The sequence below is a fragment of the Lathyrus oleraceus genome, chromosome 4 (assembly GCF_024323335.1).
Source record: "Lathyrus oleraceus cultivar Zhongwan6 chromosome 4, CAAS_Psat_ZW6_1.0, whole genome shotgun sequence".
Taxonomy (NCBI): domain Eukaryota; kingdom Viridiplantae; phylum Streptophyta; class Magnoliopsida; order Fabales; family Fabaceae; genus Lathyrus; species Lathyrus oleraceus.
Genome location: NC_066582.1, coordinates 359,102,123 through 359,174,211, shown reverse-complemented (window position 1 = coordinate 359,174,211; position 72,089 = coordinate 359,102,123). Strand labels below are relative to the sequence as shown.

The 72,089-nt window shown below is 41.0% G+C and overlaps 2 protein-coding genes and 1 non-coding gene across 3 annotated transcripts; 2 read left to right on the top strand and 1 right to left on the bottom strand.

Annotated features, from left to right (window-relative positions):
* The first annotated feature begins 30,277 nt into the window (after window positions 1-30,277).
* Window positions 30,278-30,384, top strand: LOC127077965 (small nucleolar RNA R71). The gene has a single exon (XR_007787722.1). It is a non-coding gene; the product is annotated as a small nucleolar RNA R71 (small nucleolar RNA).
* A 3,266-nt stretch (window positions 30,385-33,650) lies between these two features.
* Window positions 33,651-35,294, bottom strand: LOC127137414 (uncharacterized). Its single transcript, XM_051063878.1, has one exon. The coding sequence runs from the start codon at window positions 35,292-35,294 to the stop codon at window positions 33,651-33,653; it is 1,644 nt and encodes a 547-aa protein (XP_050919835.1).
* A 13,962-nt stretch (window positions 35,295-49,256) lies between these two features.
* On the top strand, window positions 49,257-49,955 carry LOC127137413 (uncharacterized). The gene has a single exon (XM_051063876.1). It carries the CDS (start codon window positions 49,257-49,259, stop codon window positions 49,953-49,955), a length of 699 nt encoding a protein of 232 aa, XP_050919833.1.
* The last annotated feature ends 22,134 nt before the right edge of the window (window positions 49,956-72,089 follow it).

Genomic DNA, 72,089 nt, shown 5'->3' with positions numbered 1-72,089 from the left:
TGCTGGGATCCAATTCCTTTGCCTAAAGCTTAGTTTTGGAATCATGGCTTTCTTGCAAGATAACCAGGTTGGTTAATCTCTTTACACATGTTGCATCAATTTGGTAGGTTAATGGTTATGCTTCAGCATGACAAGTCTTTCTGTATTGAATCTTATGAGTCCTTTAGCCTTGCCAATTCCATGCCCGATTTCACTGTACCCTGGCTTTGCAGGTTTTATCTATGTTAGTCACCACATATCCCTGTTTTCCATTATCTGCAAAAGCTCAAGTGTAGGTTCAGTTGACTGGTTTAGCAGGTTTTGGCTGGTTTTGTATGGTAGTTTGTGATGCTATTATGCTGTCTTGAATGATAACTGTTGAACTGTTAATACAGGCTTGGCTTTGGTCATGGTTCATGCAGCATAATTGGGTTAGTTTCTCTCACATACTGCAGGACATGTTTGGTTTTGGCTGGAGGATGTGGTAAGCCATTTGCATCTGCTGTTGGTCTGAGCATGATATTAGTTAGGTTAGATGTTGGCTTGATGCAGGTTCCTTGAATGATGACAGGTCAGTGGTAGGTGGCTATCATGGTTATGTGATGGACATATGCTTGCATCATGAGCTTGACATGTGATTGTGCACTATTGGCTTGATGTTGCTGATGTTGTCAAGGTTGGAACTAAAGGTTAGCTTTCCATGCTATTGGTTTTAAATTGGAGTCAATTTGTGAATATTATGCCTGCTGTTAACTTTGTAGTTTGTTGTAGGTTTAAGTTAGGCTAGATTGAGACTGGTTAGGACCTGAACCAAGATGTGTGGTCTACTTCTACATTTTGTTGCTGACCTGCTCCTGCTGCCATTATCCATGATACCATAGTTGATGCACCTTGTGCTGCAAATTACTACAAGTAACTGGTGATGGTGGACTACATTGTGTCCCCTAACCAGGCTGTCATAAACCTCTTGAGTTGGCCATGAAGATTGAATGATGTTAGACAATCTGCAGCAGTGTGGAATGTTGTAGGCTACTTTGACCAGGTTTTGTGTCACTGAGTTTGGTTGTGAACATATCCCATTTTGCACTGCTTCCAATTGCCAACCTTCATTTGTTTTAAGTCTATGCAGGGATGTGGTTTGATGGTGATCCCAAGAAGAACATTCTGCAACCTGTGGACCCTTGTTGTACCAGGATGTCACCTCTGATGCCAAGCTCGTGGTTATGCTTGTTACCAACCTAAAGGACAAGGTTATGCTACACCATTTTAAGACTTCTGTTGGTCTGCAACATGCCTTACAGGTTTGTTTGATCTTGACAAATGATGCTTAATGGTTGGATGTTTCATCTCTGTTAGTACAGTCTTAAACTAATGATGGTTGGTTCACTGTGTTTAACTTTTTAGGCTTATTTGCTGCAGCATTAAGGCATGAGCATGTTGGTCTGCAACTGATGGATTTGGTATGTTGTACTGCAGGGCTTTTCAAGCTATCAATTCACTTGGCTTGGTGCAGCATGGTGAATGCAGCACCTGTTCTAATGCAGATGCAGGTTTGCACCAGTTGGATGGACCAAACTCAAGGGCCTTCAGTTCATGCATAACTTGCCTTGTGCCTGCTTGAAGTTCAATTCATGTTGTTGTTGTAGCTGATACAGGTCCATGGGCTTGCTTAGCAAGATGTAGCATGAGTTTACATAACAAAAGGGTGATGTTCATGTGCATTCTGGTTCATTTGGCTAGAGACCTGTTTATTTCCACTTCTACTTTGGGTCTAATGTAGCAATAACCATGGTTGTGCAGGTTTTGCAACAAGTTGGTGCAGTAGGGTGAATATGATAGGATTGGCAAAGCAAGACTCTAAGTCTTCACAACATGACCAAGCATGGAAATATACAAGTCCACATGGTTCATCATGGGGAACATGGAAATGAAGAGTGGAATGAGAGCTAGGGCTAGCCATTTAGTGATTAGGGATGACCAATGGCATGGGGTTGACTTTGGTCAAAGTTGACCAAAAAGTCAACCGTTGACCAAAGTCAACAATTGGTCAAAATTCAATTTTATTTGCATTTTTCTTGTAAATGGACAAATGATTGATGATTGTGGTGAAAATTTGGGTTTAGGGAATTTGGGTTGACTTTGGTCAAAGTTGACCAAAAAGTCAACTGTTGACCAAAGTCAACAATTGGTCAAAATGGCATTTTTTGTATTTCCTTTGTCTAGACTCAAATGTGATGTCTTGAAATAATGTGGGATGGATTGAAATGATGTTAACAAAAGATTTGAAACTGATTCTTACAAAGGATTTTTCATAACTTGAATGATTGACTAAAAAAACATAACTTGACTGGCAATACATGTTATCAAAGCCATGAAATGATGGTATAGGATTAGGGTTTGAAAGGGATATCAAATGGCATAATTGGCAGTTGGCTTGTGACACAAGAAGGATGGTTGTTTTGATGACCAAGACCCTAGGTGTATTGACAATTACCTGAACAATGCCATGACTTTAGGCCAAGAGTTATGCTCATAGAATCAAGGTAGGGTTAGGCCAAGCATGTTGGTAAGGATGAAGATTTGATGGGGGGAATGGATGCACCATTGGGCCACCAAGTTTATCTGATCCACCCTTTCCCAGATTAGGGTTTCATTGAGGCTTACCCCTTAAGCAAGTCTCTTGAACTAAGCCATGGGTTCCAACCACCAGTCCTCTAGTGTGTGACCTTGCATCAGAGTTTTGAAGACCAAGAAAAGGTCTAAGGAAGCTTCATGGGACCATGTCTTGAGTAATTAGGGCTTTGAAGACCCTAGAGGATTGGCCACACCTTTGTTGAAATCAAACCTTTTGAAGCTTCATTAGGGTTTCACATCCCTTATGCTGATGATGTGATCAGTCCATGCCTTTGGACTTTGATATTTGTGTGAACCCTAGCTTTATGGGTCCAAGCTACTTCTGAATCCATGAGGAATGATGCATGTGGATGCGTTATGAATGTATGCAATTCATCTCCTGATCAAGTGTTTGGATGCACAGATGAGAAAGGGGGAGGGCAAATTTAGGGGTACAACAGCTGCCCCTATTTAATCTTCTTGGACTTGAATACAAGAATTGCGGAAGCTTTTCAAGTATTCAAGGTAGAAGAGGATTAAATACCTACGTGCCCGAAATTTGTCGGACCAGGTGATTGGGTTTATTACCAGTGTGGAGAAGATGTTTTATGCAATGCATGATGTATGCTTACTTTTTATGATGCATGCTTTTTCTTGCTTGTCGCATGTAGGGATGAGTCTTTATTGTGGTGTGAACTTTGACTCGTCATCAAGAATTGGCTGGCATCACGTAATCCCCTGATATTAAGGAACACTGAAAGGCTGGAGTCCCCATGGTGCCCCAGCCGATTGAATGTCACAGGTATTCAAGTAACACCACTGTTGGGTCACCAATCACCTATCAGGTTTATCGGATTTCAACGGTAATGCAAATAGTTTCTCTTTTAATGTAGCTTTTTATTATTCCCCGGAATTTTAGAGCATTATGTGAGTAAGACAAGCCAGTTATTTTGCATACAAACCATAGAACAAACACGTTTGATGGAATAAACTGTATTTTATTGATGTAGAATTTGTACATATTGTGAGTACAAGGATGCAAACGCCCTTAATGAGGACGTTGCAAAAAATTGAAAAATAATTGAAATGGCAATGGGAAATATTTTTGTATGATTTTCTCCATTGATTACTGTAATACCCCAAAATTTACCCTTCATTTTTCCTGGAAGCATACGCTTTACACCTCATGCATGCATTCATTTTTTAGGTCATTTAGCATTTGCATTTCATCATGGCAATCGGAATCGGATCCAAGAAGCTTGAACATCATCCAGGACACTTTGTGGGCTCTATTTAGATGATCAGTCAACACAAGGGAAAGACTTGAGTTACTTCCAACAGGGGTCTATTCGTCAGTCAAAATGTTAATCATGAAGGAGTAAAGGTTTGTTCATGAGCTGTCATGCTCACTAGGCGAAGCCCACGTGTTTTAAAAAAAACGAAAAAAATAAAAAAATGAAAAACAAAATAAAATAAAATAAATAAATAAATAAAAGAAAAAATCTTGGACTTTGACCTCTCTCATTTGAGCCCACAGGTCCACAAAAATCAGGTTATAAATTCAGAGTTTCAGTGAAACAAAAGGCATTCTATTCCTATTACCCTGTCTGGGAAAAAGATAGTGAGAGAAGAATCCTGGGGAAAAAGATAGTGAGAGAAGAGCTAATAGAGTTCAGAGCAACCTCCAGGCAACTCTGAAAGGTTCATTCTGACTCACACACTTTCAGCTCAAGAAAACCCTAACATTGGTTTGCAAATCCAGCCGTGCCATTTGATTTCAACCGATCTCTCCAATCAGGTTTGCCCTTATTCCCATTACCTTTGTGCTTTGAAGTTGAATACTCTGAATGTTTGAGGTATGATGGATGAATTTCATTAGGTTTTTTCCCACGGGTTCATAATTATGTATGAATGTATAAATAATGCCTTGAATGCTTAATCGTTTAATTTCTGAAGTGTATGCCACAGGGTTTGAGGTTTCTGAAACCATATTATTATCCATGAGAAACCATACTGTTTTGCTCTAATCTGACTTACGTTTGTCATAGCATGGTTTCTCCTAATCCTTATCGTGTTTCACTAACCCTTTTGTTGAGTTTTTGTGAAGGCTCACATGACTTTTGCAGGGATAGCTCGCTGGATATTCCACTTTGCTTGTGGGATACCATTTGGGAGATTTATTCTGATTGCCTTGTTGGCACATTTACTTTATACATGTTTGTTTTGTATGTGTTCGTATCCCCGCAGGTAGCACGGTTCCTTCGTCAAGGACTGCCTTTTTGCATGAGCATCCCAAACCCTAACTCTTCATTGATTTTTCTTCTCCTAAACACACGTTTACTCCTTCTACTACAGGTGAGTAAGTCTCCAAAGGTCGAGCATCCGGTAGATTGCGTAGTAACGTCGTCCGCCCCCAAAACATAATCCTTTACCCCGTAGTTAGCCGAACTACGGCTTGCTCTGATTCTCATTCCAGATGAGATACGTAGGCATAAGACGCGGTGTCTTAGCGAGCACACATCCCCCCAACCCATAGTTCAACCGAGCTACGAAGACTCTGATTCTCATATTCAGATGAGATTCGTATGCAGTGGATGCGACATCCGCGCGAGTCATTTTCATTTAACCCTTTTTTAGTAAACAGCACAAGATAAACTCACACCCTTTAGACAAGAACTACAAAAGTGGATCCCGTAGAGTACTACGGATGCGTAGGGGTACTAATACCTTCCCTTCGCATAACCGACTCCCGAACCCAAGATTTGGTTGCGAGACCTTGTCTTTTCCTTTCCTCTTTTCAGGTTTACTTCGAGCGTTTCCTTTCCCTCCTTTGGGATAAATAACGCACAGTGGCGACTCTTCTGTCATTTTCTTTCGCCGGTTGTTTTTTTGCACACTGTATTTTTCAGGTTGCGACAGCTGGCGACACTGTATAATGTCACACAAGTAAGTTGTGGTTAGACATTACTTTTTCCAATATAGAACTTAGAAGCCGAGGACCTTAGTTTACCAAACCCATCTTGGCCTATTCGTACGACGTAGTGCGAAAGTCGTTCAAGTGTAAGATTTGATACGATTGTTACCCGATACTACACTCATAAGAGTCTCTCTTTAGAATATTTTTGGAATACGAGTAGTCGTTCCTCCAATAATATCTGAAAGATGGGATTATGACTATGGGAACCTTTTGTAGAACATGTTTGGCAGGTTTAAACCTTAGTACACTCCTTTTCGGTGGTTCTTAACCTAAACTCCATGCTCGTGACTTGCAACAAACCCTTGATTCATGGTTGATCCGATCAGGTATCCTTAATATCAATGAAACTTGGGTGTTTATAAGGTGTAAACCATAATCCACCAAAATGGGTGGTTGATATTAAGGATAACATGATCCATCCCATGACCTTTGTTTGGTGTGCTCTTAATTTCTCTCCAGACAGTGCAACCTGACAGATGTTCAAGCAGATACAGCGATCCTGATTCCCATGCCACTGCACTGCATTCACATCATTTTGCATCACATTATTTTGCATTCATAATCATTCACACATGTTTATCCATTTTTGTGGGGTTTATATCTTCTACTTGATTCTAGTCGGAATTTTCTTGGTTCTCATCAACGGCTTAGTTTTTTTTACATCGTTTATCTATTGAGAGACTGGAATCAAGGGGGTAGAATACCTTTGGAATTGATAAACATGTCATTGCATTTACATATTCATTAGCATGTCTTGCATAACAGGTACCGCCACAGTGTTCTCAGTTTGTTTGGTGTTCCATCAGCAGGATAGTTGACACAGGCATTCACCGGTACGGTACCCGCAGAAACCAACAGAGAGTAATGGAAAGCCTACAGGCAGAGTTCGCCGAGATGAAAATCCGCATGAATCAATTCATGGATGTGGTTCAAGGGGTGGCTCAGGGACAGCAAGAGCTCAGGCAGATGATACAGAGGAATCCCCCTGCTCAACCAGAGACGGTGACTGATCCTCCAGCTGGAGAGGCTAATGGACCCAATGGACCGGGGCCTATCCCAATCCTACATGTCACCTCCGGTCAACAGCCCGTTCATGATGATCAGGACGATCAGTTCCCCCTGCCGCAGGAAGAGTTTGGTATGGGTCATGGTGTGGACCCCATGTTTAGAAGATTGGAAGAGAGGTTGAAGGCAGTGGAAGGACAGAATCCTCTGGGAATAGATGTTGCTGACTTGGGGCTGGTCCCAGGTGTGAGAGTGCCACCGAAATTCAAGGTCCCGATATTTGACAAATACAATGGCAACTCTTGCCCGAAGACCCATGTGCAAGCCTATTTCCGTAAAATGGTTGCATACTCCGATGACGAAAAGTTGCTTATGTACTTTTTCCAGGACAGCCTAGCTGGGGCATCCCTGGAATGGTATATGAGGCTGGACAGAGCCCACATCCGTTGCTGGAGGGATTTGGCTGAGGCTTTCGTGAAGCAGTATCAGTATAATGCAGACATGGCTCCGGACAGAACTCAACTTCAGAATCTGTCTCTTAAAGGCAATGAGTGCTTCAGGGAATACACTCAACGCTGGAGGGAGACAGCTTCCCGTGTTCAACCTCCTATGTTGGAGAAGGAAATGGCTAACATGTTCATGAACACTCTGCCAGGACCTTATTTGGAGCGCCTGGTGGGTTGCAATGCCTCCAATTTTGCTGATGTAGTCTCTACCGGAGAGAGGGTGGAGAATTACCTGAAGACATACAAGACCCAAAGCAGAGATGGATCCTCATCAGGGGTGAAAAAGCCGTTCATTCAGGGACAGAAGAGGAGAGAAGGGGATGCAAGTGCCATATCTTCTTATCAGAACATGGATAACTGGAGGAATAACTTTCAGAACTATCATCAGCAACCGTATGTTGCAGCTGTGACCATTCCAGCTACAGCACCACTACAACAACAACAACCACAGTGTCAACCAGCTCAGTACTAACCACAACAACCGGGTAACAGACCCGCCTATCAACCGAGGCCAAGGACGATGGACCGGCGTTTCGACACTCTTCCAATGTCGTACACTCAGTTGCTTTCTAGTCTTCAACAACTACAACTTGTGCAGTTGCGCACTCTGGCTCCTCCCGTTGGTAGGCTTCCGGTGGGTTATGACGCCAACGCTAGGTGTAGCTTCCACTCTGGGGCACCTGGCCACAATATTGAGAACTGCAAAGCTTTTAAGCACGTAGTTCAGGACCTCATTGATTCAAAGGCCATTAACTTTGCACCAGCTCCTAATGCCGTCAACAATCCCATGCCATAGCATGGTGGAGCCAACATTAACATGCTTGAAGGAGAAGTCAAATTAGTCTCTGCGGTCAATAATGAAGATGGGGATAGTGATTGCGACATCGATAACTGGGTGCGTCCGAGGATCCCGGGTGAAGTTCTCAACAATTGGTCTTCTGAGGAGATTGTCCAAGCCACTTGTCTGGAGGAGTAATTTTCTTTATTTGTTCATGCATATCCAAGTCTTACGTTCCGCCAGGGTGTAATGACTCATTGTAGGGCTCATCTATGTGACACTTGCATTTTTTATCATAAATAAAGGACGTCTTTTTGCATTCAAATATTTTGGTCCTTGTCTTTCTATTTTTGCAGTTTTTCAAAAAAAAAATGGCAATGTTTTGTTTAGTTTCCACTTTTTTTTTCACACTCATAAGCACATACCATCACTCATGCAGATGCACATCATCGGATCCTATTGATAACGGTTCTGCTATGGCTCGCTTCGACTTTGAAAATCCAATCTTTCAAGCTGAAGAAGAGGGTGATGAAGACTGTGAACTCCCTGAAGAACTTACCAGGTTATTAAAACAAGAGGAAAGGGTCATTCAACCGCATCAAGAGTCTGTTGAAGTGATTAATCTCGGCATCGAGGACGCCAAGAGAGAAATCAAGATAGGGGCTTCTTTGGAAGACAATGTGAAGAAGGGGTTGATTGAATTGCTGCAAGAGTATGTTGACATCTTCGCTTGGTCTTATCAGGACATGCCAGGGCTTGACACAGACATCGTGGTACATCGCTTGCCGCTCAAAGAAGGTTGTCCTCCGGTCAAGCAGAAGCTCAGAAGAACAAGACCAGAGATGGCTGTCAAGATAAAGGAAGAAGTGCAAAAACAGTTGGATGCAGGGTTTCTAGCAGTCACAAATTATCCGCCATGGGTTGAAAATATTGTTTCGATACCTAAGAAGGATGGAAAGGTACGGATGTGTGTTGACTACCAGGATCTGAACATGGCTAGTCCTAAAGATGATTTCCCCTTACCTCACATTGACGTTTTGGTGGATAACACGGCTCAGTTCTCGGTATTCTCCTTCATGGATGACTTTTCTGGCTATAATCAAATCAAGATGGCACCAGAAGACAGGGAGAAGATAACATTCATAACCCCATGGGGCACCTTCTGCTACATGGTGATGCCGTTTGGTCTGAAAAATGCTGGGGCAACATATCAACGAGCGATGGTGACTCTTTTCCATGATATGATTCATCATGAAATCGAGGTTTATGTTGATGATATGATTGCCAAATCTCAGACGGAAGAAGAACATTTGGTGAATCTGCAGAAATTGTTTGAGCGTTTGAGAAAATTCAAGTTGAGGCTTAATCCGAACAAGTGTACTTTTGGGGTGAGATCTGGAAAATTACTGGGTTTTATTGTTAGTGAAAAGGGATTGAGGTGGATCCGGCCAAAGTGAAAGCGATACAAGAAATGCCTGAGCTAAGAACAGAGAAACAAGTCTGTGGTTTCTTAGGGAGGTTGAACTACATTGCAAGGTTCATCTCTCACCTAACAGCCACGTGTGAGCCAATATTCAAATTGTTGAGAAAAGATCAGGCTATCAGGTGGAATGATGATCCTCAAAGGGCGTTCGAGAAGATAAAAGAGTATTTGCAGAATCCTCCTATCCTTGTGCCTTCGGTCCTAGGGAGACCGCTGATTATGTATTTGACAGTACTAGACAATTCCATGGGTTGTGTTCTTGGTCAACACGATGAGACAGGTAGGAAAGAGCATGCCATCTACTACCTGAGTAAGAAATTCACATATTTGCGAGTCGAGATACTCAATGCTTGAAAAAACATGTTGTGCACTTGCATGGGCTGCTAAGCGATTGAGACAATACATGCTGTCTCACACAACCTTACTGATCTCCAAAATGGATCCAGTCAAGTATATATTTGAGAAGCCAGCTCTCACCGGAAGAGTTGCTCGTTGGCAAATGGTACTGACAGAGTACGACATCCAGTATACTTCCCAGAAAGCCATCAAGGGGAGTATTCTGTCAGACTATCTTGCTCAACAGCCGGTTGAAGATTATGAGCCGATGAAGTTTGATTTTCTAGATGAAGACATCATGTTCTTCAAGATGAAAGACTGTGAAGAGCCAGTTGTTGAAGAGGGACCTGATCCAGACGAAAAGTGGACTTTAATGTTTGATGGGGCCGTCAACGCCCGAGGAAGTGGAATTGGTGCTGTCATTACAACTCCGAAAGGTGCCCACATGCCTTTCACCGCTCGTCTGATTTTTGAGTGCACCAATAATGAAGTTGAGTATGAAGCCTGTATCTTGGGTATTAAGCAAGCCATTGATTTGAGAATCAAGACTTTGGACATCTTCGGAGATTCAGCTCTGGTAATCAATCAAGTGAATGGTGATTGGAACACTCTCCAGCCTACTCTGGTCCCCTACAGATATTACACGAGAAGACTGTTGACTTTCTTCACAACAGTAAAGCTGTACCATATACCTCGTGATGAGAACCAGATGGCAGATGCTCTTGCTACTCTATCCTCCATGATCACGGTGATCCGTTGGAACCATGCTCCCAAGATCGACGTGATGCGCCTTGATAGGGCCGCGTATGTGTTTGCTGCTGAACTGGTAGTTGATGACAAGCCCTGGTATCACGACATCAAGTGCTTTCTGAAGAATCAAGAGTACCCTGTAGGGGCATCCAACAATGAGAGAAAGACTTTGAGAAGATTGGCAGGCAGTTTCTTCTTGAACAAAGACGATGTGCTGTATAAGAGGAACTTCGACATGGTTCTGCTTAGATGCGTGGATAGACACGAAGCAGACATGTTAATGCAGGAAGTTCATGAAGGCTCCTTCGGTACTCATGCCGGCGGATATGCAATGGCTAAGATATTGTTGAGAGCAGGTTATTACTGGATGACCATGGAATCTGATTGTTTCAAATATGCTCGGAAGTGCCATAAATGCCAGATTTATGCTGATAAGGTGCATGTGCCGCCGAATCCTTTGAATGTGATGTCTTCGTCGTGGCCTTTCGTTATGTGGGGCATCGATATGATTGGAAAGATTGAGCCGACGCTTCCAATGGGCATCGCTTCATCCTTGTTGCCATCGACTATTTCACCAAGTGGGTCGAAGCAGCGTCATTTGCGAAGGTCACCAGACATGTGGTTGCCCGATTCATTAAGAATGAAATCATTTGTCGCTATGGGATTCCCGAAAGAATCATTATTGATAATGGTTCTAATCTCAACAACAAAATGATGAAGGAGTTGTGCCAGAACTTCAACATTCAGCATCACAATTCTTCCCCTTACCGCCCTAAGATGAACGGTGTTGTTGAAGCGGCAAATAAGAACATAAAGAAGATTGTGCAGAAGATGGTTATTACGTACAAAGATTGGCATGAGATGCTACCCTTCGCCTTGCATGGGTACCGTACTTCAGTACGTACATCGACCGGGGCAACCCCTTACTCCCTTGTGTATGGTATGGAAGCAGTCCTACCTGTTGAAGTGGAGATTCCTTCTTTAAGAGTCTTGTTGGATGTCAAGTTAGACGAAGCTGAATGGATTTGGACAAGGTTCAATGAGTTGAGTCTTATCGAAGAGAAGCGAATGACAGCCATTTGTCATGGGCAGTTGTATCAAAGTCGTATGAAGAGAGCCTTTGATCAGAAAGTGCGTCCTCGATGCTTCCAGGTCGGAGATTTGGTGTTGAAAAGGATCATTCCTCCTCAGACAGATCACAGGGGCAAGTGGACTCCTAACTATGATGGACCGTTTATTGTCACCAAGGTTTTTGATGGTGGGGCCTTAATGCTTGCAATGATGGATGGTGAAAACTTCACTTCCCCGGTGAACTCAGACGCAGTTAAAAAATACTTCGCATGAAATAGACTCGCTGGACAATAAAAAGAGTAGTCCAGGCAAAAATGGGCATCCCGGCGAACTAAGAAAATGAAAAAGGTTCGGGCAAAAATTAGGGATTAAAAGTGAAAAGATTGTACACCCGGTAAGTTGAAAACCTGAAAAGGTAACTTAGGCAAAAATGGGTATCCCGGTGGATTGAAAACCCGAAAAGGGCAATCCAGGCAAAAGTTAGGGATTAAACGAATGACTGCGATCTGAGTAGTTCTGAATCTCATCTCGTGTCAATGACTGGAAACTTTTGAAGGATAGGAAACAGTCCAATCACTCCTTTCAGAAAGCTGATCATCTGGAGGATCTTGAAGACGAGCAAGTCATAGCAGAATTGGAACCCAATAGAAATCCATTTCACATTGCCATTAGATTAATGTCTATTTTTATCTGTTGTGCGATTACCTCTTTCCAGGGATTGCTTCCTGATGTAAATGCCTATTCAGAGGCCGTTCAATCAATAAAATCATGTTATTCAGTATATCTCTGTTTTCATTTTCATTTTTCTGTTTTGTTTGCAAAAATGACGTCCGAATTTTTGATAAACATTGCATCATGACACATAAGAGCTTTACAGGTACATGCTTAATAAACATTTAAAGTTGTTGTAAATTTTAAGTGCTTTGGATCGTCTATTCAGAACAGGTACCCTCGGGGCATTTCCTTAAAATCCCCTGCAGATGATCGTGAATGTTTTCCACCAACAGACGAATTCGGTATCTTATCTCTGCAGAGCTGATTAGAGCGTTGGATTCTTCAATCCCCAGCAGGTTCTCACCACTGTACCTCCCCCCAAGCGGTGGTGTCAGATTATACACTCCTCAGTAGAGTTGACAGTGTCAGACTATATACCCCCAGTGGAGTTGATAGTGCCAGACTGTATCTTCCCAGCAGAAGCGGCTGCTCCTCAGAGTTCGAGGCCAGATCGATAATCCCAATGCCAGATCCATGGTTTCTTTCCTTGAAGCAGAACCTCGGTACCGTATCGGTGTTCGCTTCCCCTGCTGAGTCATCTCTCGCAGATCATGGTTTCCAGAACCACTATCGCTTTCCCCAACAACAGGTTTTCAGTGCCGTTCTCTCCCCAGTCAGAATCTCGGTATATCGTCATTGCTAGAACACCATGTGGCGGGTCATTTCCCCACAGAATTCTTTGCGATGTGCATCTCCAGCAGCCTTGCCAGGGTCCAGAAGATGGTGATCATTTCCCCAGCAGATCCCCTTGCCTTAGCTTGGCATTCTACCCAGCATTTCGCATCCCTGCATGTAGAATCATATTGTATTGCATTCTCCCAAATCGCGTAGCATTTCCATTTTCATGGAGCATTACGCCATTGAAAAATTCAAACATACGCATGTAAGCATAAAACATTCTCGGTATCCCAAGTGATAAGCCAGAAGTTGTTTCCCGTACTCAGACTGAAGATTGTTCATGACTTACCTTTGTTATCCCCAGCAAGTGTCATTGGCCCATGTGCCGCCTCTATTATCGTTCCCTATTTCTGCCGATGCTGACAGGCATGAATTTTCCGATGTTTAGATCGAAGAAGTTTCCTACATTCAGGTCGATGCAACTTGTGGCGTTCAGGCCAATTTTCCGATGTTCAGATCGAAGAAGTTTCCGACGTTCAGGTCGATGCAACTTGTGGCGTTCAGGCAAATTTTCCGATGTTCAGATCGAAGAAGTTTCCGACGTTTAGGTCAATGCAACTTATGGCATTCAGGTCAATTTTCTGATGTTCAGATCGAAGAAGTTTCTGACGTTCAGGTCGATGCAACTTGTGGCGTTCAGGCCAGTTTTCCGATGTTCAGATCGAAGAAGTTTCCGACGTTTAGGTCGATGCAACTTGTGGCATTCAGGCCAATTTTCCGATGTTCAGATCGAAGAAGTTTCCGACGTTCAGGTCGACGCAACTTGTGCCATTCAGGCCGGCCTCTCGATGTTCAGACCGATATTAATAATCTCATATCTCCCGATGTTCAGATCGAAGTCATTTCCAGTATTCAGACTGACGAGCGGCATTCAGGCCATGGTTATTTTTGTGTTACCATTTATTTTGGTATCCAGGTTAACATTCTTTTTCGGTATTCAGACTGATGAGCGACATTCAGGCCATGGTTATTTTTGTGTTACCATTTATTTTGGTATCCAGGTTAACATTCTTTTTCGGTATTCAGACTGACTCTCACCATACCAGACGGATTCTTCTTTCAAGACCACCTCTTTGCCGATTCTGACAGGCATTGTTACTTCACTTCACTTCAGTGCAAATTTCGGGCTTTTATTGTATTCAATCCCTTTATACCTCGAAAGCACGAAAGTCGCTGATATCTTCTTTCCAGGTCTCCAGTTGATTGAATAGGGGCAGCTGTAATACCCCAAAATTTACCCTTCATTTTTCCTGGAAGCATACGCTTTACACCTCATGCATGCATTCATTTTTTAGGTCATTTAGCATTTGCATTTCATCATGGCAATCGAAATCGGATCCAAGAAGCTTGAACATCATCCAGGACACTTTGTGGGCTCTATTTAGATGATCAGTCAACACAAGGGAAAGACTTGAGTTACTTCCAACAGGGGTCTATTCGTCAGTCAAAACGTTAATCTTGAAGGAGCAAAGGTTTGTTCATGAGCTGTCATGCTCGCTAGGCGAAGCCCACGTGTTTTAAAAAAATGGAAAACGAAATAAAATAAATAAATAAATAAAAGAAAAAATCTTGGATTTGGACCTCTCTCATTTGAGCCCACAGGTCCACAAAAATCAGGTTATAAATTCAGAGTTTCAATGAAACAAAAGGCATTCTATTCCTATTACCATGTCTGAAAAAAAGATAGTGAGAGAAGAACCCTGGGGAAAAAGATAGTGAGAGAAGAGCTAACAGAGTTCAGAGCAACCTCCAGGCAACTCTGAAAGGTTCATTCTGACTCACACACTTTCAGCTCAAGCAAACCCTAACATTGGTTTGCAAATCCAGCCGTGCCATTTGATTTCAACCAATCTCTCCAATCAGGTTTGCCCTTATTCCCATTACCTTTGTGCTTTGAAGTTGAATACTCTGAATGTTTGAGGTATGATGGATGAATTTCATTAGGTTTTTTTCCACGGGTTCATAATTATGTATGAATGTATAAATAATGCCTTGAATGCTTAATCGTTTAATTTCTGAAGTGTATGCCACAGGGTTTGAGGTTTCTGAAACCATATTGTTATCCATGAGAAACCATACTGTTTTGCTCTAATCTGACTTACATTTGTCATAGCATGGTTTCTCCTAATCCTTATCGTGTTTCACTAACCCTTTTGTTGAGTTTTTGTGAAGGCTCACATGACTTTTGCAGGGATAGCTCGTTGGATATTCCACTTTGCTTGTGGGATACCATCTGGGAGATTTATTCTGATTGCCTTGTTGGCACATTTACTTTATACATGTTTGTTTTGTATGTGTTCGTATCCCCGCAGGTAGCGCGGTTCCTTCGTCAAGGACTGCCTTTTTGCATGAGCATCCCAAACCCTAACCCTTCATTGATTTTTCTTCTCCTAAACACATGTTTACTCCTTCTACTACAGGTGAGTAAGTCTCCAAAGGTCGAGCATCCGGTAGATTGCGTAGTAACATCGTCCGCCCCCAAAACATAATCCTTAACCCCGTAGTTAGCCGAACTACGGCTTGCTCTGATTCTCATTCCAGTTGAGATACGTAGGCATAAGACGCGATGTCTTAGCGAGCACACATCCCCCCAACCCATAGGTCAGCCGAGCTACGAAGACTCTGATTCTCATATTCAAATGAGATACGTATGCAGTGGATGCGACATCCGCGCGAGTCATTTTCATTTAACCCCTTTTTTAGTAAACAGCACAAGATAAACTCACACCCTTTAGACAAGAACTATAAAAGTGGATCCCGTAGAGTACTACGGATGCGTAGGGGTGCTAATACCTATTCTTCGCATAACCGACTCCCGAACCCAAGATTTGGTTGCGAGACCTTGTCTTTTCCTTTCCTTTTTTCAGGTTTACTTCGAGCGTTTCCTTTCCCTCCTTTGGGATAAATAACGCACGGTGGCGACTCTTCTGTCATTTTCTTTCGCCGGTTGTTTTTTCGCACACTGTATTTTTCAGGTTGCGACAATTACAACATTGGCCTTAGTCGAACATATAATCTGAGTCCCAAGACCTTGCTTCGACTGACGGTGATTGGATCGGTCATTGGCCTTCTGATATCTAGCTTGTAGCGTGTAGACTCAAGGATCATAGTCAATGCCTTTATCCCTAACTTTTTCCTGGATCTTTCAATTCTTTTTGTGTACCAGGATGCTCCTTTTTGCCTAAGCCGCCCTTTCGAGTTTTCGGCTTAGCGAGCTTAATATGTGTTCCCTAACTTTTGCATGGACAAATCATTTTTGGTCCATCGGGATAGCCATTTTTTCCTAGATTCACCTCGCGGAGGTGAACCTAGCGGGCTTTCACCATTTCTTTTTAGGCATAATATTTTTTGACTATGTCTGCATTCACTGGAGAGGGTAAATCTTCCCCATCCATTGTTGTGAGGATTAGAGACCCACCAGAGAAGGCCTTTTTGACTATGAAAGGTCCCTCATAGTTGGGAGTCCATTTGCCTCGCGGGTCTGAGTGAATCACATAATATCTCTTAAGCACGAGGTCTCCAGTGTGGTACGCCCGAGGAAGAACCTTCTTATCAAAAGCTTGTTTGAGACGTCTTTGGTATATCTGACCATGACAGACGGCCGTCAAACGCTTCTCTTCGATTAGATTCAGCTGGTCATACCGAGATTGAACCCATTCAGCTTCATCAAGAATTGCTTCCATGATGACCCTGAGTGAAGGAATCTTGACTTCGATCGGTAGGACGACCTCCATTCCATAAACCAGAGAGTATGGAGTTGCCCCAGTGGATATGCGGACTGAGGTTTTGTAACCATGCAAAGCGAAAGGTAGTATCTCATGCCAGTCCTTATATGTCTTGACCATCTTCTGGATGATCCTCTTGATATTCTTGTTAGCTGCTTCTACGGCGCCATTCGTCTTGGGATAGTATGGTGAAGAGTTGTGGTGCTCGATCTTAAATTCTTCACACAACTCCCTCATCATAGTGTTGTTGAGGTTACTGGCGTTTTCAGTGATGATCTTGCTAGGTATCCCATAGCGGCAGATTATCTCTTTCTTGATAAACCGGGTAACCACTTGTTGAGTGACATTAACATATGAAGCAGCCTCGACCCACTTCGTGAAGTAATCAATAGCGACTAGGATGAATCGATGTCCATTGGAAGATTTGGGTTCTATCATCCCAATCATATCGATGTCCCACATAGAAAAGGGCCATGGAGAAGTTAGAACATTCAACGGAGTTGGCGGCACAAAGATTTTATCACCATATATCTGGAACTTATGGCACCTTTTCACAAAGTTGTAGCAATCAACCTCCATTATCGTCCAATAATAACCAGCTCGGAGAATCTTCTTGGCCATAGCAGGACCCTTCGCATGTACACCCTCGCAGCCTTCGTGTATGGACCTTATGATTGTACTAGCTTTGTGTCTATCCACGCATCTGAGCAGTACGGAATCATAATTCCTCTTGTATAATACATCACCGTTTAGGAAGAACTTAGAAGAGAGTCTTCTCAGAGCTTTCTTATCGGTAATGGATATACCCTCGGGATATTGTTGTTTCTCCAGAAATGTCTTTATGTCGTAGAACCAAGGCTTATCGTCAGGATCGGCCTCAATTGTTAGACAATGTGCTGGTTCATCTAAGTGGTCAATCTGGATGGATGGTGCCTCATTCTTCCATTTGAATTTGAACATAGATGCTAGCGTGGCCAGAGCGTCTGCTAACTGATTTTCTTCCCTAGAAATATGATGAAATGAGATTTCATCAAAATAGGGTATCAATTTTTTGATGTGCTCTTTGTAGGGTATCAGCTTGCTATCCCGAGTCTCCCAATCGCCTTTTACCTGACTGATTAGCAGAGCTGAATCACCGAATACCTCGAGGATTTTGATTCTCAAGTCGATTGTCGCCTCTAAACCATAGATGCATGCTTCATATTCTTCCATGTTGTTGGTGCAGTTAAAACATAACCTAGCAGTAAAGCGGATGTGGAAACCAGTTGGAGAAGTGATAACAACACCTATACCATGACCTCGGGCATTGGAAGCACCGTCGAACACGAGCGTCCATCGCGATCCTGGTTCGGGCCTTCCTCAGGGCTTACCTCGAGGCCTGGCATGGTAAAATCTCTGATAAACATGATGTCCTCATCTGGGAAGTCAAACCTCAATGGTTGGTAGCCTTCAACTGGCAGGTGGGCTAGATAGTCAGACAGAACACTCCCTTTTATTGCTTTCTGAGTCACGTACTGTATATCATACTCGATTAGCAGCATTTGCCACCAGGCAATTCTACCATTAACAGCATGCTTTTCAAATATATACTTTATTGGATCCATCTTGGATATCAATAAAGTAGTGTGGAAAATCATATATTGTCTCAGGTGTCGAGCAACCCAAGTCAAAGCACAATAAGTTTTCTCTAAAAGTGAGTATCGGGTCTCACATTCAGTGAACTTCTTGCTGAGATAGTAGATAGCATGTTCTTTCCTGCTTGTGTCGTCGTGTTGACCCAAAATGCACCCCATGGATTCATCCAACACTGTCAGATACATAATAAGCAGCCTACCCGGAACCGGTGGTACCAAGATTGGTGGTTCTTGCAAGTATTTTTTTATTTTATCGAATGCCCCTTGGAAATCGTTGTTCCACACAATCGATTGGTTCTTTCTCAATAATTTGAAGATCAGTTCGCAGGTAGCTGTTAGGTGAGATATGAATCGGGAGATATAATTAAGTCGCCCAAGGAAGCCTCGGACTTCTTTTTCTATTTGGGGAGCTGGCATATCTTGGATGGCTCGAACTTTGTTGGGGTCTACCTCAATACCCTTCTGACTGACTATGAAACCCAGAAGCTTTCCTGATCGAACTCCAAAAGTACACTTAGCCAGATTCAGACACAGTTTAAACTTTCGGAGTCTGACAAACAACTTTCTCAGATTAACCAGGTGATCTTCCTCAATTTTGCATTTGTCAATCATGTCGTCCACATAAACCTCGATCTCTTCATGAATCATGTCGTGAAAGAGTGTTACCATGGCGCGTTGATATGTTGCCCCTGCATTCTTCAAGCCAAACGACATGACTTTGCAGCAGTAGGTTCCCCAAGGTGTGATGAAGGTTGTCTTCTTCATATCGTCTGGTGACATCTTTATCTGATTGTACCCGGAGAACTGATCGCGACTTTATGAGTCTATTGGGGTATTAACTGCAAGTGCACAGTCTAATCGCATAGTAATAAAAGATATCGATCCCATAGGGACTTATGAATCGATATACCGTTTTCTAAGGTTACTTCGTAAAGTTAAGGCAGATGATACTTTGTTGATTAGGGGGAAAAGTAAAACTAAAATAAGATCTAGATTAAATATCAAATAAGCGGATATCGGTATGCAGTTCGTCGTAATTAGGGAATCAAATCTTCGTTGGTTTCGTAGTTTTAAAGTAAATCTTTTCAGTAGACACTATTGAGTTAAAAGCCTTTTCTCAAACTCTCGCTCTGTTGAATAAACTATGACTTTATATTAATGTGCGCTGTCACTAATTAGTTAAGTCCAAAATCACTTTTTGAAAACAATAGAATCTATAGAAACTCTTTTTAAGAAAATGCTAACCATTTAAACACCCTTGTCTCAAACTCTCGCTCTGTTGACTTAGATTATATAATTAAACTTAAATGCTTAACTCTCGTCCTCACATTTAACCTTTAAAAATACTTTTTGAAAATGATTAGAATTTAATTAACTCTAAAAATTGCTTTCGCCCTGATTTAAAATTAATGTCCAATTTATACTGTCCAGTTAAAAGCTCAAACCGTCGTTCCATTGATTTTAACTTCTTTATGTCTTTTACTCTCGTACAAAAACCTTGGTATTAACTCTGTAAATTGAGACCATAAAAAGAGTGATTATGTTTTTAAACAAAATTAAACCAACTTAGTTTTGATTCCTTCATTCCGCTTACTTTACATACCGATATCTAAGTTTATTTAGCCAGACATGCTAAACAAGCCTAAACAATAATTATGCTTACATACAGCCATATCGGACAGACAGTATAAATAAATAGTAGTGCAGAGCATATATAAATTTAAACAATAAAATTAAAGAACCTGTAAAATTAATAGAAGTCTTGATTATTCCTAGCTTCGATGCTTGAACTCTCCACCACAAACCGGTTGGATTTGTTCTTACAATCTTCGATCGGACAAGAAAATAAAAACGAAGGAATAAAATACTATGATCTAACGTAAGGTTAGATCCAGTAAAAATTACACAATAATTTCCGGTGTAGAAACTATTGTGAGAAAATTAATTGAATGCTTCAAAATAGACTGGAAAAGAAAAGGAAATAAAAATTGCTAGGTAAGTAGAGTGCTGGAAAATAAGAAAAACAATAAAAATAATGTTGTGCCGGAAACTGGAAAATTGAGCGAGAGCAGCAGGGTTCCACAATTGGTCCTATTTATATCAATCCACCAAGTGACCGTTTCTTCCATTCAGTAGGTTTCCTCACGTCAACTAGTCAAGCGAAAAAGCAGGATGAACGTGCTTCTGTTACGCGTCAAACCCAAAAATATAGGAATGGAGGTGTGACGTTCATCACACCATGTGTTACGTTCGTAACACAAAGCAGGGGGGCGTGACGCTCGTCACACCTTGTGTGGCGGTCGTCACAGCTTCAGCGCTTCTGGTTGATAGTTGTGGGCTGGGCTTTAGTGGAAATTGCTTCTTATCATCTTTTTGCACCTCCTTTTCTTCTTTTTCACGTATGCTTCAAATAATGTTGCCTGGAATAAATAGAAGGAATATACCAAGTAATATCGAATAATATAAAATAAATCGAAACAAATAATAATATAATTTAATTAAATCGAGTCCAAAAGTGTGGTATTATTTCATGTTATCAAACTCCCCCATACTTAGACTTTTGCTTGTCCTCAAGCAAGATACAGTATAGAAATCGTTTTAAAATATTAGCCTGATGAAATTTCTAAACACACATCAATTCGCGTTAGGTTGCAAGTAAATCTCAATTAGAAATAGCCTGAGCTTAATCTTAACATCAACAACTACCGTTACAACCTCAGATAACCCCACCTTATGCAAACCAGTTCGAGTCACGCTATTATAGCTATCCTAATTCCTTTACTCTTATTTCACCCGTTTTCATTCTAGCGAAATCACATTAAGCCCTTTATCTTTTCGCGCACATAGTGGAGTAACCGGTTAGTGATTCTGATCCCCTTTTTAGCTTGAAGTTCTGGTACACAAGTTGGATAACTTCGTCATTTAGTCCATTGCAGATTGCGGGGGATCGGACCGTAGTCCGCCCTACCAAGTTCAGCACCAGAAACCGCTGAACCAACTCACAATGGATCGTTCATACAATGTTTTTGTAGGATTCGTAACCTTTGGATTAAATGATCGGGTAAGGATCACCTAACTTAATTAGTGCATTTCCTGATTTTTTTTTCTAATATATTGTCTTGGGAATCATTCACTTATATTCATCGGCTCTCCACGTAGTTTGCTATTAAGATGGTGCCGACTTCTCGTATAAACTACTCGGGGTTACTATAAAACTAAAAGTTCAAGGGATTGGTATAATAGGGACTTTTCTGATCTAACATGTTGAGGTTTTTAGAGCGTTGGGGCGGTAATAATTTTTGTCTTAATTTTACTCAAGTTTGATAAAATAGGCAACCTTTATACTTATTGAGTGTGTTGAATTTTTGTTATGGCTCAAGAAAATTGAGGGGAATAGATAATAAAAAAAATTCACACTAGGGACTTAACTTTAAAATAAATATATATTATAAATATATTTTTTTTATATATAGATAAACATTTAAATGAAAGGGAAATAACAATGAAAAGGGAAATACATACTTGAAAAAGAAATGTTGAAAGAGGCGTAATCATAACTGAAACAAAGTTTTCCCCCCCACACTTAAATGAAACATTGTCCCCAATGTTTTTAGAGAAAAGCGAAAAGAAAGGAAATAAATAGATAAATATGCTTAATTTTGCCGACGTCCTCTTGTTCTCGGACCCGGTGATCGTTAACGAATTTCCAAGTCATCAAACCTGTTGAGAAAATCAGTGAACCGCTGGTCGGTTATTGCATTCCTCGCTTCCTGTTGTTGTTGCATCTGGCGCATCAGTTGCATCACTTCGGTATTCTGTGCATGCATGGCATCAATAGCATCCATGATGTCATCATTAGTTGCTGGCCGTCTTCGTCGATGACGTCGGGAGGATGGACCGGTTGCATTATCGGAAGGGTTAAGCGGGGCTGACTGTTGTTCAAGACCTTGATCACCTTGCTCCATTTCTTCAAACTCGTTCGGGGCCGGGTTTGCTTGTGTAGGCTCGGTAGCTTCGGGAGCATTAAGGTCGTAGATGAATCGGTCGGGGTTGGTGACGTCTGTGAGGGCAATGTTGGGTAAAACAACACTTGGGACTTCTTGGTTATTCACCATAAGATAATACCTTCCGCCTACCCTATTTTTGATTAAGCGGCTGGAGCGACAATAGCTTATATCCATAAATAGGGGTGGGAGAGCTTGTAAATTTTGAAGTCGGTCCCCTAGATTTAAGCCAAGTGCTATGGAGGTTATTAATCCTCCAATCACGAAAGGTTGGCGGCCTCTAGCACATAGGGTGCGGATATGGTGAAATAAGAAAGAAGCGGCGTTTACCTTTGTATCCATTGCAAAGACGCAGTGGAGGAAGAATAATTCCTTGGCATTGACTTTGCTGTTGTTGGGTCGACCGAAAATGGTGTTTTGCAGAATGCGGATAAAATACCGGATGGTTGGGTTGTGTATGTGGGAAGCAAGTAGTGCATCCCAATTATCAGTTTCCACACCGGATATTTTTCTAAAGAGGTCGAAGGCGTTTATGGGCCACTGTGAGTTTGGAGGGATTCTTGGGTGGACTCGGTCTCCTACAGGGAACTGTAGCATGGCACTCAACTGATCCTGGGATAGTGAGTACTCGGTGTTGAACATGCGGAAAGTTGTGGTACCAGTTAAGTACTCGTCTTCACCGGTTGGAGTGTTGTAAGAATAAGAACTTAAAAATTCTAAGGTGAGTGATGGGTAGGTAGGTTGATTGTGTGTGCAAAGAAAGGTTAAATCAGCAAGCCTAAGCATCCATTATATACTTTGAAGTAATCCTAATTCTTGTAAACAATTTAAATCGGGATACCTGGTAGAGACGACACCTCGTTGTTGAAACCGATCGAATCGCTCTCGTTGATAGTTATCATCTTCGGATCGGAAGATGATATTTCCGAATTGTTGGTTTTCCGCCATATTGATAGGTGGGTTGAAAGAAGGAAAGAAGATGAAAATGTATTTGTATAGGATTGTTTGTTAGAATGGTGTGGTTTAGGGAGAAATGGAGTGTAGGTATTTATAGGGAAAGTTTTTGGAAGTTGGAAGATAAGTGGGTGAAAGAAAAATAAATGTGGATGAATGTGATTGGGATGGAGTAAAGGTGAATGAATGGGGAAAATAAAAAATAGGGTGGGTAACGGTCGTGTCCCCAACGGTCACTAACGTTCACCTATCCTGAAGCTCGTGACGGAAGGTGTTACGGGCGTCACATGCACTTGCGTGACGACCGTGATGGCTTGTGTGACGCTCGTCACACCAGTCAGCTTGCAACGGGCACTTACGTGGGTGCTTCATAATATGTTTTTATTATTTTATTGTTTTTATTTTGTTTTGTTTATGTTTATTTTATTTTGCTATTGATATATTTTAGAAATACCATGCATGCTACTTATTACACTATAGTGTAAATATATATATTTTTTTCTACTAGGCTATGTAAGCAGCATACAGTAAATATCATTATTGATAATTGTAGATGTTGCATAGATCGAAATAAAATAAACCAATAATGCAATAGCTTCATAAAATAACCATAATGTAACATTGGAAGATAAAGGCAAACATGCGAAAAAAACAAATACTAAGATTAAAAGCAATGTGAAACAAAACTATAAATAGCCTAAAATTAAAACTAATTAACTAAAAACTTCTAGCCACTTGCAGGATCTTTGGCCGGAGGAGCAAAGAAATTTACACGGTTTAGCAACTCGTGAAATTGATTTGTCATACTGCTCATGTATCCCAGAAATTCATGTCCCATATTAGTTAGCTCTTTTCTGATGGCTTCTTGTTCTGACATCAAGGCTTGAATGGCGGTGTTATAATCAGTTCCGGGCATATGATGTCTAAGATCAGGTATTGCCGACTCTTCGGTCGGGATAGGATGAGGTTGAGAATCAATATCATAATAACCAGATGGTGTCTGAGGGTCAGACTCAGCATAAGGAATCTGGTCGTCACAAATCTCATAGTCTTGGATGGATTCAGTAGATCTAACAGGAGAAGGTATTCCATTCAGATTGTAGAGCCAATTGTTTCGGTTATGAACACTAGTCCTCGGGCTAGGCAAGGTGAATAGGCAAAGAATTTGGTTGTTAATTATTAGCTCAAACTCTTCAGGTCCTAGGTTTCCTATAAACATAGTGTTGAAGAGGAAGGGTATACTCATAGGCGCAATGCCACAAAAAGGGCTCAAGTCAAGCATGGGTTGGCGTAATCCGATAGCATTACCAATCATGGTTATCAATCCGCCTATTTGAATTGGTGCTCGGTCATCTTGAATAAGGCGGTCAAAATTCGCCAACATATAAGTGGCACCATTCACTGGATGGTTCTGGGAAGTACAAAATATGATGAAGAGTTCATCACGTGAAACTGTGGTAATGTTTGATTTCTTCCCAAAAAGAGTGTGTGCTAGGATTTTATGGAAATAACGAAAAGTTGGGTTATGTATGTTTCCAGAAAGAAACTCATGCTCCTCAGGGTCGTCATTTCCCGTTAAACTTCCCAAAAAATGTTCAAGTTCTCTATATTCAAAAAGGTCTTCTTGGCTCACAGTGAATGTATCAAAAGAGGTAGGAAACCCTAAAAGGTTAGTAAAGTCTTGAATGTTAAATTGATACTCCATATTGAACATCCTGAACTGAATGAAACCTCTGCTTATTCCTTTTCCATGGCTAGGTAGATAGATCAGGGAGCTAAGGAATTCTAGAGTTAGCCTCCGGTAAGTGACAAATTGCCTTCGAATAGGAGTGGTTTCCCACCCTATTTGACTCAGCAGATACATGACACTCTCTCTTAGTCCAAGGGCAGTCATTGCCCAATCATCAGCATAGAAACTAGGTAGCATCTCTCTCTCTGCTAGTTCTTCAAACTTTTGTTTCTGAGCTTTCCCTCTAAATTTGATACCCATACGATCAATTTGTCCCATCAGGTTAGTGTTAACTAAAGAAAAAAAAACAAGAATTTAGTCAGGATTTGGCCAGATGCCGAAAGGAGAAAAGAAGAAAAGTTTTATAAAATAAAATAAATGAAGAATGAATACTAAATAAAATCAAAAGGGATAATCAAAGAAGAAAAAAAATATAAAATAAAAATAGAAAATAAAATAGAAAGTTGTGGGTTGTCTCCCACGAAGCCCTTTGTTTAATGTCGCAAGCTCGACATAAAACTAGTAAATGTTAATCTATAGATTTAGGAGACAATACGTCTAAGTGCAGGACTTGCGAGTCTTCATTGTTTTCATCATAGTGATAATGTTTCAGACGCTGCCCGTTTACGATAAATGTTTCCATAGATTTTCCCTTAATTTCCACAGCTCCACTAGGGAAAACATTAGTGACTTGGAAAGGGCCTGACCATCTAGAGCGTAGTTTTCCTGGGAATAACTTAAGTCTAGAGTTAAACAATAGGACTACATCGCCTTGTTTGAAAGTTTTCCTTGATATGCGCTTATCATGCCATTTTTTCGTTCTTTCCTTGTAGATTCTGGCATTTTCGTATGCGTCTTGTCTAAGTTCTTCTAATTCGTTTATATCAAGGATTCGCTTTTCACCGGCGGCCTTATAGTTTAAATTTAAGTTTTTAATAGCCCAATAGGCCTTATGTTCTAATTCTACCGGGAGGTGGCAAGATTTTCCGTAAATAAGCCTAAATGGGGTTGTTCCTATGGGAGTTTTGTAAGCAGTTCGATAAGCCCATAAAGCTTCAGGTAAATTTGATGACCAGTCTTTTCTTGATGTGGCGACTGTTTTTTCCAATATCTGCTTAATTTCTTTGTTAGACACTTCCACTTGTCCACTGGTTTGAGGATGGTAAGGTGTCGCTACTCGATGTTTTACACCATACTTAAACAATAGTTTTTCGAGTATCTTAGATATGAAATACGATCCACCATCACTGACTACTATCCTTGGGACACAAAATCTTGGAAAGATTATATTCTTAAAGAGTCTAGTTACTACTCGTGTGTCGTTTGTTGGAGAAGCTATAGCTTCAATCCATTTTGATACGTAGTCAACCGCTACGAGTATGTACTTGTTACCGAAAGAAGGTGGAAAAGGTCCCATGAAATCTATTCCCCACACGTCGAAAATCTCTACTTCCAAAATGCCCTTTTGTGGCATCTCATCACGTCTAGATATGTTTCCTATGCGTTGGCATCTATCGCATTTCTTGACAGCAGCATGCACATCCTTCCATATGTTTGGCCAATAAAGGCCGGCTTGTAGGATTTTAGAGCAGGTCTTGGATGTACTTGCGTGTCCACCATAAGGAGTGGAATGACAATGTTGGATTATACTTTCTATCTCTTCTTCAGGTATACACCGACGGAAAATACCATCGGGGCCTCTTTTAAAAAGTAAAGGGCCGTCCCAATAATAATGTTTCAAGTCATGGAAGAATCGTTTCTTTTGCTGGTAGGATAAATTAAGTGGAACTATTCCGGCAGCTAAATAATTGGCAAAATCGGCGTACCATGGTGTAACGCATACAGCCAAGGTGGTCTCTACTTGTTCATCAGCTCTATTTTCTTCCAAATTAGCTATAAGTTTATCGTACGAGAAGTCATCGTTGATCGCTGTTCTTTCCGGTTCCAGATTTTCTAGTTTAGAAAGGTGATCTGCCACTACGTTTTCAATTCCTTTTTTATCTTTGATTTCCAAATCAAATTCTTGTAACAACAAGATCCACCTTAGGAGTCTAGGTTTAGCGTCCTTTTTTGTTAGGAGGTACTTAATGGCAGCGTGGTCAGTGTAAACGATTATTTTTGCTCCGACCAAGTAAGAACGAAATTTATCTAGTGCAAATACTACTGCTAGAAGTTCTTTCTCGGTCGTGGCGTAATTCATTTGTGCTTCATCTAGAGTTCTACTTGCATAATATATGACATGAAGTTTTTTATCCTTTCGTTGTCCTAAAACAGCGCCTACGGCGTAGTCACTTGCGTCACACATTATTTCGAATGGTTCATTCCAATCCGGAGTCTGCATTATTGGCGCGGAGATTAATGCTTGTTTAAGCGTTTGAAATGCTTCTAAACATTTATTTTCGAAGATGAATTCAGCATCTTTCATTAATAATCCGGTTAAAGGTTTAGTTATTTTAGAGAAATCCTTAATAAATCGTCGATAAAAACCGGCATGTCCTAAGAAGCTTCGTACTTCTCTCACAGTTTTCGGAGGTTGAAGGTTTTCGATTACTTCTATTTTGGCTTTGTCTACTTCAATTCCTCTATTTGATATAATGTGTCCTAAAACAATTCCTTCTTGTACCATAAAGTGACACTTTTCCCAATTAAGTACTAGGTTTACTTTTACACATCGTTCTAGAACATTTTCTAGGTTTTCAAGACATTCTTCGAAACTTTGCCCGCATAAGGAAAAGTCATCCATAAAGACTTCCATGATGTTTTCGAGAAAATCGGCGAACATTGCCATCATGCACCTTTGGAAGGTTGCAGGAGCATTGCACAAGCCAAACGGCATTCGTTGATAGCGAAGGTACCAAAAGGACATGTGAATGTTGTCTTTTCTTGGTCATCAGGATGAATTGGTATTTGAAAGAAGCCTGAGTAACCGTCTAGATAGCAGAAATGAGAATGTTTGGCTAATTGTTCTAACATTTGGTCTATGAATGGTAAAGGAAAATGATCTTTTCGGGTTGCTTTGTTTAGCTTTCTATAATCAATGCATATTCTCCATCCCGATTCGATTCGTTTGGTTATAGTTTCTCCTTTTTCATTTTCGATAACTGTTATACCTCCTTTCTTTGGTACTACGTGTACAGGACTAACCCATTTGCTATCAGATATAGGATATATGATACCTGCCTCTAATAACTTCGTTACTTCCTTCTTCACTACCTCACTCAGGATCGGGTTTAGTCTCCTCTGATGTTCCCTAGAAGTTTTACAGTCTTCTTCTAGCATGATGCGATGCATACAAATAGAAGGACTTATCCCTTTAAGATCGGTGATGTTGTATCCTAGTGCGGTCGGATATTTTCTTAAGATATGTAGGAGTTTTTCGGTTTCGAGTTTTCCTAGGTCTGTATTAACTATCACTGGTCGTTCAAGTTCTGAGTCTAGGAATTCATATCTCAGATTTTTGGGAAGTGTTTTCAAGTCGAGGGTTGGTTTCTTAAGGCATTGCGTAGGATCTGGTGTTATTGCTAAACAATGGTTCAGTCTATCTTCTACACGATAGTCAGACGATTTGTCATTTTCTAACTCTGTTTCTTTTATGCATTCGTCGATGATATCCATGAAGTAACATGTGTCATCTATTGCAGGTGCTTTCAAAAATTTGGAAAGAATGAACTCAATTTTCTCTTCTCCTACTTCGAAAGTGAGTCGTCCTCATTTTACGTCTATGATGGCACCGACTGTTGCTAAGAAAGGTCTTCCCAATATAATGGGGGTAACTTCATCTTCTCTTATGTCCATAATTATAAAATCGGTTGGAATGTAGAATTGACCTATGCGCACAGGAACGTTTTCAAGAATTCCTACAGGATATCTAACAGAATGATCTGCTAATTGCACAGACATTTTAGTTGGTCTTAATTCTCCCATTTCAAGTCTCTTGCATATGGACAAGGGCATAACACTGATACCAGCTCCTAAATCGCATAAAGCTTTGTCTATGACAAATTTTCCTATGTGACAGGGTATAGAGAAACTACCAGGATCTTTAAGTTTTAAAGGCATATTCTGGATTATAGCGCTACATTCAGCAGTGAGTGTAACGGTTTCACTATCTTCAAGTTTCCTTTTATTAGAAAGAATTTCTTTTAAGAACTTAGCATACGAGGGCATCTGTGTAATAGCTTCTGTGAAAGGAATGGTGACGTTTAATTGTTTCAGTAGGTCAACAAATTTTTTAAATTGGCCCGCGTCTTTGGTTTTAATTAGCCTCTGAGGATAAGGGATAAGTGGTTTGTAAGATGGTGGAGGTACATAAGGTTCTTTCTTTTCTACGGTTTCCTTGTTACTCTCTTCCTTTTCCTTAGGTTTATTTTCTTCCTCAGTTGACTTTTTAGAGTTTTGGTTTTCAATTCTTGGATCAGATGGTCCTTCTACCTCTGTTCCACTTCTTAATATAATTGCATGAGCGTGGCTTTTCGGGTTAGGTTGGGGTTGTCCAGGAAATGTACCAGTTGGGGCAGCAGTAGGCGCTTGTTGTTGAGCTACTTGTGAGATTTGTGTTTCCAGCATTTTGTTATGGGTAGCCAAGGCATCTACTTTACTTGCTAGTTGTTTAATCTGCTCGTTAGTGTGTACATTCTGGTTTAAGAAATCTTTATTGGTTTGCTGTTGAGAAGCTATGATGTTCTACATCATGATTTCCAAGTTGGATTTCCTAGGAACGTTATTGTTAGGTGTAGATGGGGTCGGCTTTTGATATCCAGGTGGTATAGATGGGGCTTGATTGGGAGCTTGTCCTGGTGCGTATAAGGCATTGTTGCTCTTATATGAAAAATTAGGATGGTTCTTCCAGTTTGAGTCATAGGTATGCGAGTAAGGATTTCCTTGTGCGTAGTTCACCTGCTCTGCTTGGATTCCTGTTAGGAGTTGACAATCTGTAGGAGTGTGACCTTGGATTCCACAGACTTCGCAATTTTGAGTCACGGCAACCACGGCGGCTGGAGGTGATACATTTAAACTTTCAATTTTCTGGGCAAGAGCATTCACTTTTGCATTAACATGATAAAGGCTACTTATCTCGTACATGCCACTTTTCGTTTGAGGTTTTTCTACCATTGTTCGGTCGTTTCCCCACTGATAATGGTTTTGGGCCATGCTTTCGATAAGTTGATCAGCGTCAGCGTAAGGTTTATCCATAAGCGCACCACCTACGGCGGCGTCTATTGTTAATCTTGTGTTGTATAAGAGACCATTATAGAAGGTATGAATTACTAACCAGTCCTCTAAACCATGGTGTGGACAAAGTCTCATCATGTCTTTGTATCTTTCCCATGCTTCGAAAAGAGACTCGTTATCTTTCTGTTTAAATCCATTTATCTGGGCTCTTAACATAGCTGTTTTGCTTGGAGGAAAATATCGGGCAAGAAAGACTTTCTTCAACTCATTCCATGTGGTGACTGAGTTGGAAGGAAGAGACTAAAGCCATCTTCTAGCTTTATCTCTTAACGAGAAAGGAAAAAGACGAAGTCGAATTGCCTCTGAAGTGACACCATTAGCTTTAACAGTATCAGCGTATTGAACAAATACGGATAAATGAAGGTTTGGGTCCTCGGTAGGATTTCCAGAGAATTGATTCTGTTGCACTGCCTGTAACAGAGAAGGTTTAAGTTCGAAGTTGTTTGCTTCGATTGCGGGTGGAGCAATACTCGAATGCGGCTCGTCTTGCGATGGAGCAGCGCAATCTTGAAGAGCACGAGCTGGTTCTGCCATCTCGGGTATCGGCGAAGGAAGAAGATTTTTGAGATCAGGAATTTCGATTGGAGGAAGATTATTTGTAGCACGATACTCCCGAATTCGTCGTAAGACTCGGAGATATCGTTCAACGTCGTTGATTCGTAAGTAATACGGTTCGCCTTGTGAGCGAGTGTGTGGCATACAAATCAACGAAAGAAAGGAATAAAAATTGCCTTAGTCTCTACAGGGTAACAAAAGAGTTACGATATCGACTAAATAAAAGTCCCCGGCAACGGCGCCAAAAACTTGATCGCGACTTTATGAGTCTATTGGGGTATTAACTGCAAGTGCACAGTCTAATCGCGTAGTAATAAAAGATATCGATCCCACAGGGACTTATGAATCGATATACCGTTTTCTAAGGTTACTTCGTAAAGCTAAGGCGGATGATACTTTGTTGATTAGGGGGAAAAGTAAAACTAAAATAAGATCTAGATTAAATATCAAATAAGCGGATATCGGTATGCAGTTCGTCGTAATTAGGGAATCAAATCTTCGTTGGTTTCGTAGTTTTAAAGTAAATCTTTTCAGTAGACACTATTGAGTTAAAAGCCTTTTCTCAAACTCTCGCTCTGTTGAATAGACTATGACTTTATATTAACGTGCGTTGTCACTAATTAGTTAAGTCCAAAATCACTTTTTGAAAACAATAGAATCTATAGAAACTCTTTTTAAGAAAATGCTAACCATTTAAACACCCTTGTCTCAAACTCTCGCTCTGTTGACTTAGATTATATAATTAAACTTAAATGCTTAACTCTCGTCCTCACATTTAACCTTTAAAAATACTTTTTGAAAATGATTAGAATTTAATTAACTCTAAAAATTGCTTTCGCCCTGATTTAAAATTAATGTCCAATTTACACTGTCCAGTTAAAAGCTCAAACCGTCGTTCTATTGATTTTAACTTCTTTATGTCTTTTACTCTCGTACAAAAACCTTGGTATTAACTCTGTAAATTGAGACCATAAAAAGAGTGATTATGTTTTTAAACAAAATTAAACCAACTTAGTTTTGATTCCTTCATTCCGCTTACTTTACATACCGATATCTAAGTTTATTTAGCCAGACATGCTAAACAAGCCTAAACAATAATTATGCTTACATACAGCCATATCGGACAGACAGTATAAATAAATAGCAGTGCAGAGCATATATAAATTTAAACAATAAAATTAAAGAACCTGTAAATTTAATAGAAGTCTTGATTATTCCTAGCTTCGATGCTTGAACTCTCCACCACAAACCGGTTGGATTTGTTCTTACAATCTTCGATCGGACAAGAAAATAAAAACGAAGGAATAAAATACTATGATCTAACGTAAGGTTAGATCCAGTAAAAATTACACAATAATTTCCGGTGTAGAAACTATTGTGAGAAAATTAATTGAATGCTTCAAAATAGACTGGAAAAGAAAAGGAAATAAAAATTGCTAGGTAAGTAGAGTGCTGGAAAATAAGAAAAACAATAAAAATAATGTTGTGCCGAAAACTGGAAAATTGAGCGAGAGGAGCAGGGTTCCACAATTGGTCCTATTTATATCAATCCACCAAGGGACCGTTTCTTCCATTCAGTAGGTTTCCTCACGTCAACTGGTCAAGTGAAAAAGCGGGATGAACGTGCTTCTGTTACGCGTCAAACCCAAAAATATAGGAATGGAGGTGTGACGTTCGTCACACCATGTGTTACGTTCGTAACACAAAGCAGGGGGGCGTGACGCTCGTCACACCTTGTGTGGCGGTCGTCACAGCTTCAGCGCTTCTGGTTGATAGTTGTGGGTTGGGCTTTAATGGAAATTGCTTCTTATCATCTTTTTGCACCTCCTTTTCTTCTTTTTCACGTATGCTTCAAATAATGTTGCCTGGAATAAATAGAAGGAAAATACCAAGTAATATCGAATAATATAAAATAAATCGAAACAAATAATAATATAATTTAATTAAATCGAGTCCAAAAGTGTGATATTATTTCATGTTATCAAGAACCCATCCATGAAAGAAAAGACGGAGAATTGAGTTGTGTTGTCGAACAAAACATCAATATGAGGCAAAGGGAAGTCATCCTTTGGGTTGGCTTTGTTGAGGTCTCGATAGTACATTCTGACTTTCCCATCTTTCTTAGGAACTAGAACGATGTTAGCAACCCACTGCGGATACTCAGAAATGGCTAAGAAGCCATCATCAAGCTGCTTTTTAACCTCTTCCTTGATCTTGAGCGCCATATCGGGTCTGGTCCTTCTGAGCTTATGCTTGACTGGAGGACATTCGGGCTTGAGCGGTAGATGATGTTCAACAATGTTGGTGTCTAACCCTAGCATATCTTGATATGACCAAGCGAAGACGTCCACATATTCACGTAACAAATCTACCAACTTGGAGTGCACATGCTTGGCAAGAGATGCCCCAAATTTTACCTCTTTTTTGTCAGTTTTAGATCCCAAGTTAGTGACATATACTGGTTCTTTGTATGGTTGTATCTCTTTCTCTTCGTGCTTAAGGAGTTGTGCTAGTTCAACTGGTAATTCGCAATCTTCCTCACTGTCGTCTTCAGCTTGGTTGATTGGAAGTCCAGACTCATAGTAGATTTTAGCCATGTCGTAATCAGTGGTTTTATTTGCTCTGCATATGATGAGCTTATTTTAGTATGCTTCATTTTTTTTAGAAAAAGTGGAACAAAGAAAAAGAAATCTTTTGCCATTTCGTTGTTTTTAGTGAAAACGAAAAATAACTTAAAGAAAGGGAACACAAGTTTCGCATGCAAAAAAGTACTTTTATTTATTCACATAATACTCTTAAACATGGGGGGCCTTACAAGCTATCCTTTCGTCTCGAGCAGGGACGAGGGACGGAGAAAACAAAATGCATTACGTTTTTTCTGAGTACACCATAGGTATCACGGTGGACGTCCAACTCGAAAGCTTGAATCCTGGAGGACATCTGCGAACGAGGTTGGGTGCCCCTGGCTTGTTACCACTAGACTCTCCAATGACCGCCATGGTATGCTCACTCTGATAACCGACGCTGTTGAACTTGACCGGGTTGAACTGCTTTTTCTTTTGACTCACCTTGCGTGTTGCCGGGTGATAACCGATACCAAACCTGTTGCTCTTTTCTGCCACATTGACGACCTTTCCCCAACCGGGAAGCGGGCCTTTCTCCAATGTCTGCTTGGAACTCTTCGCTGAGGATAGGATGGTAGCGGATGATTGATTGTTGTTGGCGGAGGCGGAACTGACATCTTCAAATTCTAGACAGTGAAGCAGAACCTCGACGATCCCCTCATCTGTTTCAACATATCTGAAGGAGGAGAGTTCACTAACCAACAAATCCTCTTCCCCACACACAATTACCAGTTTGTCATCTATCAAGTACTTCAACTTCTGGTGCAAAGTAGAAGTGACTGCCCCAGCGGAATGAATCCATGGTTGGCCCAACAAACAACTGTAGGTCGGGTTGATGTCCATGACTTGGAAAGTGATATCGAACTGGTGTGGTCCAACACAGATAGGCAAATCGACCTCCCCAATCACCTGCCTTCGAGAACCGTCGAAAGCTCTGACAATCAATGCACTGGTTCTCATTTCAGGCCCCCTAAACTGTAACTGGCTTAATGTATATTTTGGCAGTACATTAATCGAGGATCCAGTATCAACAAGGACTCGTGATAAGAGAGAGTCAGTACATGTGACCGAAATATGTAGTGCTTTATTGTGGGCCTTTCCCTTAGGAGGTAACTCTGCTTCATTAAATCCCAGATACCTACTGGCGGCGATGTTGGCAACCACGTCGTCAAATTGATCGACCGTGATATCTTGCATCACGTGAGCGGTATTTAGAACTTTCAGCAATGCTTTATGGTGATCCTCAGAACTCAACAACAAAGACAAAATTGATATTTTAGAAGGCGTTTGGTTCAACTGTTCAACAATCTTGAAGTCACTCTTTTTGATCAGTTTGAGGAATTCCTGACTTTCCTCAAAGGTGATACTCTTCTTGTGATCATTAGATTGTTCTTTCTCAACCATCGACCCTTTACCCTTGGATGCTTCGGCTTCTGGAACTTTATCATTGTCAATAACTTTCATTAATACCGGAGCATTCGCCATGGTCGGAGTGGCGAATACAGTTGTCCCTGCCTGCGGAGTCGGCGTAGGAGTTGCCATCTCTTTAGGCGAGACAATTGTGGGTGCTGGAGACACCCTAGGAGTGTATTTAGGAGCGAATACACGTCCACTTCGAGTCATGCCTCCCGCTCCAGCGATGTTGACGATCTCTGTATCAGGAATGCAGATTTCTTTCCCTCCTAAATACGTTGTGGTCTCATAATTCCAAGGCACTGCCTTGGTATTCTGATACGGAAATAGAGTTGGAACACGGAAATGAATCGGCTGAATTCTCTTGGGAGGTTCTTCAACCTTCTTCTTCCTATATACAATTGTTATCGGTTCAATCACTGCCACCTCTTCTGCTGCTTTGGACTTGGAGAACTGTACTAACCCTTGACTCATCAATTCTTGCACACATTCTCTCAATTGCTTGCAACCATCCGGATCAGACTCACACACTGAGCAATCATTATGCACTCCTTCTAGAAACCCAAACTTTTCAAGTTTTCTCAACACAACGGATAACAGAGTTTTCACCTCATCGACCCACTTCACAGGTTCTGTGGATTCTTCTTCAATGACGACACTGACCGTGGGACCATCATGAATAGGTAAGGGGTTCGTCTTTACGTTCGACTTTTCCTCCGAGAAGGTCAATATCTTCCTATCAATCAAGTCTTGTATTTTGTTCTTTAAAGGCCAACAGTCTTCGGTGGAATGTCTCACGTGGCCGGCGTGGTAGGCGCATGAGGCAATGGGGTTATGTTTATAATGGTAAGGCGGCACAGCCTGAGGGATTTCTTTTGGCACGATGTCCCCCACATGGACCAAATATGGTACCAAGTCAGTATATGGTACCAGAATCTTATCGTACTGAGCGTGTTTGCCATAGTTTCCTCTGTTTTTCTTCCCTCTATTGTCACGGTTGTATTGTCAATTCTGATCTTTCTGAGTAGGAGCTGATTGTTGATTGCTTCTCTGTGGTTGATACTGGAAAGACGGTTGTTGGTATTGAGCTGCGGCGACATACGGATATGGATAGTACGACATAGGGGCCATCGGAACTTGATATCGGGGGAGAGCCTTCGCCATTATAGTGTTTGCCTCCCTCTCCTTCTTTTTAGTGAAGCCCCCATGCGGCCTCTTGTTGATTGTCTGTTGTGTGGTCGTGTCTGTTATCTTCCCTGATTTCAGCCCACTCTCAACACGTTCCCCAATAGTAACCATGTCGGCGAAGTTTTTTGATGAACTGCCAATCATCTTTTCAAAATACAGCCCTTGCAGCGTACCCATGAAGATGTCGACCAACTCATTGTCAGATAGTGTTGGTCGAACCCTAGACGCCATTTCGCGCCAATGTTGAGCATACTCCTTGAAGGTTTCATTAGATATTTGCACCTGGTTTTGTAGTTGAAGCCTTGTTGGAGCCATGTCAAGGTTGTACTTGTATTGTTTCAAAAATGCCTCAGAGAGGTCCCTCCATGACCGGATCTTCGAGCGCTCCAAACTCATATATCAATCAAAGGAAGCCCCAAGTAGGCTATCTTGGAAGCAATGAATCAAGAAGTTGTCGTTATCAATGTGTGAAGCCATCTTCCTGCAGTACATAGTGAGATGATTGCGGGGACAACTAAGGCCTTTGTACTTGGGTAGGTCCGGCACCTTGAATTTTTGGGGCAACACCACGTTCGGGACCAAGCAGAGGTCTCAAGCGTTTATGCGAAATAAGAGAAGCCCTCAATGGCCCTTATTCTGTCGTCCAAGAGCTGGTAATACGCAGGTCTAGCCGGATTAACAACGGAAGGAGCGACCTGACTAGTTGGTCGAGAGGCTTCAGGAGCGATTCGTGCGGGCATGCTCGGGTTGAACCACATTGGCAGGTAGGAGAAACCTGGTGGCACGGTCTGAGCGGCGGTAGCAGGTTGAAAGTATTGCATTCCCGGTTGAGCATTGGGGGCCTGAGGTGCCCCTTCCTGCATGTACTAGGATGCAGGATTCATCATCATGGGCACAGAGTTAGCCCCTGGGTAGCCAAAATGGACGGTTGGGATCTGACCGGTGCTCGCAGCTTGAGCAGTCTGACTGGGAAGTTGAAAATGGAGGCGCGGGCCTCGGTAGTCTTCTTCATCATTAGGAAGGTCGTCAGGGACCTGACCCTGGCTGTCATCCGGATCAATAGCATTAATCGGAGTAGTTTGGAGAGTGGGGAGAACCCAAGGGAAACCAGCGTTTCCAACAGCGGCAGCAAGATCCGAGTGAGGGAAGAAGGCCCCCCACTAGCGAGGCTAGCAGTAAGGTGTGGGTGCATTCCAAACGGATAGGCAGCAGCAAGCCTAATGGGGTCTGTGGGGACCATCTAACGGTTCCCAGAATTAGGCACCACAGTTTCCGCAGGAGGGTCGACGGTAGTGCCAGCAGCGATATCAGGGATGGTCACCCCAGCAGCACGGGTGACATTGGTAGCAGCAGAGGCAGGGTTCCTCTGAGATTGGAGGAGTTTAAGGATGGTCTCCATGTTTCCCTTTAACAAGTTCATCTCTCCTTGCACCTGGGCAAGGGATTCACGGACAGCAGCGGTGTCGGCTTCGTATTCGACCATGATTTTGGATTTGCTGGAACGTGCGTAGTACAGATGACGAGTCGTCGTTGTTGCTGCAGCAAAACGGAGAGTGTAAGCATTTTGTTTTCTGACAGCTTTTGGCAAGTATGTGCGTGGATGCATGTATGTATGCAAAAAGATTTGATATGTGCATTCAACATTATCATTATTATTGTTATTTTTTTATAAAGAAATAATTCCAAAGAATCCGCAAGTTTATTTAACACCAGCAATTTTGAAGCGAATAAAGAGAGACAGTTTATGAAGCCAATAATCAAGAAACTCTTTTATTCCAGGTCAATAAAACAGAATACAAATACATCAAGGAAATGCCCATCGGCTACAAGAAGATCACATTAGTCCGATCAGACCTCAATCTAATGGATTACAAGCGACTAGAAACAATTAGATAACAACTTCTCATAGTAAGCTTGCGATTTGGGAGACAGGCAGGCACCCCACTTTCCCAACATCGCACTCCCTTCAGGTGGGGGATCGTGATCTGGCTCGCTTGGAATGTTGTTAACAATTGTCTTCCCTTGGTCGGAGGGGTTTTTATGATGCTTATTCAACTGTATGTTGTTGTCTTTCGGGTTCCCATGTGATTTCTCCTTCAGCTTTTGGATCTCTTCTAGCCTCTGATTCAGCTCGTACTGGTTCTGGCTAAGGGTGACTTCTAGCTGTTTGTTGTGGCTTCTCTCATCCTTCAACTCTTTCTCACAAGCTTCTATAAGGCTTTGAAGTTTCTTCATTTGCTCCATGTGTTCTAGTTCCGCTTTACCAGCTCGGTATTGGGCTTCGGCTAACTGCTTCTTTTTGGTCGTCAGACTGGCATAAGTCCCTTTGAGGGTGTCACCCACTTTGAGTCTTTTGAAAACCTCTGTCTGTACCTCATCATCAGCTTGACGAACTCGGTCTCTTTTCTGATTTAGATTTAATTTCAAGGTCTCTTTCTCCAAAGAGATCTTAGCAAGCTTAGATGATCAGCATTATCTTTCTCTAGAGTCTTGATGACCTTCTTCAATCCATCCATCTCAGAATTTGGCTGGTTCTCTAGCTCAGGAGATTGGAGGTTCATGGATGGTTCGGGCGAGAACAGCAATAAGACCTCACTAACTCTGCTCTTGACCCAACTGGTGTAGGCTTCCTTGGCGATACAATTCTTCTTACCCATCTCTGCTTTTCCTTGAGGATAAATCGACCCCCAAGCCTTGACAATCTTCTTGATCAACTCTAGCTCTTTGACTCCTTCGTATAAAACAAAACCCTCTACATTTTCGTGATCAGGTTTGTCCACCATAGGATATCCAAGTTGTCGCAATGCTAACCTCAGGTTGTAATTGATTCCTCCTTTTGTACCAAGAAGAGGCACATTATGAAAATCCCCACAATTGAGGATGAGCTTGACACCATCATCCACTCGAGAATACCAAGGAATGTCTTCAGCTTTTAAGGACATGATCCTCTGGGACCATTTCAAGTTATCTTTGTTCTCAATGAAAGGATCTTCACTAGGTAGGTGCAAAATAAACCATCTATATAGTAAAGGGGTGCAACAGACGATAGTCCCTTTCTTCTTCTGGGTTCTTACGTGGATGGAATAGTAAGTATCAGCAAGAAGAGTGGGAATCGGGTTCTGAGTCAAGAAGATGTGAATGGCAGCCAATTCCAAGAACTCCTCCATATTCGGAAACAAGAGAATCCCATTATGAGTAAAGCTAGATGGGCGTTCAAGGTCGTCCAGCTTCCAGCTTCGGCGAAGGTGATAGCTTTGTCCACGAGAAACTTAGAGGTGAAGCCATGGATTCCACCCTTTGGTTTCACGTTCAATTCTATCTCCTTCTTTCCCATATGCAGAGCTTCAGCAAGTTCTCGATATTCAGGAAATTCCTTAGTGCGGATGTAGGGCACTTGGTTCTTGATCCTAATACCCAAAATATGAGAATACTCTTCCAATGTCGGCGCTAGCTGATAATCTTGGAAAGTAAAGCACCTTAGTGGTGGATCGTAGAATTGCACCAAGGTGTGCACGACGGTGATGTTGACCTCGGTGTTCATAATACCCAGCAGGTTACCATATGTTTCCTTGAAGGCGTCTTTGTGAGTCAGGTCTAAACGTGCCCCAAGTCCTCTCAACACAGCCAATGGAGGTTCCACAAACTTATAATTGTGGATGCTCTTTCTCTTGGGATTCATGCTTCGCTTTAATTGCTTGGTGAATAGACTGGACTCTTGGATTCCTGGAAAAGACATGCATATGCAAAAATTTGGTCATGATGAATGGATAATGCAATGATGATATGATAATAAGTCACATGGGGTCGGAACCCTGGCAAGTTCTGGACAATCTGTAAGTGCCACATGTTGCAAGTTCAAGATTTTGACGTAGCATGAGTATCAAGGTAGGTAGAGTCTATGGTTTCCTGCAATGAAAACCCATATCCCCCTCACAGGTGTGGACTATGCTCCAAGGTGGTCCCTAGAAGGTCTCCCAGAGTCATCGACTCGAAATGAAAATACCCTGCCGTAGTGAATACTCACAGGACAAAAGTACTTCCAAGTGAATCTAGTCTGGGTGTGGTTCTCGTGACTCCCAACGCGCAAAACGGAGGTGTACACGACTATCCACGAGTCTAACCTATGCGTATACTAAGCTCGGGTATAGAGCTTTCCTCTCATGTAATCTAACCCATCCCAACAATAGTGTAACAGATATATCCATAATATAAAGCGAATAAGAAACGCGATAAATAAAAGCGAGTATAGCTATAAGTTAAGCACCTAAAGTAGCGAGGGAACAACCTAAACTAGGCTTGACTCCTTTTAGCGACTAGGAAATACTCTCAGTAATGAAGTATTCCCCAGCAGCGTCGCCAGCTGAAGCTAGCGGAAATATACCCGAACGTATCTCACACTCGAACATACAACAGAGTTGCCATCGAACTTTATTTATCCCTAAAGGGAAGGGAAAACATCGATAAAACCTGGGGAAAAGAGATATACTGGGTAATGGAGTTGGTTATGCAAGGGGGAGGTATTAGCACCCCAAACATCCATGGTACTCCTCATAAAGAATGGGAAAGGAAAGGAAATAGATAAAGTGCATGGTGAGGATTAGGGCCCTCATGCCTACGTATCCTCATAGTGCAATGAGGAATTCATAGCTCCGTAGTTCAGAGAACTAGTGGTGGGAGGTGAAAAGAAGTGTGATATAGGTATGGACTGAACCAAAGGATAATATGATTTGAACTCCAACAAAGGGTGAAAATGTGAACCCAAGAGTAAAACTTGTATGAACCAACATGTGAGGGCCTACAACATCGTATTGGAATAACCGAAAAAAATAATGAATTAAGTGTTTGATTACATAGTACAAATAGCTCTTGGTTCACAAAGAGGTACAAGATGGAACACAAAGGTATATTGTATTTGGCTCAGAGATAACTATTATATCACATGAAGTAAATGAAGGTAGAGTATGAAGGTATCATGGAAATGAACGGAGGGAAGTGACCGAAGTCACAGAATAGAGTATCTGGTGATAAGTGACTAAAGAAGTATAGTTTGAAACTGAAAGTCAAGGTATATTGGAATCCATATGAGAAATGGAATTTGTACCATAGAGGGAAAGGTGGCATGAACCACAAGTCAGGGGTCTAAGACATGGTATCACTATATGGTTGGCCGAAAAATAAGGAATTAAATGTATGGGTACAAGCCAAACAACTCTAGGTACTAAAGTGGAATTTTCATTAGGCGTCCTAAAAGGATGTATATGGAATTCCAAAGAAAGTGTATTTCGATGTCAAAGGAATAATATGTCACTGGGTGAACGATTTATGATCGAAGGTGAGTAATGAATTGTGAAAGATATGGATGGTGACCTAAGGCGAAGGAGGAATAATTAGAAGTATGCTCGCCAAGGATTCACATCCTCGTGCCTACGTATTCTCATTATGCAATGAGAAAATCAGAGCAATCGTAGTTTGAAACTACGAAAAGAAAGAAAGGGAGATATACAGTGATGAAGATTATAACTTGCACTAACAGAATGGTATCGAGGGAGCTCACGAAGATAACTGGCTTCGAACTCAAGAGTAAAACTGGTATGAACCAACACGTGAGGGCCTACAACATCGTATTCGAATAACCGAAAAAAGAATGAACTAAGTGTTTGATTGCATAGCACGAACAACTTTTGGTTCACAAGGCGGACTATTCATTAAGCGCCCTAAAAGGATGAGTATGAGACCTACAAGACAGCATTGTTGGGTGCAAGGGAGAATGTATCACTTGCTGGGGTACAAACAATTCGAGATCAAAGAAGAAGAATGTCTTGGATCCATGAAGGAATAAACTTTGAACCAAAGAACGAAAGAGGTATTGACTAGGATATGGAGGAAACTAGGCATACCCACTCCTGTCATAAAATTTAATATTTGGGGACAATCCAAACAACTCTTGGTTCACAAGGCGGACTGTTCACTAGGCGTCCTAAAAGGATGTGAATGGAATCCAAGGAACAATGATATTTAATCTCAAAAAGTTGGAATTAATTGATGAAAGAGTGATGGATTAATAAATAGGGTAGCTCGCGAAGAAACTGGGTTTTCCTGCCTACGTACCCTCATTGTGCAATGAGGAAATCAGAGCTTTCGTAGTTCAACCCACTAGGGATGAAAAGAAATTGAATGGAGGAAATAAGAAATGGATGATTGAGATTGAATTGATTTGAATTGAATAGAATGAAGAATGAATAGACTTGATAGTTACTAGATGAGAATCACACTAAAGTCTATGGGTAAAGGTGGATGTGATAAGCAACGAGTCAAACGCCTCGCACCCAAATATATCCAGAATGAGTGTAGGAAATCTCCAGTCTCATTCCTTCTTTACCACTTAAGGCTCGTGGCATGTAACTCTCGTCTTAAAGTCAAGAGAAGAGAGAAGAGTCTTTGTAGTTGTTTCTTGCATAGAAGAAGATGAGGACTCTATCAATCATTAGATTCGAATTGCACTAAAGTCTATGAACAGAGGTGAATACGATGAGCGTTGGATCATACGTCCCATACCCAAAGATACTCAGAATGGGGGTAGGAATACTCCAGTCTCACTCCTTCTCCATTACTTAAGGCTTGTATCGTACAACTTGATTCATGATTGATAAGTTGTTGACGTTGTCCTTGCTTTTGTTGTATTTTGCTTTTGTAGATAGACTTGTTAGTCGCATGGTTAAAATTGTGCTAAAGTCTATGAATAGAGGTGAATACGATGAGCGCTGGGTCATACGTCTCTCACCCAAAGATATTCAGAATGGGGGTAGGAATACTCCAGTCCCACTCCTTCTCTATTACTTAAGGCTCGTGCCACACTCTTCTAACTTTGATTTAACAAGTGTTGAAGATGCCACCTTTGATGTGCTTAAATAATCCGCTGCTTGGTATGACTTAGGATGCCTTGATTTAAGATCTTGTCTCGAGGCCTTGAGCTCCACAGCTTGAAAGAAAAGTCTTACTAAGTGACCAAGGGTCTTTTGGTCACTTAATTAGACTGGGGGATTATACAAGTTCAAAGGATTTAATTAATTAAAATTTCTTTTGATTAATTTAATCGGGGGTTTGGTTTTAGTTTTGAAGGGAACTAATTTTGGATCTAGTTAAAATTAGTACTTGTTAGAAACTATCCTAAGGGATCATGTATTAGAAATTGATTGAATATTCTAAGTTAGATTAGAAATCCTAAGGAGTATGTCAAAGTTGATCAAAATCATGATTAAAATTCTATGTTAAGTCCTACAATTATTAGGGATGATTGAGTTCTAATCCTAAGGGGAACATGCAAATTTCAACACAAAATATCAAAATAAGCCCATAAAGGGAAAAATGGTCATTTCCTAAAATATGTCCAAATTTACTCATGACCTAGAATTGATTCTAACCTAATATAGAAAATTGACCTAATGTTAAGAGATGTCAAACTCTAAATTTACTCAGCCTAAACTAAAAACTTAATTAAACTTCTATTAAGAGTCCTCTTTAATGAGAATTCTAAAGATGTGAATTAAATCTAATTGAAATTCTAATTAAAATTCCAATATCCTAAATTCAATCAAATTCTAAGCCAAAGTTTAAATTCCTAGTTAATTTTTAATCAAATATGAAGTTCTAAAAAATCAATTAATGCCCTAATTATTTCCTAACACTAATCATATCATTTCTAATCCATTAATCTAGTTAACCTAATATTCTAATTAGTATTCTAAAACTTGCCATATTAATCATGAATTCATAAACCTAATTAAATCCTAATTTCTAACTAGAACAATTAGCAAAAAAACAATTAAGAAAAATCAAGAAAACAAATAAAATGAACCTGGGGTGCACTGGCTAAATGGTGTTGGAAAAAAGATTCAGGCTACTGGGATGTCAATTGGTGTCATACCCCAATTTTGTCCAGGTAAGAAAAATATTTCATCAAGCATTCACTACCAGATGTTATAAGGCATGAACTCTATCTTAAGGCATAAGCTCTATCTTAGGGTTTCTCAGCCCTTAGTGACATCAAATCTTCAAGTGACATTTCATCTATTGAGATCCTTGTACATGACTTAAGAAAACATCTGTTGCATTTGTCTCTTATTGCTATTACTGAAGCATGGGATGGTATGTGCATTTTGGGACTTTTTTGGTTAACAAGGCCCATTTTGGTTTATCCATGAGATCTCTTGGTTTTAAAAGGGCCCCTTCACATAAACATGTCCATAATTAATATTGCAAAGTGTGGTTCAAACCTTTTTACATTACTAATCCAAAGTCCATTTGATTATTAGTAAGTATTAAGAGCTATGATTACTTTTTATGATCACTTGTTATCATCTCATTTTCACATCCCAAATGTTTATGCCAAAGTCTCAATCCTTCATAAATATCTAAATTCAAGTTGCATTTTTTTAAAAACATGTATTTGTTTTAAGCTAAGGTTAATTGTTGGAAGAGATTATGGTGATGGACAACGTTTAAGGTTTATTTTGGTTGAAATTGAACTTTTAATGCTTATGGTATGTGTTGTTCCTTAATAATTATTTAAGCCAATAATGAACATAGTAAGGGGCAACCATTTGTGAAAAGACCATTTTTATTGCATTGTGGCCCAAACAAGTTTCTAAATAAATATTAAGATAAAGTTTAAATGTTAAAAAAAATGATTAATTACATAAATGAATTCCTAATCCAAAATGTTACAAACAATCCAAAAATACACATTATCCAAAAGTTCAATGTTACATCAAAATAAATTTGAAAAAAGTTGAAATTAGCTGCAAATCCAACAGTTTGAAGGCAAAGCCTTTTGAAACCAGTTGCCAAGACCGTCATGTAGGTCGAACCACCCTTTGGAATTCAAAGCATCCCAAAATCCAACCTCTAACTAAAGCAGGCGCAGACTTCTTTCCAAATAGAGGTCACTTTCTTTGTGTGACCTGCAAAAATCAGCTTAAGTCAAAAAGGTCTTATCAATAAGTGCTTAAAAAACTAAAAGATAATTAACAAATTAATCAGTTTAAGGCTTTGCACAGAGAACCAGAGCGAACACCCAAGAACGTGTTCCGTTAACCAGTTCAAAACAACAATGAAACCACAAAACAACAATACCATAAAATTTGGGATAAGAAAAAAGAAACCTAACAAGTTATCTCAAGACTGAATAAATTCATCATGAAAAAGAACTTAAAGACAGAACAGAGAACACAAAAAAAACAGTGTTAATTTCTACAAAAAAGAGAGATAACCCTAACATTCGAAAAAAGAGCATCCAAAGAAAAGGACAGAGAAGAGGAAGACGAAGAGGAATTAAAAGGAAAAAAAGACTTATCTCAAACGTGGTGGGCAGGCGTCGCCGGCGATTGACTCTGATCAAGTAAAATCTTCTTTCCTACTTAAACTTTTTGCACCATCGTACTCGCCTTTCCAAACTGAATGAAAACCCTTTGATGATTTCCTTAAATCGTAACTATAGAAGGCCTAATTTCAGATTTAGGGTTTGGGTTTCAACTGTTCGTTGTTTGATGTTTAGGTTTTGATTCGTTGTTAGAACGAATTAGGGTTCGTTGGTTGCGAGAGAGATTGTTGAAGTTAGGGTTTAAATTTGTGTTCTTTTTTTTGGAGCGCCGATCCAGCCGTTTGAGAGAGATTTTGGAAGAAACGAGACTGGATTTGGATTCTATGGCCGAAGATAGGTGGGATTTGTGTTTAGACATTTAGGTTTTGGGGTGAGGGTCACCGGAGAAGAAGAAGGCGCCGCCACGATTGGCCGACCGCCATCGTCTTCTCCGGCAGGTGTTGGCCGTAGTGATGACGGAGAAGAGAAGCTCAGTTGCAGAGCAACTCTGAACGTGGGATTGAAGAGAGAGAAAGAAAATGTGCAAATGAGGATTTCTCTCTCATTTCCATTTTTAAATGGCCGTTTGGAGCCTCCGCCGGTGCGTCAAGTGGCTCCATGTAGGAAGGCCACGCCTGGGATGACCTTGGTCAACCAGGCAATCCTGTATGGACTCCCCACCGTTTCCTTACCGTGCACTACCATCAGATCTCACCCATTTGTTTGACCAAGTCAGATCAATGGATCTGACGGTCAAGAGCTTCCGTTGGAGGTCAACGGAGTTGACCAGACCTGCACCTCTTCCCTGCGTTTTGGGCCTTCAGATTGGGCCCAAAGACATATTTGTTTTTTAAATCCCCTTGTTATTCAGTTGCACGCCCAGATTTGGGCTTCTCAGTCTAAGCCCAATTATTCCTTCTTTTTTTGTTTTTTCTTTCATTTACTATCTTTCAAAATTATATATATATATATATATATATATATATATATTGTTATTATTATTATCAATACCTAATGATAATTATTCAATTATTTATTTATATCATTACTATTTAATTACTTATATTATTTAATCAAATAATCCATTAATTATTTAATTAATTAATTATATTATTATTACTATCATTTATAATTTAAATAATTACTTATTTTTGTGGAATGTGTGTGCATTATTATTTTGTATTTACTTATTTGTACCAAGTCTTGAATACATATGTATGGTATGTTACAACTGTGACAAGATTACTTCGATTTCACCGATTTAAAATCATTCAAACCAATTTCAAAAATAAATCACATATTTCTCGATTCAAAGTCGAGCCTATTTTCAAACACCTTTGTAAGACGATCGCTTTTAAAGCATCGCCATCAACCTCACATGGCTTACTCTTGGGCCTTCTTACAATGAGACCTATTCGATTTTAATTAATCGATTAGATGAACTATTCACTAAATAAATTCAATTCATTCACAAAATACAAATTTAAAACCTCGATCCAACATCGAGTATTCTTTATTAAAATTAAATTAAAATACTTAATCATAATTAAATACTATTTCATTTAGAAATAAGAAAGAAGATGGTTTTGAGTTTTCAACTCCTCTCCTTGATTATTTGAACACGAATTCTTTTAATAATCGTCATTTCTAATCCACTTAAGCACAAACGAATCAAATCCTTTTATAACAAGGAACCAAAAGGGAGATAACTTTGAGTCTTCAATTTTTTTCTCCACGACTATTTGAATACATGTTCCTTTACTTGGTTAGTCAAATAATTGTCGTTCCTTTACAAACTTCCAAACCCCGATTAAATCAAAACATTTTCATTATAATGAAATAAGAAAAGGAGATGACTTTGAGTCTTCAACTTCTCTCCTCAATTGGTTGAATACGAGTTCTCTTACTCGGTCAGTCGAACAATTGTCATTTCTCGACAAACATACAACTTAATCAAATCATTTTTCTTAACAAACTATACGAAAAAGGAGATGGTTTTGAGCTTTCAACTCCTCTTCTCAAATTCTTGGATATGAGTTGTTTTACTCAGTCATTTAAGTACTTGTCGTTCATTCTAAAATACGTCAACCATATACAACCTTATTTTCATAAATACTCAGATCAAACAGAAAACAGTGTAGAGTCTCCTATTCCTTTTCCCGATTATTAGGATACGAGTGGTCTTACTCGATTATCCGAGTATTCGTCATCCATTCAAAATACCTTAACTATTATCAAATCCTTTCTATAATTAAGGATGAAAAGGAAAGTGGTCTAGAGTCTTCTATTCCCTTTCCCGACTATTAGGATACGAATTGTCTTACTCAACTATCCGAGTAATCGTCATCCAACCAAAAAACATCTCAACCAATAAAAAACATACAACATATTAATCCAATTTGTCACCCCCGTGTGACCAAAACTACTTTCAGAAAGAACATTCTTTAATCCTTTCTAATGCGCATAATAAACCAATGCTTAAGCCTCCGCCGAGAGTAGACAAGCCAACGTTTAGCCTTTAGAACGCGATCTAAACAGTTGTTCACTAAAAGACACCAACCAACCGTAGTTCCCCGAACTACGAATGCTCTGATTTCCTTATTACACCATAAGGATACGTAGGCAGGAGATTGTTGTATCTTCGCGAGCACACTAATAAAAAACCTCCCCTTTTCCCTTTTTGAGGTTCCCATCAATTTCTACTTACAATATATTTATAACCCGAAGATAACAAACAAACATAAATTAACACTCGAAACACAAATTAGAACTAAAAGGTTCCCGTTGAGTATAACGGACGTAAGGGGTGCTAATACCTTCCCCTTACGTAATCCACTCCCAAACCCGAATATGGTTGAGACGATCATTATTCTATTTCCTAAAGGTTTTATCGATATTTTCCTATCCCTTTGTTGGGATAAATAAAGTTCGGTGGAGACTCTGTTCGAACGTAAATTTTTCCGCGACCATCGCGAGGAATCGTATTTTTCGAGAAGCGACAGATGGCGACTCTGCTGGGGAGTAGCTTCAATCAAAAGAGAGTGAAGCCTAATTTAGTTCAGTTTCTGTATTGTGTGTTAATCTTGTTTGATGGTTTGTTATTTTTATTCTGTTATTATTATTCTGTTGTAATTATTGTGTTGTGGTTTATCGACTGTGTCTTATTTGGGGCTCTCTGTTAGTGGTACTTTGTGAGATAGACTCTCTACCCGAGTCTGAGAAAAACCATAAGATTAAGTTGGTGGTTGCATAGTGGACGTACACAAGGAGTCTTCCTTGTTTGGAAGATACGAAGACCCCGCCTAGAGGAGATTCTCTTGAGATATTATTGCCCGACGAGTTTTCATCACGACGATAGTATTCTCAAGTTGGATCAATGAATCTAGGGACCTTTTAACCCATTATATCCGGTGGTTATGTAGTATCTACCTAAAAAGTCCCAGACTTATCGGGTTAATACGAAAGCCCCAATCAGATGAGATCACTTGGGTGTATTACTACCTTACAGTAGTATTCCCAACCTCAATCTATGACTCTGAGAACCTTACTAGAACCTTGGACTCGAGAGTTGTGTAGTATGGACCCACTAGGAGTTTTCCTCTTTGGGACCAGACGAAGGCCTCACCCAGACGAGACTCTTTTTGGGGATGTTATTGGCTGATGAGCTTTCGTCATGACAATAACTTTCCTAAATAGTGTTCGATGACTTTGGGAACCTTTTAACTTTAGCATCCTCCCAAAAGGGTTTTATTTGGTAACCAAGGATACCCACTCTCACAGCCTGTATATTGACCTACCTGTGGTATGCATAACATCATTCATAACATGACATTCATATTATTTTATTTCCAAGGAATCTGAGTGTCATAAGTTGCAGGAATTCAAGAAACATGGAATCAAGCAAAAGGAACATTTACTCTTTCAAGTTCAAAGATCCCGATCTAAGAAGCTTACATGACTTGGTCTCTCAGATGCACCCGGTATACAGAATCAACTTTGGGAAGAACTATGGCAATCTGCTCAGCATCCTTAACCAACGAGTGGACTATATAGCTTTAGTCACTTTGGCCCAATTCTATGACCTACCTTTAAGATGCTTCACATTCCAAGACTTCCAGCTAGCACCCACGTTGGAAGAATTCGAGCGTCTTGTTAGGATCCCTATGAAGAACAAGCCACTATTTGAAGGGATAGATGAATCTTTGCCCCTTGAGATCATTGCTAGCACGTTTCACATTGATGAAAAGGAAGTAGAGGCTAACCTAGAGACCAAAGGGAATACCAAAGGATTTTCGCTAAGTTTTCTCTTGGAAAGAGCTCATACCCTATTAAAAGCAGAAAGTTGGGATGCTTGTTACTTTGCTATTGCGTTAGCCATCTATGGCATCGTCATGTTCCCAAATATGGATGGTTTCGTAGACATGGCTACTATTTGTGTTTTCCTTACTGGTAACCCAGTACGTACCTTGTTAGTTGATGCTTACTATTACATGATCCATAGGTACACTAAGAAGAAAGGAATGATTGCTTATTGTGCTCCTTTATTATATCAGTGGTTCCTAGAACATCTTTCGGAGACAGGTGCTTAGGTTGAACGGACAGATGTTAGTTGGCCTCAGAGATTGGGATCACTCCGATCCGAAGATCTTTCTTGGTATTCCAAAGAATACATCAACATGGATATCATATTCAGTTGTGGGGATTTCCCTAATCTAGCACTTATTGGAACTCAAGGATGTGTGAATGCTAACCCGGTTCTATCACTCAGACAACTTGGTTATCCAATGGAAGGCCCTCTAGAGGCGAGGTCTTTGGAAGCTTTCTTATTACTTGACTTTGGGGTTGGGAATCCTAGCTTGTTCCAACGAATCAAAGAGGCTTGGAAGAATGTCAATCGGAAAGGGAAAGCTGATTTGGGGAGAGAAAATGGGATTACAAAAGAACCATATTTTCATTGGGTAAAGGAAAGGGTGGAGATAATCAAAATGCCATTTGTCATTCGAACACCTGTACCTCTTCCTGAACCTAAGCTCACCCATGTCCCTATTGAAGAAATGGAGGAACTCAAGACCACCATGGCAAAGCTAGAAAAAGAGAATGAAGAGTTGAAGACAAAACTCAAACAAACCATCAATGAGAAAAACACCATGAAGTGGGAGCTTGAGAGAAAGGATGCATAGCTTCAGGCACATGTGGAAAAATTCAACAAAGAGGAGCATAAGAGGAAAAAGATCAAAGTGGGATTAGAACAAGTTGACCATTGTCTAGATACTCTTAAGAGTCAACTACAACGAGCTCAGAAAGAATGTCAAGACAATGAGCGTTGGTGGCATCTAGCCACGAAGGAAAACAAGACGATAAGAGATACACTTGGGGCTCAGATAAAAGAACTCACCAATTCTGTTCGTCATGCAAAGGCTGAAGCAGATCAAGAACGCGGACTCAAGAATATAGCCACCGAGGCTTCTAGGGTTTCGCCCATGATATGGGAAGAGAAGTGTCGAGAAGTAAGAGACGTAAAAGAGTCTGCCAGCTATTGGAAGAACCAGCTAGAGTCATTACACCAAGACAGCTCCATATGGTTGAAGGAACGAGAGTATGTCATTGAAGACTATGAATCCTTTAAGAAGACCATAGACTTATTGCAAGGAGATAGGGATAAATTTTGTGCAAAGCTCGATGGGCTAGTGGGGTTCTGTAATTGGGCGGCTAAAGAATTACCATGGAAGTTAAGAGATGTAGTTGAAGAGTTGAAGGAAGATAGCACTTCTCCAGCCATAATCAGTTTCATTCTTCTCTGTAGAGGGTTGTTGAAGAGATTCAAGGAAGAACTAGAAGAGCTCCAAGCTAGAAAGCCTGCAGTTTAATTTTCCTATGTCTTATACTTTGTTCCTTTAACAATGTATTTTGAACTAGGGCCTTTTTGGACCCCTATGTTATGTACTTGAATGAATGACGTTTAAAAATTACTCCATTATTGCTATTTCTTGTTTCTTCGAATTACTAACAACTAATGGAACTCGAACGATTACCTGAAAATAAAATACGCATGACATTCGCATCTTCATTATGCATCACGCTTCATAAAAATTTAAAAAAAACTTACCCGACCTTTTTACCCTTTATCCAGCCACACTGACTAATCAACACCGATACGAGACGCGAAGCAAATACAAGATGACGTTAGAGCAAGTTGAGGCTAACCAAATTACCATGAGGACAGACATCAATACGATCCAAGAGAACATGGATCAGCTGTTGGAGACAATGCTCGCAATTGCCCAAAGAGAGAGGATTGAGGATGAAGAAACTGTAAGAACAAAATTGTTCTACAACAGATTCCAGGATTTTGATGATAACAAAGGATGAAACCAAAAATGGCACTCTAACAAAATTTCTCTAAGTGTGCAGGACTCTGAACAAGAACAAAGGAATCTGATCGCCTTATCAGATACAGAATCGAATCAGATACACAGTACCAGAAGATCAGAAGCATCTGAAGAAGAAGCGCGCTCTAGAAGCTCTGACTTTGAGATAAACAGCATATCAAAATACCAAAAGCTCTAAACTTCCTCTGGCACCAACGCTGAAGTTGTAAAAGACCAGGACTATCAGAAGCTCTGATGTCACATCATAACAATCACAGATTAACAGAGATAACGCAGATTCTGACGAAGAATCTCCTTATCCAGAAAGAGTAACGGAAACTACAACTTCAAATGGAAAGAAAGTATATTTGGAAAGAAGTTATTCAGGGAGACAAATCTGTTATGGAAAGAAACACAGAAGTAATGGCATTAAACTCTCATCAAAGTCAAATATTCTGCCATCACTACAACAATCCTTTCACCACTATATAAAGGACGACTAACTTCATTGAGAGACACACCTAAACGCACAGAAAAACTCTACTCTCTCTCTCTTAGTTTTTCACGAGCTGTTGCTCATACGTGAAATCACTTACTTGCTCTATTTGCTGTAATACTTGCTTTATCTTAGAAGCACTTTAAATTACAATTTTCTATTGCTAAATTGATTTTGTTCCTCAAGTGACTCTGCGTAGTCTGTATACTTGGGAGGACTAAGAGATCTTTCTCTTAGACGTTGGTTGTAATAATCTTTCAAGATTAGTGGATTAAGTCCTTTTTGAAGGCGAAATCACCTTGGCCGGGTGGACTGGAGTAGCTTTGTGTTATAAGCGAACCAGTATAAAATCCTGTGTGTTCTTATTACTGCAAAAGCGCTTATTTTCCAAAACAATTCAAACCCCCCTTTCTTGTTTTTCTCACCTTCAATTGGTATCAGAGCTTCGGCTCTGTTATTGATTTTCTAATCAAACACTTAACCGTGTAGAGAGATCCAGAATGAGAAAAACTATGGCCCACACAAATGAAAGAGACAGTTACAATGTTAAGCCTCCTGTCTTTGATGGAGAGAAATTCGATTACTGGAAAGATAGAATTGAAAGTTTCTTTCTAGGCTAGGATGCTGATCTCTGGGACATTGTCACAGATGGATACAAACCTCCTGTAACAGATGCTGGAGTTGAAGTTCCCAGAAGTAAGATGTCAGATGATCAGAAGCGCGAATTCAAAAATCATCACAAGGCCAGAACGATACTTCTCAATGCCATATCTTACAACGAGTATGAAAAGATCACCAACAGGGAAACAGCTAAAGACATACTCGATTCTCTGAGGATGACTCATGAAGGAAACTCTCAGGTCAAAGAAACAAAGGCTCTGGCTCTAATCCAGAATTATGAAGCCTTCAAAATGGAGGATGACGAAGTTATAGAGGTAATGTTCTCTAGATTCCAAACTCTTATTGCAGGTCTCAAAGTACTAGACAAAGGATACACAATTGTAGACCATGTCAAAAAGATAATCAGAAGCCTACCAAAGAAGTGGAGACCCATGGTCACTGCCTTAAACCTTTCAAAGGATCTGAACAACATCAGTCTTGAAGAGCTTGTCAGTTCACTTAGAAGTCATGAGATAGAACTGGAGGAAGATGAGCCTCAGAAGAAGAACAAGTCTGTAGCATTAAAGTCCTGATCTGAAAAGCGCAAGTCTGAAAGGAACAAAGCCTTCCAGGACGAAACAGAAGATGCTGATGACTCTGAACAGGAAGATTCTGATGATGAAGAAGAATTGTCCCTCCTGACCAGAAGAGTTAAACAACTCTGGAAAAAGAGGAACAACAACTTCAGGAGACCAAGACCCAGAGGGGATCGATCAGAATCAACCTCTAAAGGTAAAACTAACAAAGATGTTACTTGTTATGAATGTAAAGAAACAGGTCACTACAGGAATGAAGGTCCCAAGTTAAAGAAAGACAGTTCCAGAAAAGAGAGCTTCAAGAAAAATTCCCTCAGAACCAAGAAAGGATTGATGGCTACCTGGGATGATAGCGAATCTGACTCATCAGAATCTGACTCTGATGAACAGGCTAATATGGCGTTCATGGCTACCACATCCAGGAACATTTCTGATGAAGAATATGAATCAGAAGAGGTATTTTCTGAACTCTCTCGATCTGACCTAGAATCATGTTTGTCTGAAACTCTTAGCTCATATCAGAAACTAAAACAAAAATTTAAAGCAATAAAAGGCTGTCTTGAAGAAAAATTTGAAGAATGTGGCAAACTTGAGACAACAATTCTAGAACTAAAAGATGAAAACAAAGTTTTGACATCACTAAGAGATGCAGCAAAGAAAAATTGTTTAAAACTGGAAGAAGCGTTATCTCAAGCTCCACAGACTTCAAACACAATAATTTATAAATACGAAAAAGCCTTTCAAAAGTTTCTGAAAAATGGGATAGGAAGGAGTGTAATGGCATCCATGATCTATGGAGTCAGTCAGAACAATAGAAAAGGAATTGGGTATGATCCTAAGGAAGATAAAACTTCTACTAGTGACCAACCTAAATCTCCATTCTCATATCACAATTTTGGGTATGATCCTAAATCTCCATTCATGTCAGATTTGACGATAAGCTTGACCCTGAAAAGTCAAAGCTAGTTGAAAATTTTGCAGATTTGGAAATCACTCTTGCAGGATCTGACAAAGCTCCAGAAGCAACTGCCATTCAAACTCCTGAAGAAATTAACTCCCCATTAATCCTAAAGAAAGCTAAAAGTCGCCTCAACATATCTGAAGAGTTGATTATGGGTAACAAGGACGAACCTGTCAGAACCAGGTCTACCTTCAAGACCTCTGAAGAAACTCCTCTGGGACTAGTATCTCTGATTGAGCCTACGTCCTGTGATGAGGCACTTCAAGATAACGACTGGGTTCTAGCCATGCAAGAAGAACTAGATCAATTCACAAAGAACGATGTATGGGATCTTGTTCCTAAACCCAGAGGCACTCACGTTATCGGAACTAGATGGGTATTCAGAAACAAGCTGAATGAGAAAGGAGAAGTCGTCAGAAACAAAGCTCGATTGGTGGCTCAAGGTTACAGTCAATAAGAAGGTATTGACTACAATGAAACCTTTGCTCCAGTTGCCAGGTTAGAATCTATTCGTCTTCTTGTATCATTCATTATAAATCATTCTATCAAATTGTATCAAATGGTTGTCAAGAGCGCATTCCTTAATGGTTATATATCAGAAGAAGTGCATGTCAACCAACCTCCAGGTTTTGAAAATCTAAATTATCCAGAACATGTTTTTAAACTTAAAAAATCCTTATATGGACTTAAACAAGCTCCCAGAGCTTGGTATGAACGATTAAGTAATTTTCTTCTGGAACATAATTTTATCAGAGGGAAAGTTGACTCCACACTCTTTTGTAAAAACCTTAACAATGATCTCATGATATGCCAGATATACGTTGATGATATCATTTTTGGTTCAGCTAACGCCTCTGTTTGTCAAGAATTCTCTGAGTTAATGCAGGCAGAATTTGAAATGAGCTTAATGCAAGAACTAAAGTTCTTTCTAGGAATTCAAATTAACCAAACTTCAGAAGTCACGTACGTTCATCAAAGCAAATACATAAAAGACGTTCTGAAGAAATTTGACATGGCTGAATGCAACTCTGCAAAGACTCCCATGCATCCAACATGCATTTTTGAAAAGGAAGAATTCAGTAAAAAGGTTTGTCAGAAGCTCTATCGTGGTATGATAGGCTCCCTTCTCTATCTGACTGCTACTCGACCTGATATTCTCTTTAGTGTTTGTCTCTATGCCAGATTTCAATCAGATCCTAGAGAAACTCACTTAACAGCAGTTAAGAGAATTCTCAAATATCTGAAAGGAACTCCTAACCTGGGCCTGATGTATGAGAAAACATCAGAGTATAGACTTTCTGGTTATTGTGATGCAGATTACGCAGGAGACAAATTGGAATGAAAAAGCACATCTGGAAATTGTCAGCTCTTGGGAAACAATCTGATATCCTGGGCCAGCAAAAGACAATCAACTATCGCTCTGTCCACGGCAGAAGCAGAATACATCTCAGCATCTCTGTGCATTACTCAGATTCTCTAGATGAAGAATCAGTTAGAAGATCTGCAAATCTTCGAGAGTAACATTCCTATCTTTTGTGATAATACTACTGCCATTTGTTTAAGTAAGAATCCCATTTTGCACTCCAGAGCTAAGCACATCGAAATAAAACATCATTTCATCAGAGACTATGTTCAGAAAGGGATAGTAACATTGAAGTTCATTGATACAGATCATCAATGGGCAGATATCTTTACTAAACCCTTAGCTGAAGATAGATTCCTCTTTATCTTAGAAAATCTGAACATTCAAAACTGCCCTGACTAAAATGTGCCTCTGAGGTTGTTAAATGAGACTCTGACATAAACAAATGGATTCTGCCTCTGACTTTGATACTTCTACCTAGTTAGAAGTCATCTGAGTTAGAAATCTCCAGGAACCAATCCTTTGGTATTCCTGAAGATCAGATAAATCAACACGTGGAGTGCCTTGCGTCTGACCTTGGAACTTCTACACAGCTGTCCAGCAGTAATCAAGGAACAGTCTCTTGAGATCTCCTCGAGCAGTGTGCTGACTGTTGGGATTAGACATCATTTATGAGCTATAATCATTTCTCCCTCTAAACGTGCTAACTTGGTTTTTGTGCTAAAACTCTGATTTGTGTGTCATTTTGCATGCGCACTAATTTGGGTATTTAAACACTCATTTCCCACCTTGCACACACTTCACTGTCACTCACTCTTTAAACCTCAGTTCTCTCAAGGCATTTCTGCAAGCAGTTCTTCATCTTCATCTCAGTTCTTCATCAACATCATGGATGCTCAACAACAAGCTGTGTTCAACTACTCTCAGCAAATGGGTTCAAGCGATCAAGTTCAAAGCACCAGCAACCCTACTCCAACAGTCACAGGCATAGTTACAACACCAATCTACAAGGAGCCTCACATTCTCGATCGTGAGCCCCATATTCATCTTGCAACGCCTTTTGACAAACTGGAAGTTTTATGTGAATCCTTGGTGGATTTTGATAATATGAAAAGAAATGGCGTAGACCTCACTGAAGAACTTCACAAACAAGGTTGGGGAAACTACTTTAAACGTCTCTATGGTCCAGTTTACCCAAATCTTGTGAAGGAATTCTGGAGATTTGCAGACGCTGACGATCACTTCATTATCTCCTATGTTCTGGGAGTGAAGATCATGATAACTGAGAAGGCTATTGCTGCACTTCTGGGTATGGAAAAGGATGGCGGCAGAAAAATCTGCAACATCAACCCCAGGGCAAAATACATATCTCAAGAAATCAACCCAACTATCTTCAAACAAAACGCAGAAGGCAACCCCTCAAAGAACAAGGATGAAGGAATAGATATCTCTGATTTCCACTTAAAGGATCTACCAGATACAGCTCCCAACTTCATGAGGCATAAAAGAGGTCCCTCTGAGAAGACATCACAGGCGAAGAAAGCAAAGCTAGGAGAATCCTCTGGATCAAGACCTCCAGCACCTCTGCATGAGTCTTCTTGTAAGTCTGTCTCTCCTGCTCCCTCTGCACAAACACAGCAACTTGCTTCTTCTATTCCTCTACCAACACCCCTATACACTCCATCTGAAACCCCTCCTTCAACCACCAGAACATCTCAACCACTCCCAAAATTCAACCTTACCTCTACCTCCTTACCCCTATCTGAAGCTGAAAGGCTAAATGAAACAACCTCTTCATCCTCTCCCCCAGAATCACCTTCTTACTTTGTCATCTCATCTGACACAGAACTCTCTGACCCCTCTTCTCCCACTCTAGCCCAACTTCAGACTCAGAACCGTGCCTCACAACAACCACAACAACCTCCACCTGAACCTGAAGTAACCTCACCACCCACAGAACAACCAAACATCCCTCCATCTGACATTCAACCCTCTGACCCCAACACCCCTGACATTACCCCTCCAAACACTTCCGCTGAACCTCAAATTCTCAACCTAAGCCCTCCCACTTCTTCACCTCTACCATCTGAACCAGAATACTCCCTGCCAACCCTAGAGGAAGCAATTATGCTATTTGCAGGAGCATTAGTTGAAAAGCTCAAGTCTCTGACCATCAACTCTGGCATCAGTGATGATCCTTCCTTTGTTAGGACACACTGGAACAGAGTTATTGGCTGGATGACCTCTGAGGCCTTCAAGCTGAAGAACCTCTCTGAGCAAGTCAGAAACGACTTTATCAGAGACGCTGAGGCAAGACTACAGGAGCGCTTAGCCAGAGAAGTTAAGGAACAGGCCAGAAGGGAAGCAGAAGAAAGAGAAAGATAAGAATAAACTCAAAGGGTTAAGGAAGTTGAAGCCAAAGCTCTAGCTGACGCTGCTGCTGCTGAAGCTGAAGCTAAAGCCGTTACTGACGCTGAAGCTCGTCGTGCTGAAGAACAGAATGCTCTGACTCAGGGGGAGTCGTCTTCATTTGCCCCTCTGGTTCTCAAGACCCTTGAGGAGCTTCAGAAAGAGCAGAAGGAAGTTCGAGCCAGATTGAATCAACAGGACACAGTCAACGCCAACATCCAGAATCTGCTGACCCAACTGCTTCAGAGGATGCCTCCTCCTCCTAACCCCTAGGCACCTTGGATTTTTTTGCTTGTTGCTTTGTGTTTTGTCTCTGATGTTTATGCTCTTATCTGGACATATATATAATTTCTTCCTGCTTATTATTTTTTTACTAAGTCTTTTTGATTCTGACAAAAAGGGGGAGAAATCAAACAGCTCTGATGAAAAATTATCTAATTCCTTCAGTACTCTGCAAACATACTATTCAATAAAAATCTATCTAACACTCTTTGACTTAGAAAGTTGCAGAAGGGTATCTAGAAACTTCATTGCTTAGAAGCTCTGGTAAGAACTTCTGAACTCCCTAGCTTATCTCAGGAGGAGCTCACTTCTATCTGATCTGATAAACTCTTATATCTGAATGTTTCATCTATTCAATAAGTTTTTTTTGTCATCATCAAAAAGGGGGAGATTGTAAGAACAAAATTGTTCTACAACAGATTCCAGGATTTTTATGATAACAAAGGATGAAACCAAAAATGGCACTCTAACGAAATTTCTCTAAGTGTGCAGGACTCTGAACAAGAACAAAGGAATCTGATCGCCTTATCAGATACAGAATCGAATCAGATACACAGTACCAGAAGATCAGAAGCATCTGAAGAAGAAGCGCGCTCTAGAAGTTCTGACTCTGAGATAAACAGCATATCAGAATACCAGAAGCTCTAAACTTCCTCTGGCACCAACGCTGAAGTTCTAAAAGACCAGGACTATCAGAAGCTCTGATCTCACATCACAACAATCACAAATTAACAGAGTTAACGCAGATTCTAACGAAGAATCTCCTTATCCAGAAAGAGTAACGGAAACTACAACTTCAAATGGAAAGAAAGTATATTTGGAAAGAAGTTATTCAGGGAGACAAATCTGTTATGGCAAGAAACACAGAAGTAATGGCATTAAACTCTCATTAAAGTCAAATATTCTGCCATCACTACAATAGTCCTTTCACCACTATATAAAGGACGGCTAACTTCATTGAGAGACACACCTGAACGCACAGAAAAACTCTACTCTCTCTCTTAGTTTTTCACGAGTTGTTGCTCATACGTGAAATCACTTACTTGCTCTATTTGCTGTAATACTTGCTTTATCTTAGAAGCACTTTAAATTACAATTTTCTATTGCTAAATTGATTTTGTTCCTCAAGTGACTCTGCGTAGTCTGTATACTTGGGAGGACTAAGAGATCTTTCTCTTAGACGTTGGTTGTAATAATCTTTCAAGATTAGTGGATTAAGTCCTTTTTGAAGGCGAAATCACCTTGGCCGGGTAGACTGGAGTAGCTTTGTGTTATAAGTGAACCAGTATAAAATCCTGTGTGTTCTTATTACTGCAAAAGCGCTTATTTTCCAAAACAATTCAAATCCCCCTTTCTTGTTTTTCTCACCTTCAGAAACTAGGGCAAAAAGGAATGATAGCACACCAGGTTTGAATCCCCAAGACGAGAGTTACGTCCCCACCAAGAAGAGACTGGTTCAGATACCGGTAGGAGGCAAAGGAGATAGGGATAATGCAGAGCCTTCTGATGCGTCTACTCATCATGGATCCAAAATTGGAGATGACCATTACGATCCCTTCTATGTGTCTGATCAACCGAAGCCTAAGATACTTCCAGATCCTGCTGCGGATAGGCTCCATACCCTGGAAAAGAAGATCAAAGTTGTAGAGGGGAATAATAACTTCGGTCCTTCTGCCATGAACATGCGTTTGGTATCAACTTTAGTCATCCCAGCTAAATTTAAAACTCCTGATTTCGAGAAATACAAAGGACAGACTTGCCCAAGAAGTCACCTGGTAATGTACTTCAAGAAAATGGCTGCTCATACCAAAAACGACAAACTACTTGTACACTATTTCCAAGACAGTCTAAGTGGAACATCTCTGAGATGGTACATGAGCTTAGAGCAGGGGCGAATTCAAAGCTGGGAGGATTTGGCTGACGCATTTCTCCGCCAGTACAAATATAACTTAGATATGGCACCCTGTAACACCTCAAAATTTGCCCTCCTCTCTTGGGACTAGCATAACATATTGCAAATCATTTTTAGGTCATTAGGCATTGCATATTGCATATCATGTGGTTACATTGTGCAAATCATCCTCACAAGTCTTGATCAGAAGATGTGAGGTCATGTGCATGCTGGGGTTTCATTGGACTGGTCATTAATCATCTGAGGATGTGGAGGTCCAAATTAGGGTTTCATGATTCTCAAAGGATATTGATCTTTATCTTGATTGCAATGATTCATCATCATCATCATGGTTCATCATCATGGTCTTATCAAGTGTTTGATCAAGATACCTTGAGATTAGGGTTTTGACCACTGGTCAACCCTAATCAGTTGCATTGGGCCAATCAGGGAATAGCAAGGAGATGGGGTCTACAATGGATATGGGGATCATTTCATGGTTTTATTGAGCTTATTGAGGCTAGGGTTTCATCCTTGAACCATTTCATCAGAAGATTGAGGCTCAGATTGATCTACGCATTGCCAAATTCATCTATCAGTTGAAAAAGTCAACTGTGGTCAACTGTGCATGATTTAATGGATTTGGAGGTGAAAATGAGTTGGATACACTTCATTCATGTTGGATCAAGTGTTATTTGACATGTCAAAGCTCAAGAATGAAGAAAATCAAGTCAGGAGAAAAACTGCCAAAAATAGAAAGTGACTTGTAATGGAAGTTTCCAAAAATGGAAAGTTTTTGACTTCAAAATTACGTGTCCAAAAAAGCTTCAAATGAAAATTTGTTCAACATGAAAGTTGTAGATCTTGTTCTCACCTTTCTAAAAAGTCCAAGAACTTGAAAATCCCATGTATGGTTGGCAAGTTATGGTCCATTCAATTTCAAAAATGACCCATAATCAGAGGGGCATAACTTCCACATGGAGTGTCCAAGTTGAATGATCTTTTTATGTGCAAACTCCATTTTACATGTACTTTCATGGTGCATAATTGGAATTCATCAAAAATGGTCAATGCAAAAAGTCAAATTTCAAGTGTACAGTTAAAGATCCAAGGGCAAAATGGTCCAACTTGAGAAATAATGAGAATTTTGGAATGGGGATTTTTGCAACACCTCACAAATGCAATTTGAAAATTGTTGGAATGGTCATAACATGTTGAGGTCCATTATTTGGTTAAGCCATTTATGAAATGCACTTGAAAAGTATACAATTTACCATGGCATAGTGAAAATCAAAAATACACAACCAATGACCATGGGACAAGTTGCAACACATCACACATGTCATTTTGAGAGTGTGTGAGCTGTCAATGAGCTGTCACAGGGCTTGAGTGAAAATACCATTTTGCCCTTGCTTAAGGAAATTACATTTTTGCTAATACAAGTCATTTTGGTTAATTCATGATTAAGGATGTAATTAGTTGGAAGTATATAATCTTAATCATAACTAACTTTGATCAGAATCACATTTCACAAGAAATTGCAACCACTTTTCCCTCCAAATTCTCCAAAATTCTCAAGAACACACAAGAACAAAATTGGATCAAACTCTTCCAATTCTTCACCAAATCGTGTAATTCTTTTTGATTCAATCTCCAATCACCTTCTTCTTCAACTGTTTTGGAAGATCAACATCAAAATCTCCACGAATGGCAACTGTTCATGTGAGGTTCAACCATGGCATTTGAGGATTTCGTGCACTAGAGGCAAATTCGAGCCAAGCTACAAGTTCCAATCATCTTCCTTAACATCTTTCTTCATCTGTTTTGAGAAGCCACGCGCAAATACTACAGGAATCAGCACTGCCGTCTCAAGGTACTTCAAAATCGAATCTCATGAGTTGATGAATTGCTATATGCGTTTTATAGAGTGTTCAACATAGATGATTGTGATGCCTTTAGTTTGTGAAATGGATGATTGTAGAGAGAGATATTTTGATTTGAAGTTGTGTTGTTAAACCTTTAATCGTTCGATCCGTGAGATATAGTGAGTGTTAGAGGAAATAGGTAGCATATTCGTCATGTACGTTGCAAGAGGAAGAGAACGGTTATTCATTTGTGCATTTTGGTGAAGAAATAAGCAAAACCGAATTGGAAGGTGATGAACATGTAGGCCGCGCGAAGAAGAAGAAGAGTTCTGGATTTTTTGTGTGTGTGATTTGCTACAGTGCCTGGCCAAATTCGAATGGTGTTTCCCGCAAAATCCTAGCCAATCACACGCTAACACCGGATTAATGAAAACGCAGAGTTTTGAGCATCTGAGCGAAAATTACTGAAATGCCACTGAATCCATTTTAATTAATAATAACACTTAATAATTATTTAACAATTCATTTAAATCTTCAAAAATTCATAAAAAAATATTGGCTAATCAGAAAATTATGAGAGTTTTTTTGTTGGATCCTATTTTTCCCCTAGAATTTTATAGGCATGGTTTTAGAGGTTGTGCATGGTGAAATATTGACTTGGCCTATGGATCTTTGACTTATGTCATTTTTGTGCATGTTTTGCCATTTTCATTGTGAAATGCTCATACATTAAAAGAAATTCCTGAAATTTTTTGAGCTCATTCTAGACATGTTGATGGTGATTTACATATAAAGTTTGTGATTTTTGGATACCTGAGGAGTGAGATATGTTTTTTTGAATCTAGGTGTGACAATTTGTGTCACACCTAGCTAGGTCAACTTCATGAATTCTTTTGCCTGGCCTATGATTGTTGGAATGGATTGAAATTTTGCATGAATGATCATTGATAGGTTGAGATGTTATGTGAATTTTTCTGGATTTTTCTATGGCATTTTCAATTTGATTGATATTTTTCTTCTCTGTGTGTTCATTTTGCAATCTTGTGTGATACATGTTGGTATATCTTGTGTGAAATTCTCATATGGTTTTGGATGAATGTGAAATTTGGTATGCTGATTATAGACACATTGTAGGACATCACTGTTTTGGTCCCATTCATTTCTTAATTGTTTTCACTGATTTATGAATTTTTGAAGTGGATGCTTGCTTGAATGTATTGAATTGGCTTACATAAGTGTGTCTGGATTTCTTGATTTTCATTGACCTAGTTCCTTTTGTCCAATTGAGCTGAAAATTGAAATGCTATACCTTGAATATGTCCTGTTTAGGTGTGAATTATTTGAGGATTTTTGGAATTGTTTTGATATGCTTTTGATTGAAGTTATTCTGTTTGGATATTTGGTGTTGCATTTGACCTAGTTTGTACCAAATTGGTCATGAAATGAATATGGTGAATGGTATGAGTATGGGATCAATTGCATTTGCTTTCTATTTGCATTAATTTGGTTTTGGTTGGGAATTGTTTGCTGTTTAGAATTTTTTCTCCCTTTTGGACCCTAGGCTTGGCCTAGTGGTCTAGTTTCTCACATTTGGATTGACTTTTCAGGATGAAATGCACAATGCTTAAGGAGAATGATTCAAGTCAATTAAATTGAGATTGTTTGATGTTAAAAACTAATGTGAATTTGTGTTGTAGGTTGTGAAGCTTGAGCTTGAGCTTATAGCTTGCACTTGTGTGCATTAACCTGTGTTGCTTAATCTGTATAGTCTGACTGATTAACATTTGCTGTTTATTGTTGTTTGTCTGAGTACTGATGATACTTGATTGATTTCAGGTACATTTAGTCGCTTACAGTTCTTTAAGAACTTGCTTGCTGCTGCTTGGTTTTTAAACCACTTGAGGTAGGACTTCTATTCTTCATGTAGTCTGGAAGACCTGGCCTGTTACTTGGCCAGGCAACTGTCTGAAGTCCTCCTTAAGAGGCGATGTTTGTGGTTGTTTACATTTGTGCCAAGCAGGTGAAAGACCTCTATGAGGCAATTGGTGGATCAAAGGGATATGCAATCTATCCCCCACTATTCTGTGAGTCGTCCCTCTGCTCACACGGCTGTGTGTTGATGCATTGGGACACAAACCCAAGATCTCGTGCTGTTGCACAATCGAGTCAGAGTCTTTGAGCGTAGAAGGGTCCCTCCATTCTGGACCCACGCTCCTTTGTCTAAAGCTCTCCCTGGTCAGGGATAAGAGCTGTGAAGTCTAATCTTCACTCACCTTTCATCTGCTTCACCTTAGCCTCGTAATGGCAAGGTTAAGAGCGAATATACCCTTGTACAGATGATTTGCTTCGGCAGTCAAACCCATTGTTTGAGCCTCACTTGACTGGTTATAGTGTGTGCTATGTGAATATTTGCTTGAAATGCTTGTTTTGATCTGTGTGCTTGTATGCTTGCTTTATTCCTGGATAGGATTAGCTTGCAGTTGTACAAGTAGGTAGAAACCTGAACATAGGGTAATGATGCATGACAACACTAGGCTCGAGTCCAGCTCCCTGGTAGTGTGTCTTCCCTTGGTTTCTGGCTAGGATTTCTTTCCCTTGAGGGGGAACTACATCGCCCTGATCCTTGTTCCAGACGAGGTATGTAGGCAGGAGGTCGTGCGAGACCTCTCCGGGCACTTTTTTTTCTTTTTGTGTGTGTTTGTTTGTTATCTTTTTGTGTATGTTTGGTTCGGATGCCGACGTAAGTCCAGTGATTGGCTGTCGGGCTCCACGTTTGCCCTTTTGAGTGTGTTTTGGTTCGGATGCTGACGTAAGTCCAATGATTGGCTGTTGGGCTCCATGTTTGCCATCTGTTTGTGTGTTTTGTGTTGTTTGGCGTGCGTAAGCCGAACTACAGTGGCTCTGATTCTCGTTCCAGACGAGATATGTAGGCATAGGATGCGATGTCCTATCGAGCTCCCTTCTCTTAACCCCACCTGCATTCCCCTGTGTGTGTGTGTGATGTTTTAGCAACCTATTCTTTATTTTAGAACGTGGATCCCGTCGAGTACGACGGACGTGAGGGGTGCTAATACCTTCCCCTTGCGTAACCGACTCCCGTACCCTTTCTCTTTGGTCGCGAGACCATGTCTTTCCAGGTTTCTCTGAGCGTTTCCTTTCCCTATCTTGGGATAAATAACGCGCAGTGGCGGCTCTGTGTGTTTTTTATTTGAGTCCCGCCGGTTGTTTTTTCCCGGATGCGACAGCTGGCGACTCTGCTGGGGACTCCATAGATGTAGACCTGTGCTGGTCCATCTTCCCTAAGCGAGTCCTTCCTAGCGTTCTAGGATAGTTTAGGTTGCTTGCTTTGTATTATTTATTGCATTTATTATTCTAACAGTGTATATATTTGCATAAATATTTGCATGCATCATACTATCATGTTGTTGCCGTCCTCTGTGCAGGTGGTTCCTCTGTTTGGGGTGGATGTTCTGAGTGGGGCTAAAACCCAGGCCCGAGTATACACCTAGGATTAGTGTGGTCTCACGTTCCTCATTTGCTAAATCAGCATATTGTTGCAACGTGACATGCCACAAGCCAGACGAGGTTCATTTGATAGTGCTTTCCTCTGTGGGGTACCCCACTTTGGTTGAGTTACGTTATTTGAGTTATTGACTCTGGTGACCGATCATTTCCCGGATCTTTGGTTCAGACGATCTTAAGGGAGCTACAATGGCACACCCGAAAGGGCAAACCCATTGAGTATCTCCGCCCGATTGTCGAGACTATTATCCGCCTTAGGGTGACCTGATTAGAATTTACCTGTGAGGGGAGGGTGATTCTTGCAGATGCATGTTCAGATGGTGACTCAGATGGTAACTTTTGGTTCCGTTGATCAGAGTCATATTTATAAGTCGGATTTATGGTCATTTATTGCGGTGACGCCGGAGTGCTGTCCGTGATATTTATCAGTGGGGATCTGTTTATTTCAGGATTCCCTGGGCCGAGTTATTTATCAATGGGGATCCGTTTATTTCAGGATTCCCCGGGCCGATTCAGATGGTTGTAGTTATCCGTTCAGTGGATCGCTGATGATGATGATGATGATGTATCTTTCAGCTCCGTTTATTTCGGAACCCTTAAGTCGGACTTATGATTGCTCAGTACCTCAGATGGTTGTGATCAGTTCAGAAATCAGGGTTGTGACTCAGAGCAACAGATGATCAGATGACTTGGAGGATGGCAATGCATTGCATTCATTCATCAGCATCATTTCATTTTGCATTTACCTGCATCTAACACATGTTTACCCATATGCAGGGACACTGCTGATCGAGATCCTGGTTGAGAAATTTTCTGCTCAGATATGAGGCCCGGTTTGAAAGACAACGTTGCCTACAGTTTCTTAAACCCAGAGATTGATGAGTTGAGAGATATGATAGCATTGATTACACCTGACCATGTGGGGATGTTCAGGGAGTCATACGGTAGTATCCTGAAGATGGTTTTCAGACTCACTGACAGTGACAGAAGCGCCATTCATACTCTTCTCCAGTTCTATGACCCGGGGCTGAGATGCTTTGTATTTCCGGACTATTTGTTGGGACCTCTGATGGAGGATTATGCTAGCATCCTGGGTGTTCAGATTCGTGATCAGATTCCTTTCTGTGCTATTAGGAGAGAGCCTGATGTCCTTGGGATTTCCCGTGCTCTTTATTTGAGTCCGGAAATAGTCAAGGAGGGTTTGAAGGAGAAAGGAAAATTACCAGGTTTTCACTTGAGTTTCTTGGAAGCTAAGGCCAAGGAACACGCTGCTGTGGGTGATTGGAAGACGGTTTGTGCTTTGATTGCTGCGGGCATTTATGGGGTTATCCTGTTTCCTAATCAGAAGAGCTTTGTGGACCATAATGCCATCAGATTGTTCATGCAGAGAAACCCTATTCCTACTCTGATCGGAGATGTTTATTACTCGGTTCATAACAGGAACGAGAAGCGGCATGGTGGTTTGATCCGGTGCTGTGCTCAGTTATTCTTCAGGTGGTTTATGGGGTATTTGCCTTCCAGAGGTGCTTTTGCTCATCTTAATCCTTCGGTCAAGTGGTCCTTCAGGTTGATGGGGTTGAGGGCTGATGACATAGCATGGACTCATAATGGTATGGCTGGACGGAATTTTATATATAGCTGCGGGGATTTTCCCAATGTGCCTCTCATAGGAGTTCAGGGTTGCATTAATTACAACCCAACGCTTCTTAGGAGACAGATGGGATTTGCTATGGAGGTTCCTCCTCTTGAGTGTGAGACTCAGGAGTCCTTTTACTTCCCGATTGAGGGCAATCAGGCCAAGTTGATGCAGGTGTCTGGGTCATGGCGCAATATTCAGAGGAAAGGAAAGGTTCCATTTGGCAAAGTTAACTGTCGGTATTTTCCATTATTTGAGGATTGGTTGCGGAAGAGGATAGAGCTCACACTTCTACCATTTCCAGGAGGTGATCCTTGGTGTCCCGTGATTGAGGGTCCAAGTTCTTCTGTCAGTATAGAAGAATTTCTCGAGATGAAGAGAGCCAGAGATCAGCTGCTTGCAGAGAAAGCGGAGTTGGAGATGACTGTTGCTCGGGTTCAGATAGCCAACCAGGAGATCAGAGTGAAGATGGAAGATCAAGACAAGCGGCATGCCTTAGAAGCAAAGCGCTTTGAGATGGATACTGCCTACTATGGGAAGGTTAGTCAAGCCTTAGCGTCATCTACCAGAGAGCACGACATCACCAAAGAGAGATTGGCTAGAGCTTCAAAAGTCATTGAAGATGAGAAGAGGAGGCAAATCCTCGTGAGAGATCAGAGAGATGCTAGAGCCAGAGTCCTTGTTGCAGAATGGGAAGCAGAGAAAGCGAAGGTCATCACCGAGAGAGATCATTACATTGCGGAGAAGGATCATTACTTCAGGCAGATGAAGATTCACCAGAAAGAGGTGGGGAGACTACAGCAGGAGAATACAGAGCTCAGGTTCGCTGCAGAGTTCGCAAGGATGGAAGATGAGATAGGGCCATCTGTGGGACCCTCATCAGGCTAGATCTTTCATTTGTGTTGGATTACCGTCAGGCTTGTTGACGGAATTCATTTTGTTTGTATTTCTTTCCTGATTCTGGAGGATTGTATTTGAATTTTATCTGGTTTGATGTATGACTATGGCACTTATTGTGCATTCTGTTATCTGATGGTTATTTTCATTCAGTGATTGATCTTCAAGCTTTATTTGCTTTACCATATGCACTCACACAAGCACACACATGGTTGGGGGTATCATGCTAAATCACATATCTCCGATCTGCACGATGGAATCAAATGCTGAATATCTAAATATTGATGCCGGATTATTATTTGTCTCAATGATGCCAGGATCGAGAGACGAAGTGTCCTTCATATGGATAGAAACTGCATCCATGCATAATCATAATAACCTGTGTTTTATTTTGCAGGTATCTGTTGCTAATGTGCTTGATTGTTGCAGGAATCATTGCTCGTGCTCGTAGAACTGTACCTTTGCACTCAACTCGTCCTCACAGATACTTCACCAGACGCAATACTCCTAGACTCATGGATCTTCCAAATACAGATATCCTCGAGCTGAAGGATAAGATGACTGAGCTGATCAACATCATGCAGGGTTTTGCGGTTGGTCAGAAAGCTCTGGCAGATAAAGTCGAGAAGCTCGAGCGGGCTTCTGCAGCAAACAGTGGTATAAACCTGGATGGAGTCTCCAACCAGGGGCTGGGGTCTCGAGATGGTGGAAAGAGGACGACTATTGGTGTGGTGAATAATACTGGTGCTGGTGGCCAACCGGGGCAGAATTTGAAGGACAATATGTTGCCTCCGTTCTATGGGTTTGATGAAGATAGGGAGGAAGACAGGGAGGCTGACCAGTTTTCAATGCAGAATGAACCGTTTGTTCCCTACAGTGCTCCGCCTCAAAACAAGGAGATTCAGCTGCTGGCTGAGAAGATTAAAGTGTTGGAAAGCTATGCCACTCCTGGGGTGGTGAACATGTCAAACATGGGGTTGGTTGAGGGGATTGTGATCCCACAGAAGTTTAAAGCGCCCACATTTGACAGGTATAATGGAAGTTCTTGCCCGGAGACGCATCTTCAGGCCTTTGTCCGTAAAATTTCTGCATATACAATGGATCAGAAACTGTGGATGTACTTTTTCCAGGACAGCCTGTCCGGAGGTTCCCTGGAATGGTATACCAAGTTGAAATCCTCGGACATTAAGAACTGGCAGGATCTTGGGGACGCGTTCTTCAAGCAATATCAGTTCAACGCTGACATGGCTCCGAGTCGTACCCAGCTGCAGGGTATGTCTCAGAAAAATAATGAAGGGTTTAAGGAGTATGCTCAGCGGTGGAGAGAATTGGCTGCAAGAGTGCAACCTCCTCTGGTTGACCGTGAGATGTCAGATTTGTTCATGGGGACCCTGCAGGGGCCGTTTGCTGAAAGAATGGTCGGATGTCCTGTCACTAACTTCTCAGACATTGTGGTGGCTGGGGAACGGATAGAAAGTTGGTTGAAATTGGGGAAGATTCAGGGTGGTAACGCTTCTTCTTCAGGGTCAAAGAAACCATTCGGTAATAATGGACAGAGGAAGAAAGAAGGTGACACCAGTGCCGTTTATGCTCAACGAGGACCTGGTAAGGACCGTTACTTCCAGCACACTGCTGCGGTAACCATTCCTGCTGAGTCTCAACCTGCACCGCAACAACAGCAACAACAACAGAGACAACCCTTTCAGCAGAGGCCTCAAAGCGCCGGATATCAGATGAGGGGCAGGGCAGTGGACAGACAATTTGATAGGCCTCCGGTGACCTATTCTTTCCTGTTTAAGAAATTGACAGATTTGGGGCTTGTGCAGACAAGGACCCTGGCACCTTTGAGACCTGATCAAAGGCCAGCCAGCTATGACGAGAATGCAAAGTGTGAATTCCACTCAGGTGCGCCTGGGCATAACATCGAGAACTGTAAAGCTTTTAAGCACACAGTTCAAGACCTGGTGGATTCAAAGGCAATCAACTTCGCACCATCTCCCAATGTAAATGCAAATCCCATGCCCGCGCATGGTCAAAGGGGGGTGAATGCGATCTCTGAGGAGAGTCGAGTGGGGTTGTTGTCTATTGACCAGTTGAGAACTCCGTTGGCTGAGGTCAAAGGGCTGTTGTTGAAGAATGGGGTTTATCCGGGCTGTGGCCATGAGTGTGCTGAGTGCATCGTCTCTGATAATGGGTGTGAGCTTCTGAGGAAGAATGTCCAGGGTTTGATGGACGAGGGGAGTATTGTGGTTGAGAAGAAGGTTGATGCGGGAAAGGAGGAGGTCTCCACCATAACTATCTATTTCGACCCGGTGGATTTGTCTGATCTAGCTGAAGCGGCTCCAGTTACCATCACGGTACCTGGACCAATTCCCTACGACAAAGATGATGCCGTGCCGTGGCATTATGGTGGGGAGGTATATTGCAATGGGGAGAAGATAGAAGAACAATCTGCAAGTGAAACCACCGTGTCAAAGGTGGATAATGCCGGTCCCAGCGGTTTCACTCGCAGTGGTAGATTGTTTGCTCCTGATGCGTTGAGGAGAGGGGAAGAAGAAAAAGATAAAAAAGAAAAGGCCGAGGCTTTAGCCAGGGCGAAAGGAAAGGCTGTGGTGGATGGAAATACTCCTGTGGTGACACCGGCGCCCGCGGGGTCGGAAAATAAACTTGATGATGATGCTGAAGAATTTCTAAGAATCATCAAAAAGTCAGAGTATAAGTTGGTTGATCATCTGCAGCAGACTCCTTCTAAAATATCCATTCTTTCGTTGCTGTTGAGCTCTGAGGGGCACAAGGAGGCTTTGTTGAAAATATTGAAGAAGGCTTATGTTCCTCAAGAAATCACTATTAATCAGCTGGAGACGGTCGTGTCTAATGTGCATGCCAGTCATGGGCTGGGCTTTACGGACATGGACCTGACAGTGGATGGAAGGAATCATAACAGGGCGCTACACATTGCTATGGAATGCAAAGGGGCCGTGCTTTCGCATGTGCTGGTTCATACCGGCTCCTCTTTGAATGTGTTGCCAAAGAAGGCCTTGGCAAAGTTGAATTGTGATGGGCTGATTCTCACTCCTACAGATTTGATTGTGAGGGCATTTGATGGGTCAAAGCGGGCCGTGTTTGGGGAGGTAGAGCTGCCAGTAAAGATTGGGCCTGAGGTGTTCAAGTCGACATTCTACGTCATGGATATTCAGCCGGCATACAGTTGCCTGTTGGGTCGTCCGTGGATTCATGCTGCCGGGGCAGTAACTTCGACTTTGCACCAGAAACTGAAGTATATCTGGGAAGGTCAAGTTGTCACTGTTTGTGGGGAAGAGGACATATTTGTCAGCCACCTGTCCTCGTTTAAATATGTTGAGATGGATGGTGAGATATGGGAAACGCCAAGCCAGGCTTTCGAAACCGTTAAGGTGGAGAATGCTCTGTTTGCCAAGGAAGAAGAGAAACCGTCCATCGCTTCATACAAGCAGGCCGCCGAGGTGGTTAAAAGTGGAGAGGCTCCTGGTTGGGGCAGAATGATGGAGGTCCCTGAGAAGAAGGACCGATTTGGAGTTGGGTATCAGCCGGGCCGAGGCTCCGGGCAGGGCAGAGGACGTCGTACGTCGGTAACCTTCACGAGTGTCGGAATGCTGGATCCAGATCACATCTGCATGATGGGTGAAGATGCTGATAGCGACTGCGAAATTGACCAATGGATAAAGCCGTGCGCACCAGGGATGGGAATCCAGAACTGGAAGGCCGAAGAGATCATCCGGGTCACTCTCCTTGAAGAGTAATGTTTTTCCTGTTTTTAGTCTTATATGCATGAAAGCCATACGTGTTGCCCGACACGTA

Bases quoted from the DNA above. Each gene is read 5' to 3' on its own strand.
- LOC127137414 (XM_051063878.1), bottom strand. From the start codon at position 35,294: ATGAGTCAAGGGTTAGTACAGTTCTCCAAGTCCAAAGCAGCAGAAGAG.
- LOC127137413 (XM_051063876.1), top strand. From the start codon at position 49,257: ATGGAATCAAGCAAAAGGAACATTTACTCTTTCAAGTTCAAAGATCCC.